At 35.0% G+C, this 72,089-nt stretch overlaps 4 protein-coding genes across 4 annotated transcripts; 1 reads left to right on the top strand and 3 right to left on the bottom strand.

Moving 5' to 3' along the window:
• Window positions 1-5,974: 5,974 nt before the first annotated feature.
• On the bottom strand, window positions 5,975-8,365 carry LOC113732198 (thioredoxin-like protein Clot). The gene is made up of 2 exons (XM_027257856.2): window positions 8,007-8,365; window positions 5,975-6,398 (listed from the first exon to the last, which is right to left on the bottom strand). The coding sequence occupies exons 1-2, from the start codon at window positions 8,149-8,151 to the stop codon at window positions 6,145-6,147; spliced, it is 399 nt and encodes a 132-aa protein (XP_027113657.2). The 5' UTR covers window positions 8,152-8,365; the 3' UTR covers window positions 5,975-6,144.
• A 34,202-nt stretch (window positions 8,366-42,567) lies between these two features.
• Window positions 42,568-47,209, top strand: LOC113732197 (S-adenosyl-L-methionine-dependent uroporphyrinogen III methyltransferase, chloroplastic). Its single transcript, XM_027257855.2, has 5 exons — window positions 42,568-43,371; window positions 44,232-44,309; window positions 44,469-44,538; window positions 45,303-45,580; window positions 46,306-47,209. Exons 1-5 carry the CDS (start codon window positions 42,748-42,750, stop codon window positions 46,459-46,461), a joined length of 1,206 nt encoding a protein of 401 aa, XP_027113656.1. The 5' UTR covers window positions 42,568-42,747; the 3' UTR covers window positions 46,462-47,209.
• Window positions 47,210-47,551: 342 nt separating this feature from the next.
• On the bottom strand, window positions 47,552-53,851 carry LOC140003712 (BRCT domain-containing protein At4g02110-like). Its single transcript, XM_072080197.1, has 10 exons — window positions 53,566-53,851; window positions 53,199-53,288; window positions 52,936-53,040; window positions 52,486-52,587; window positions 52,181-52,265; window positions 51,316-51,385; window positions 51,138-51,182; window positions 48,725-50,935; window positions 48,352-48,568; window positions 47,552-48,167 (listed from the first exon to the last, which is right to left on the bottom strand). Exons 1-10 carry the CDS (start codon window positions 53,635-53,637, stop codon window positions 47,610-47,612), a joined length of 3,555 nt encoding a protein of 1,184 aa, XP_071936298.1. The 5' UTR covers window positions 53,638-53,851; the 3' UTR covers window positions 47,552-47,609.
• Window positions 53,852-56,798: 2,947 nt separating this feature from the next.
• Window positions 56,799-60,381, bottom strand: LOC113732195 (O-fucosyltransferase 20). The gene is made up of 6 exons (XM_027257850.2): window positions 59,625-60,381; window positions 59,182-59,350; window positions 58,573-58,662; window positions 58,121-58,404; window positions 57,750-58,008; window positions 56,799-57,446 (listed from the first exon to the last, which is right to left on the bottom strand). Exons 1-6 carry the CDS (start codon window positions 60,245-60,247, stop codon window positions 57,210-57,212), a joined length of 1,662 nt encoding a protein of 553 aa, XP_027113651.1. The 5' UTR covers window positions 60,248-60,381; the 3' UTR covers window positions 56,799-57,209.
• Window positions 60,382-72,089: the final 11,708 nt, after the last annotated feature.

Raw genomic sequence — 72,089 nt, 5'->3', positions numbered from 1 at the left:
TTGTAGAATTTGCAGTCACATGTTTTTAGGTGCAATAGAGTTTGATAAGAAGCTACTGAATTAATTCCATACTTTTCCCCCTATTGACAGGTGATGTATGACAAGTGGTTTGGAAGGAGCCGGCAATTTGCATTTGTGACAATGAAGACTGTTGAGGATGCAAATGCAGCTCTTGAAAAGCTAAATGAAACAGTAAGATTTGCTTTTAGATGTTATCTATGCAAGTATAATAAGTTTTTCGAGTTCCAAAATTCCAAGCACGTTAATTCCTATGAATGTTCTGTTAATTAGATTATACTCATTTGATATTCTTTACTCTGCAGGAGACTGGTGGGCCTAAAATCAAAGTAAATATTACTGAAAAGCCGTTGCAAACTTTGGATTTATCTCTTCTTCAAGCCGAAGAGTCCCAGTTCATTGACAGTCCACACAAAGTTTATGTGGGTAATCTTGCAAAGGATGTAACCACAGATAAATTAAAAAACTTATTTGCTGAGAAGGGTAAGGTACTTAGTGCTAAAGTATCACAGGTTCCAGGGACTTCTAAGTCCAGTGGTTATGGATTTGTTACATTCTCTTCAGAAGAGGAAGTTGGAAGCCGCCATTTCATCTTCCATTCTCTTCAGAAGAGGAAGTAGAAGTCGCCATTTCATCTCTGAATAATGAGGTAAACTATTTGTCTTAGTTAAGAGCATATGGATCTTGGGATATGGTCAGAATTCCACCATTTCACCCTAATAAGTAGAACTATTCCTAGATGTAATGCACTAATCTGAAATGGTATCACACTTTCATCCAGTTCTTTCATTAGATTTTTGTTAGTGTCCTTAGACCTATACTGTGTCAATTACATTACTATGTCACCCATTGTGTCATTAGCACTGTGCTATTGAACTGGACTAGCCCACTCCCTCGTCTTTCCAGTAGTGAACCACAAATGTTTTGATAGCACTGGAATTTTGTGTTACAGACATGCCATGCCTCTTATCTTCTTATAAAAAATATGGATATTCTGTTTTAGTGACTAATTAAGGTGATTCTTTAAGTAACACTGCAGCACATGAGTAATTTCCTGAAGCATCATGTTTGTGCTTCATGCGTAATCCTTCTCTTTGCATCTTTTGGCTCGTCTTTTGTTTAACATGCACATGATATAGTATAACAGATTTCGTGTTTATAGGACCATGTGAAGCTGTTGACTTAATTCGTGGATGACTTAACACCTAGAAGTAGAAGACAGTAAGGAATGAAACTAGCCATCAGTCCAGTGCTGTTGGCTACAGTATTGGGGCTCAAGCCCATGGAGAAAGAGTAGGGACTTGATAGCTCATTGACGTAGATGATGGTAATTTTTGTTGGTAAGTTGATGAGAATTTCTTTTGTTGTTGCAGTTCTCATCCTTCGGTTGCAGAGGATAATACAGTAGTGATTGCAGATCCTTCTCCCAGCAACCAGGGAGGATTGAATGAAAAACCTGGCAGAGATAGTACCATTCAGGAGCACCCAGATATTGAAATCATGCGTGATGCTGTACATGACTTTCCAATGGAAGACGCTCCTATATGGCCAGATCAAGGCTATGACGTGGAACCTGACAGAGTGTTGGAGGAGCAGATCATGAAACATATTGAAGCCAGCAGTCCAGTTGTTGAGGAAATATTGGTTTCTGGAGATCCTTCTATACCATTACCTCAAGCTGAAGAACCACAATCTGTTGCTTCAGAGAAGGCCCATGAAAATTTTAATCTAGGCATTCCTTTTGGTGAGTGCACCCTTTAGATAACACATTTAATTTACAGAATAGGACGTAATGTTCAATTCAGCCTATTTAATGCACGTTCTTTTTTTTATAGGGTATGCATCACCTGGACTAGCAATTGGATCAACACCTCCAGTTGAGCAGCCAAGAGCTAAGCAGAGACAAAAGGAGGGGATTTTTATGACGAACAAACTGTACTGACTAACAAGTATGGTTGATCTTTTTACCCACAGGGTACTTATGTAGTCTGCTACTGTTTTTCACATATAGCATGGTGACATTTCAGGTCTTAAGACTCCAGTGATTTGCTAAGGTAAAAAAAGGAATTTTCATTCTTCTAATTTGGACATGTGGAAGTCACAGACGAGATTGAAAAAGGACACAATCTTTCTTGAGCCTTTAATAACTGGTAATCCATTTGGAAAATGTTTTTCCTTCAACCATTAATTCCTGTGTGCAAGTAAATTAATTGAAAATTGAAATTTGTAGGATTATCTGCCAACCTGGTTAGCATTTACAAGAAAGAAGTTATTTCTTCGAAATGTCATTTAGTTGGCTCAGGGGAACCTCATCTCCAAACTAGAGAGCACAAACACTGACACCTGGAGGTGACAACGAAATGGAAATTGAAAATCTTCGCAACTATGAAGGTCCTTCCGGTGGCAATGTGATGTTCAATATCTTGCCTTCCCCTAATAGATTTGTTTCTTCTCTTATGACGTCCATGGCTTCTCCAATCAAAAGAGACGAATCCACTCCGGCCTCTACAAATTTTGGTTCAGAGCAGGATTGGTTAGAAACACCTATTGGCACTGATGTACTGACTACCCCAGATTTAGCAGCATCTAGTGAACTCTTTGGATCTGATGTGGAAACTCCAGCAACTCTTTTAGGCAGGGCGCTAGAAGTGGAGAATACTGTTCTTTCTGACATCCATGAGATGTTAAATTCTGGCAGGGTATGCTATCTACCCATTCATCTTCGTGATTGTAAATTTTTATTGTAACATTCCTCCCATTTTTTGATTGAGTGGCATTGCAAGTCTTTTTATATTCCATACCTTGTGTCCAGTTATTCTCAAATGTGGTTGTGTTTTTCCCTTTTTCATCTTTCCTTATTTATGATATCACTTCCACATTTCATTTCTCATGTTGTTAGCTTCTATTGTGAATATTCCATGCCAACCAAACATGATAGTATCATGTTCAAAGTTTGAAACTGATACTACTACTAGAGAAAATGGGTAGTGTAGCTTTGATTGTTTGCAAAATCAGCTATGCATATTGCTGAGGTTTCATCTAACTGGCCTTGTACACTCATTGCAGGACTTGAGCTTCCTAGAACAAGATGAAAAAATTACGTGGTGGTAAGCTGAAAATTTTCCCTCTTCTTGTGAACTTGTGATGCTAGTATCTAGTAGTTTTAAGAATCGTGTTATTTGCACTGCTATTCCTTCTGGAAACCTTTTTTTTTTCATTGATATTTTCCTTGTGGTCATTTGTACATTGCTTTGAAGGTGACTTCGAAACTCATAAAGGAAAATTTTCTGAGCTAATTGTGCCTGGCTGACGTTCATCCACAGGTAACAAATTTGGCAATCCTTCTGACTATAGGGTTAATGTAGAATTATTCAGATGCATCCTTGTAAGTTCAATTTCTTCCTCATCATTTTTTTTCTTTTTTTTCCCTTTTAATTATAAATTTTGGCTGTTCAGAGCCAGTTGATTATATTCACTATGCTTCGAATTATTTTACTAAAGTTCATTTTCATGGGTTTGAATACTTAAAATTGTGATACAAGGTTTCAAACTGCATGAGGTGAACAAATTGAATGAATTTTAAAATTCAACCAGATTAGCTTTTTTATTGCAATATTGAAGTAAAATCATTTGACTCTTCTATGTTAGAATTAGAATGATGGTTAAGGATGATCGGAGTACCTTTTATGATGTGTTGATTTTGGTGCATCAGTATACAGTTGTGTTTCATGAAGGCCTATGACTATTAGTGGATTCGGATTTAGGTCAGAGGCACACAGGAAGAACCTTTTTCTTTTCTACTCTCCACTCTTTTTTGTCTACTGTTGATGATATTGCATATTGACCATTTCTTTGCGCTGTACCAACATTTGAAAATTTAAGTTTACTGGTTACGATTTAATTGGTGCAACTAATGTTCCTTAATTTGCAGTAAACAATTGGACACCACTGCTGTATAACGTTTCAGTCCAGGTCATTAACTGTGCTCCCACCCATCCTCCCTCCTAGCAAGAAAAGATACGAAAAAGAGAAGCAATGAGTACACTGGTTGCTGCCAACATCATTTTAGACTTAAAATAGGTAGGCATCAGTAATTGTAAACAATCGCCACCTTGTTTCTCCAGTTTGTTTTCTATGTCATTCCGTGCATAAATTGAATAAACTCTCTGTAGATTTGTCCTGAAATTTTGTGGTTGTCTGAGTGTATACATGCACCTGTCTGATGTGGTCGGTGAATCTAGTTCCAAGTTTCAATGCTATGTAGAGTTGAAGAAGCAAGTCCAGCATTATTAGGATTATTAAATTTTCATCAGAATTTGTCATAATCTTTAAACTCATCCAGTAAGTAAAGTCCTTGTCCTTTTGTAAAGTCGTTGCCTTCTAGAAACTAAGATAGGGAAGTTCAGATGGCTGAGGTTTTCTCAATCGTGATTGCTGAACAGTCTTGAACTGACAGTACAACTTCTGCCAATTTTGCATTCTATCCTTCCACCATCTTGTAATTAGTTGATAGTTAAAGGCATAAAGCTACTTGGAATCTTGGATTTGTCTTCATGAGGCTGAGCCAATTGGAACTAGCACTCAGAAAGTAGTGATGGTGATATATACTTGATATTGCGTTCAAATATGTGGAGTTTGCAAAGAAGTCTTTTTTTTTAGTGGGATTGCCTCCATATATCTGGCATGCCATTTTGGTGGTCGAACTCTTGTATCAAACTCTTGCTGGCATTGTCTTCCTGTTCATTGCACCTTTGCCTGAATTGATTTTCAGCACCACCTTTTTGTTGATTGTGATAGAGAACAACTAACAAAGCTGGGCTTCTTTGTACGACAGATATTGGATTGTCTCAAGCTGATGAAGCACATTCCTGTGAACTTAATGAAGAGTTTGATACATCTTGGCATGCAGCAGATGTGCAGAGGAAATGAGATGCAATCGGTTGAGTACTGCCAGTCCGAGGGTGAGGATGGTTGCCGCAACTTGGCATCTGAAGGAGAGCTTGTATGGGCTGCTTGGCTTGCAACATTTTATGGCTCTACTATTCTAAGATATTAGCTTCTTGCCTTTGCTGTGTATATTGTCAATAAGTTTTGTCCGAGGGATGACTGCTCGTTATTAGGACAAATTTTTGTATATATAGTTAATTATGAGAAATTGTGTCTGGTATGGGAAATCCTGTGACGGCTTCCAAAATTTCAGAAATTCAGATTCTGGCAATTACACAGCCAACCTCCTTTGATTACCTCATATTTTACCCCTTGAAGTTGTAGGATTCCAATCTGAGATGTTACTTTTAATTTTCTCGAGTCGTAAAGAGCTTATGTTTTATTTGAATGATTTAATGGCTAAATGGTTCTGTTGGGTCATTAAAATCATTTAGTTTTTTCATGTTTGGTGTTTTAGTTCTGTAAGGTCGGCCAACTCGGACGTCACATTTTGTTTTAGTTCTTTTCATCTTTTGGTTATGTTAATGTTCCTACTCAATCAGATCAGAGAATGGAGACCACAACAATTTCTGATCCACTTTCACTTTTCTGGCTCAAGGGGCACAGCTTGAAAGCTCAAATAGTCTGAATCCTGGGAGCAGTCTACAAGATAGGTTGCTTGCTCTTGTTTTACCAATCTTTATTGCTTTGAGTATATTGCTTTGAGTACGTAGATTACTAACGTAAAATTGGATGCAGCCGGACGGAGTATCTGGCACTGCCTCAATATTAAGAAAGACCCTACTGCAATAGATTAGCTACACTCTTCAGTTGAAACAAATTCCTTGCTGGTGGCATTGGGCCTGCGTAAATTGAATACAGGTCCTCTGCATGTCTGCAGTATATTACATAGACAACCTGCAATTGCACTTGAGCTCTGAATCAAATAATTCCACTGAATTTCACTTCCATTGTTCCTATTTAGATATTATGGTATGCATAGCCCAATTGAATTAATCTTCCACAAAGATTGATAAAAACCTTATTTTATCAGTATTAATCTTGCTGAAGCTAAAGATTAAGTGTTGATCCCAGGCTGTCACTTTAGAGTACAGTAGATTATTGATTTTGGAACATCTGCAAGAGATTGCATAAAGCCTATCTCCCATCAAACTATCATACTTTAGAAAACTATAAGATTTAAGTTGCAGCAACTAAGGCATCAATTTTTTGTTCAATATGAGCCTCGTGATCTTCAAGACGACCTTTGATTGCATCATTTTCCCAACGGACTAGCGTAGGAACTCCTCTAAGCTTGAATGTTGAGTTCACCCTCCAGGGATGCTGAGGATTTCTCCAAGTTGGTCTATCTCCAACGTAAGCTCTCAAAAGGGTTATGTCATCTGATGACACTTCCAGCTTCTTGTATATCACGGGCTCAGCTCTCACACAATCTGCGAAAAGAAGAAAGAATTAGTATGTACTAATGAAATACAGAAGACCGCAAGATGGATTAAAGCGTAAAGGTAACTGATAAATAGGTGGTTTATTTTTCTTTATCCCTGGCACTCAAAAGTATTCCAAAAAAGAACGGAAATAGGCCAAACTAAAGCATCTAGAAATAAGCTTTCCATACATAAATTCAAGAGAAGGCACATATGCCAACCAACAAGAGAATTGTTAGAATACTTCAGGAGTGCAGAAAATGATTGAGACCCCCAACCCCTAACCTACTTGTGCGCAGAGAAAATACCAATTGAATTCAAGGAGGAAATGAGAAGAGGCGAAAAGGCGGTTGCAAGGGAGCAAGACCAATACAGCAATAGACTTTAGTGATTTTGCTAAGAACAAATCAGCTTACTGATTTCTGAAATTCAAAAGGAACGTGTAAACATCAATACCGTACATTAGTGAATACACCCATAGATTATATTGTATGCATTTCTGGCAAATAGATTACTTGGACAAACATGATAGCGTATAACACCCAAGGAATCTGCTAACAACCTAAACGGATGGAACATGTTACATAAAAGGTATCCAAACAAATGTGGGAAGGTTTTAGTATGCCAACAAATGTGGACCAAAACTGTTGGTAAGTGAATGAAGCCGGAAACTTCAATGAGACAGTAATATAATGGATGAAATCTTGGAGTTTGATCTTAGTCAATGTCCCCCCATTCATAGATTCCTATTCAGGCTGAATCTACTCCATGAAGTAGGGCTATACCTTCAAAAAATTATAACCAAGAAGGCAGTGATGAAACTCATTAATTTTCCCAGGCTAGGCTTAGACTCATCAATAGACTGATGAAGATTTTTTCTAGCAGCATTTCATTGTCTTACCAATCCTTAAGTGGAAAAGTTGAGTTAAATCAACATAGCTGCTAGACAGCCCTCCAACTAAAACGGCACTAAGCCAAGCAGTTCAGAAAAAGGAGCAAGCATCCATGCAGTATTAACAGACAGCAACAGATTTTGATATTTCAGTTGCTAAATCATCAGGAACCAACTTAAGATTACTACATAAGAGATACAGTAAATAACTAGGCATTTTGATAGTGAAGAAACCATGTTGAATCAAGTCAGATGCTGCTTTCAAAGCAATGCACTTCAGGTCTATACAGTTTCAAATCCACAATTAGTTTCTAAAACTCCAAAAGCTACCTCATTTTGGGATTTTAGTTTCCATTTAGCAATTTGCTAGAATTGGACTATAGAGAAAGGTCATATCACAAGTCACAACTGCACTATATTTATCCCTAAAGAAAATCAAATCAATTCCAAAGCACCCAAACTAGATCATCCCTTTCCCTCACTTGCAACAATTGACTGATTTTCTACAAATTGCACCACTACATAAAACTACCCTCCGAAATACTTCTCAAACTTAAAAAGAATTGGAAACGAAGAAAAGAATAGAAAAAGGAATACATGCAAACAAAAAAAAAGCCAAAACTGCAAAATTAGACAACGTAATAAACCATAAGCACGAAAGACCAAATAATTTTGACATGTGAAGAAAAGAAGAGATTTTCTTGGGGTTTGTATTTCAATTTTACCAGGGCACCAGGAAAGAGAGGTGGCAGGGTCTTTATCAGCCAAGAAAAGGATGAGATTGGCTTTGTAATTTGGGGCTTCTGCTTTGAACTTGTCAAACACCACATCAAAATTTGATAAGGTGGCATCCAACACCTTCATTGGCATTTTTTTTTCTCCCAATTGTCAATTGCTTTCCCCAAAAGCCTTCACTGTGTGTTGTGTGTGTGATTTTAAGGATTTTTGAGAATCCTAAGGATGATTGATATTTATGAGGCCATATTTCCACATTTATGCAACTTTATTTGTTTCCCTTGCCAGCAAAGTTCCGTGCCAACCCTCAATTTAGTCTGCTGTGTTTCACTCTTTTTATTCTCCCGTTTTCCAGGAAATTACTTTTAGTTTTTGTTAGTGCTGCAAACGAATGAACCGTTCGCGAATACGAGTTCGTTCAATATCGAACTCGAGTTGAGTTCAAACTAATCAAGTCGAATTCGAACTAAAAAATATTAAACTCATTGCGCTCGATTATATATATTTTTTATTTTAATAATAAAATTACATATATATTCCTAATATTTTATTATTTATTAAGAAAAATTAGTATTTTATTTATTTTTCAAAATAAAATAATTATTTTTAAACCTCGAACTTAATATTTTGAACTCATTGAACTCGAGCTCGAGTTCGAGATTCATAAAATTAATTGGAGGTTTAGTTCTTGTATAAGTTTCATTTTAATTTTAGACAATTTTGTTAAACCACTACCAAGGAAATTTTTGATTTTTATTGCTATTTTTAGGAGTTTTTACAGAAAAATATATTGTAACAATTTGATATATGTGAAATAAAAAGATGATTAAAAAATATGTTTAGAAAACGTAAAAATTTTTCTACAAAAAATTATAATCCAGAATGTTGCATGGCATAAGATTATGTTGGAGTAAAAGAATCTAATCCTACCTAGAAGAACGAATCTAATACAAACGGTAGAGTGTTATGAATATGGATTTCTCAAGAGCAAATCGATAATCACTAATCAATGACAAGATCAACTAACAGCTTTAATCAGTCTATTTTTCTGTGCTGGGGCACAAATAGATTTATGAAATGCTTTACACAAATTTATTTATTTGCGTCATAAACATATTTTTCAATCATTTTTTTATATGAGTAAATCTTATATGCACTGACAGTATATAGATTCATGACATGTGTACAAAAATTAAATTTTAAATTCAAATTTTGTATAGTTGTCATTCATCCAATGTTGACAGTGTATATACTCTATCACTGTAGGAAAGATTAAATTCAATATTTGCATAATAAACTCCTTATGAAGAAAAGGTTGTTTCGATTCGATTATCGACCAAATACTACTGTGAATAAACATATCACTATGTTTAATCAGTTAGTAGCAGACCTGTTAAATTTAGCTGTGAAATTTGAAGATGAAGATTTGGCTTTGATGTTATTATCATCCCTTCCTGATGAATTTGAACATTTGGAGACTACGTTATTTCATGGAAAGAAAAATGTGTCTTTAGATACTATATGTTCTACTTTGTATAGTCATAAATTGAGAAAATAGGATAAAATGAAAAATAAAGTAGCTACAGCAGATGAAGCGTTAGTGGTAAGAGGTCGTCAGCAAAACCAATCAAAGGGAAGAAGAGGAAGGTCCAAATCGAAAAATAGAGTTGCTAAAGACGAGTGTGCTTTCTGTCATGAGAAAGGGCACTAGAAGAAAAACTGTCCAAAGTTGAAGAAGAAAGGAAAAACTCCTCAAGGCGTAAATGTTGCTGAGTGCAAAAGTGACGCGGAATCAGATTTCTCTTTGGCTGTATCACCTTCAACATCCCATCCAGATGAGTGGATTTTGGATTCAAGTTGTACCTACTATATGTCTCCCATGCGAGAGTGATTTTTTAAATTTGAAGAACTTGATGGTGGAGTTGTTTACATGAAAAATGACAATCCATGTAAAACAATTGGGATAGATTTAATCAAACTGCGTAATCATTATGGATCTATCAGAATCTTGAAGGATGTTCGGTACGTGCCGAATTTTAAGAAGAATCTTATTTCTTTGAGGGTCTTAGAGTCAAAAGGCCTGATTGTGATGATACGAGATGGAATTCTTAAAACAATTTCGAGAGCACTTGTGATGTTGAAAGGTGTGAGAAAGCATAATTTGTATTACTACCAACGTAGTACAGTTGTTGGGACAGCAGCAGCAACAACATCTTCCAGTAGCAAGAAGGATGCGGAGGCAACAAAGTTGTGGTAGAGGCAACAAAGTTGTGGCACATGCAATTGGGACATGCTGGTGAAAAATTCTTGCAAAATCTTACCAAGCAAGAATTGTTGAAAGGTACGAAAGTTTATGAATTAGAATATTATAAGCATTGTGTTATGAAAAAACATAGAAGAGTGAAATTTGGCACTGGCATCCATAATACCAAGGGTATTTTGGATTATGTGCATTCAAATGTGTGGAGACCTGCCAAGATTTCATCCCTTGAAGGTAGGTACTATTTTGTCACTTTTGTTGATGAGTTTTTCAGAAGAATTTGGGTGTTTACAATGAAGAATAAGGATGATGTGTTAGGAATTTTTCTTAAATGGAAAGCTCAGGTTGAAAACCAGATGGGAAGAAAGATCAAGGTTTTTCGAACAAATAATGGTGGAGAATACAAGAGTGATCCCTTCCAGGAGATATGCCAAGAGTGTGGCATAGTTCGACACTTCACAGTTAGAAAAATATCGCAGCAGAATGGGGTGTAAGAGCATATGAACAAGACACTAGTGGAGAAAGTTCGTTGTATGCTATCTAATGTTGGATTAGGTAGAAAGTTTTGGGCTGAAACTGTGACATACGCTCAACATCTAGTCAATCGCACTTGCGATCATTTGTAATAGGTGGCAAGACCCCGTTAGAGGTATGGTCTGAAAAATCTGCAACAGACTATGATTCTTTGCATATTTTTGGTTCGACTGCATATTATCATGTAAATGAATCAAAGTTTGATCCACGTGCAAAGAAATCTCTCTTTATGGACTTTAACATTAGAGTTAAGGGATACCATTTGTGTTGTCTAGAAGTAAAGAAGACTATTATCAGTAGGGATGGTACCTTTGATGAATCTGCCACGTTGAATAAGGTAGCACAAGATGGGACCAGTGGTACTCCAAAGCAGGTGGAGTGTACGCCGAAGCAGGTGGAGTTTGAGCAGATAATGGTGAGCCCAACAAACAGCACCATTAGTGACTCTCTCATGGCAAAAGAGAAGTCAGATGAAAAAGAGATTTCAACTCAAGAACCTCAACAACAGCAAGAGTCAATTGCCGTCAATGGGTCAAGACGAGAAATTCAAAAATCTGCTCGTTTTGCTGACATAGTGGTCTATGCACTTCTAGTTGTTGATGTTCCATCCACTTTTTCTGAAGCAATTCGAAGTACAGAAAATGATATTTGCGCAAGCTACGAGATGAGTCATACATCTACTTACTCTTGTATATTGATAGCGTCTAAGAGCCAAGTTGAAATTGACAAATTGAAGGCTCAGTTGAGTAAAGAGTTTGAAATGAAGGATTTGGAAGAAATCAAGAAAATTCTTGGCATGGAGATAAGTAGGGATAGAATGAAAGGCAAGCTTTGTCTCACACAAAAGCAGTATTTGGAGAAGGTACTACAACGGTTTGGTATGAATGTAGATCCAAAACCTGTAAACACTCCGCTTGCTCCTCATTTGAAACTTAGCAACCTATTATCTCCAAAGACGGATGAAAAGCCAGCATACATGGCAAAAGTCCCATATGCTAATGCAGTTGATAGTTTGATGTATACAATGGTGTGGACAAGACCCGACATTTCACAAGCAGTTAGTGTGGTAAGTAGGTTCATGCATGATCCGAATAAGGGTCATTGACAAGTTGTGAAATGGATTCTATGGTATATCCAAGATACTGTATATATTGAATTAATATTTGAGTAGGATAAATAATTTGGTCAATGTGTAGTTGAATATCGTGATTCTGACTATGCAGGTGATTTGGATAAGTGACGTTCTACAACTGGCTACCTGTTCACGTTTGCCAAGGTGACAGTTAGTTGAAAATCTACTTTGCAGTCAACAGTGGCTTTATCTACAATAGAGGTAGAGTATATGGCGATTATCGAAACTGTGAAGGAGGCAATTTAACTTCAAGGGTTGCTTGAAAACTTGAGAGTTGGTCAAAAATACATTGACGTGTATTGTGATAATCAGAGTGCTATTTACTTAGTGAAAAACCAGGTCTTGTACGCAAGACCGAAGCATTTTGATATTCGCTATCATTTCATGTGGAAAATTCTTGAAAAAGAGGAGATTTTTTTTCAAAAGATTTGGACTAGGGAGAATCCTACAGATATGCTGACCAAGGTGGTTACAAGATCTAAGTTTGAACATTATTTAGACTTGGTCACCATCCTGCACATTTGTGTTGGCGCTTGAGGGCGTAAATTTGAAAGTACCGCAAAGCCCGTTTGTTATTTTGTTTGAGTGAGAAGGTTTGTATTTATGGTAGGACTAAAAATTATGTCAAGGTGGAGATTTATTGACTTTTTGACATAAGTTTCTGTCTCACATTGATGGGATAGGTCTTGGAAGAAGTGTTTGAGAGTTATAAATTAACACTCTCCTCTCCCAATTGAAGAATACAAAAAATTTTGTATTCTTTCTTCTCCCAAATTAATAAGAGCAGGTTGCCTAGGCAGTGGTCGGAGATTAGGCACTTTTGGTCGAAATCCGTTATCAATTTCGAGTGTGTTCTTTTCTTATCTCTTTTATTACGCATTTATTTGGTAGTTGTAATTTTTGAGTGAAAAATTAATCGGTTTCCCCGACATCTTTGCAAAAATTTTACTCAAAAAATATATTTAATGAGAAAGAACTTAATTACCTTTTTAATCCCACATATATCAAAGGGTCATAATGCATTTTTCTATATATATATATAAATTCAAAAAATAGCAATCCAAACGAGACTTAAAATTGAAGAGTTTAGAGAAATTTTTTGTATTTTGTTTTGGGATACATACAAAATGCTATTTCTGCTCATACCTACCTACAAATAGTGAGGATTACCAGAAAATGCATAACTAACTGATTTTTAAGGTGCTACACAGAATCGAACTTTTACTCGTCTATATGAGGGGAAAAAATTGGATAGTACTTCACAAACAAACATACTTGATTTATTTTGTATGTCAACCAGCAAGAATAGTACAAACGAGAACAGAGTAAATGCAAATCCATGACAAAGTCACATCTCCTCCATCTTGTTAACCAAAAGCCAATCAAGTCAATAATAATAACAATAATAATAATCTTCAGGCTGAGTGCAAATAGCATACATCATAACCGCATTAAATGGACTCGTAAAAAATCTTCAGGTTGACTACAAATAGCATACATCCTAACCACATTCTAATGATTGAGACTCGGTTCTAAACAATCAAGATAGAAAAACCATTACTAAGGACAAGTAAAACGCTTAAAACAGCCAAAACTTCAAAAATATACACATACTGAACCTGGTTGTATTGGAAGATACAATAATTTCACCCTCATAGTCAAAACGATGCACTTGAAATATTTATCACGTCTAATAGGGGCTGCTTTTACATAAATCCCCAGGGCTGAAGTAAAGACAAAAAACCAATTAAAAACACAAAATAACTCTCTCAAAATCTTCCAGCTGAGGGAAGACAACATACTATATGTGAATTGTATTCCATCAATGAGGGTGGAACAGACCTCTAATTTTCTGGATATTCTCTAAACAATATGCGAAGCGGAGCACATACTCATGATTCATACGCATTAAACCTACATGCACTGAGCCTTTCCTCAATACTTATGTATATTTAAAAATATAATAGTAATCCCAAAACTCAATCATACCAATTAAAAGGCAAAAACATCAAGATATCCATATAAAAAGTGCTGAACCCAGTTGCATTTGAAAATATACATACATGATCCGCAAGTCAATAGTTTCACTAAGACATAGGCATTTAAATTAAATATAAAAAAAAATCTCACACAAGTTGTATTACGTATCAAACAAATTGAAACAATTAAATCTAACCCGATCCATAGCTTTAGGTGGAATGATAGGATTTTTTGTTTTCACTCCCGTGTATGGATAGACACTTTTTTTGAAAACACCAAATTTTTGCATCATTTTAAAGGCGTGATGCACAGATGTTGGTGAAATCCTTGTTCGCTCATCGACGGAAATATCAGGCCTGTGTTGGATTCTAGCGTGAAGGTGGTCGATAAATTCTTGTGAGAATAAGGTAATTGGCTCTCCACTTTTAATGACATGAAGAGCGGAAGTGGCATCAGTCGTCCCAAATGTAGCGCAAGGCCCTAGAAACTCCAAAAAAAATACATACACACACACATTAAAAAACTCTTAAACATTTTAAGAGACTTTAATTTTATTATCTTTAGTATTGTTACAAAATATACCAATTTTCCCTTGGTTCCTAAATGGATGGATTGCGTCTGGTAGAACGGTCAACCAATTCTTCTCAAACCCCTTAACATATTTTAAATATTATTTATCTAACAGATTCTCCATATGTCCAATGCGTAAGACATATATACATTAAAGCTGCATACTCAGGATTAATGCAAATTAAAGCTGCATGCACTAAGCCTTTGCTCAATACTTGTGCATATTTAAAAATATAATAGTAATCCCGAAAATCAATTATACCAATTAAAAGAGAAAAATACCTAAACATCCATATAAAAAGTGATGAACCCAGTTACATTTAAAGATATACATACATGATCTGCAAGTCAATGGTTTCACTAAAACATACACATTTAAATAAAATATAAAAAAAATTCCCACACAAATTGTATTACGCATCAAACAAACTGAAACAAGTAATCCATAGTTTAAGGTGGAATGATAGAATTTTTCACTTTCACTCACGTGTATGGATAGAGACTCTTTTCAAAAACTCCAAATTTTTGCATCATTTTAAAGGCATGATGCACAGATGTTGGTGAAAACCCTGTCCTCTCATTGACAGGAATATCCCGCCTGTGTTGGATTCTAGCGTGAAGGTGATCGATAAATTCCTGTTCGGATAAGGTAACTGGCTCTCCACCGTTGATGACATGAAGAGCAGAAGTGGCATCGATCGTCCCAAATGCAGCGCAACCTCCTAGAAACCAAAAAAAATAACACATACACATATTAAAAAGCTCTTAAACACTTTCAGGGGATTTTAATTTTAGTATCTTTAGTATTTGCAACTGAACGGATTGCGTCAGGTAGAACGGTCAACTAATTCACCTCAAACCCTTTAAGATATTTTACGAACTCTTCATACAGCAGATTTTCCACATATCCGTTGCGTAAGATACATACACATTAAGATACTCAGGATTCATGCACTTTAAAGCTGCACGTACTGAGCCTTTGCTCAATACTTGTATGTATTTAAAAGAATAATAGTAATCCCGTGACTCAGTTATACCAATGAAAAGGGAAAAATACCTATACATTTATCCAGGAAGTGCTGAACCCTGTTGCATTTGAAGATATACATACATGATCCGCAAGTCAATAGTTTTACTAAGGCATTTAAATAAAATATAAAAAAAATCTCAGACAAGCTGTATTACGCATCAAACAAACTAAAACAAATAAACATAACCCGATCTATAGTTTCAGGTGGAATGATAGGATTTTTCGCTTTCACTCCCATGTATGGATAAACAATTTTTTTGAAAACTCCAAATTTTTGCATCATTTAAAAGGCGTGATACACAGATATTGGTGAAAACCCTGTCCTCTCATCGACAGGAATATCCGACCTGTGTTGGATTCTAGCGTGAAGGTGATTGATAAATTTCTGTGCGGATAAGGTAACTAGCTCTCCACCGTTGATGTCATGAAGAACGGAAGTGGCATCAGTCGTCCCAAATACAACGCAAACTCCTAGAAACCAAAAAAAAAAGCACACACACACACACATTAAAAAACTCTTAAACATATTTAGGAGACTTTAATTTTAGTATCTTTGGTATTGTTACAACTGGACGGATTGCGTCTGGTAGAACGGTCAACTAATTCTCCTCAAACCCTTTAAAATATTTTATAAACTTTTCATCCAGCAGATTCTCCATATGTTCGATGCGTAAGATACATACACATTAAAGTTGCAAACTCAAGATTCATACACATTAAAACTGCATGCACTGAGCTTTTGCTTAATGCTTGTGTATATTTAAAAATGCAATCATAATCCCGAGACTCAGTTATACCAATTAAAAAAAAATACCTAGATATCCATATAGAAAGTGTTGAACCGAGTTGCATTTGAAGATATACATGCATGATCCGCAAGTCAATTATTTCACTAAGATATAGGCATTTAAATAAAATATAAAAAAATCCCACACAAGTTGTTTTACGCATCCAACAAACTGAAACAAGTAAACCTAACCCGATCCATAGTTTCAGGTGAAATGATAAGATTTTGCGCTTTCACTGCCATATATGGATGGACACTTTTTTCGAAAACTTCAAATTTTTGCATCATTTTAAAGGCGTGATGCACGGATGTTGGTGAAAGCCCTTTCCTCTCATCGACGAGAATATCCGGCCTGTGTTGAATTCTAGCGTGAAGGTGGTCCATAAATTACTGTGCGGAAAGGTAACTGGCTCCCCACCGTTGATGTCATAAAGAGCGGAAGTGGTATCAATCGTCCCAAATGCAGCGCAAGCTCTTAGAAACCCAAAAAACAAAAAACACACAAACATTAAAAAACTCTTAAACACTTTTAGAAGATTTTAATTTTAGCATCTTTGGTATTATTACAAAAACATACCAATTTTTCCTTGGTTCCTAACTGGACGGATTGCGTCTGGTAGAATAGTCAACCAATTCTTCTCAAACCCTTTAAGATATTTTAAGAATTCTTCATCCAACAGATTCTCCATATATCTGATGCGTAGGATACATACACATTAAAGCTGCATACTCAAGATTAATGCAGATTAAAGCTGCATGCACTGAGCCTTTGTTCAATACTTGTGTATATTTAAAAAAAATAGTAATTTTGAGACTCAGTTATACCAATTAAAAGGAAAAAACTCCTAAACATCCATATAGGAAGTGCTGAATCCAGTTGCATTTGAAGATATACATACTTGATCCGCAAGTCAATAGTTTCAATAAGACATACGCATTTAAATAAAATATTTAAAAAAACTCATACAAGTTGTATTACGCATCAAACAAACTGAAACAAGTAAACCTAACCCGATTCATAGTTTCAGGTGGAATGATAGGATTTTTTGCTTTCACTCCCGTGCATGGATAGACACTTTTTTTCTAAAACTCTACAATTTTTACATCATTTTAAATACGCAATGCACAGATATCGGTGAAAGCCCTGTCCTCTCATCGACAGGAATATCCGGCCTGCGTTGGATTCTAGCGTGAAGGTGGTCGATAAATTCCTGCGCGGATAAGGTAGCTAACTCTCCACCGTTGATGTCATGAAAAGCGGAAGTGACATCAATTGTCCCAAATGCAGCAAAAGCTCCTAGAAACCACAAAAAAAACACACACACACATATTAAAAAACTCTTAAATACTTTTAAGAGATTTTAATTTTAGTATCTTTTGCATTGGTACAAAACATACCAATTTTTCCTTGGTTCCTAACAGGACCGATTGCGTTTGGTAGAACGGTCAACCAATTCTCCTCAAACCCTTTAAAATATTTTAAGAATTATTCAATCAACAGATTCTACATATGTCTGATGCATAAGATACATAAACATTAAAGTTGCATGCTCAGGATTCATGCACATTAAAACTGCATGCACTGAGCCTTTACTCAATACTTGTGTATATTTAAAAATCTAATAGTAATTTTGAGACTCAGTTATACCAATTAAAAGGAAAAAATACCTAAACATCCATAGAGGAAGTGCTGAGCCCAGTTGCATCTAAAGATGTACATACATGATCCGCAAGTCAATAGTTTTACCAAAACATACGCATTTAAAAAAAAGAGGAAAAAAATCCCACACAAATTGTATTACGCATAAAAAAAACTGAAACAATTAAACCTAACCCGATCCACAGCTTCAGGTGGATTGATAGGATTTTTCGCTTTCACTCCCGTGTATGGATAGACACTTTTTTCGAAAATTATAAATTTTTGCATAATTTTAAAGGCGTGATGCATAGATGTTGGTGAAAGCCCTGTCCTTTTATTGACGGAAATATCAGGCCTGTGTTGGATTATAGCGTAAAGGTGGTCGATAAATTCTTGTGTAGATAAGGTAATTGACTCTCCACCGTTGATGACATGAAGAGCGGAAATGGCATCAGTCGTCCCAAATCAGCGTCAGTTCCAAGAAATCCAAAAAAAGAACACACACACTAACACTTATTAAAAAATTTTTAAACACTTTTATGAGACTTTAATTTTAGTATCTTTAGTATTGTTACAAATGGACGGATTGCGTCTGGTAGAACAGTCAATTAATTCTCCTCAAACCCTTTAAGATATTTTATGAACTTTTCATTCAACAAATTCTCCATATGTCCGATGTGTAAAATACATACACATTAAAGCTATATACTCAGAATTCATATATATTAAAGTTGCATGCACTGAACCTTTGTTCAATACTTGTGTATATTTAAAAATATAATAGTAATCTCGAGACTCAGTTATACGAATGAAAAGGAAAAATTACCTAGACATCCATATAGGAATTACTGAACCCAGTTGCTTTTGAAGATTTACATACATGATCCGCAAGTTAATAGTTTCAATAAGACATACGCATTGAAATAAAATATAAAAAAAACCCACATAAGTTGTTTTATGCTTCAAACAAACTGAAACAAGTAAACCTAACCCGATCTATAGTTTCAGGTGGAATGATAGAATTTTTTGCTTTCATTCCCGTGTATGGATAGACACTTTTTTCAAAAACTTCAAATTTTTGCATCATTTTAAAGACGCAATGCACAGTTGTAGGTGAAGCCCTGTCCTCTCATCGACGGGAATATCCGGCTTGTGTTAGCATGAAGGTGGTCGATAAATTTCTTTGCGGATAAGGTAAGTGACTCTCCACCATTGATGTCATGAAGAGCGAAAGTGGCATCAATCGTCCCAAATTCAGCGTAAGTTCCTAAAAATCCAAAAAACAAAAACACACACACACATTAAAAAACTCTTAAACTCTTTTATGAGACTTTAATTTTAGCATCTTTGGTATTGTGACAAACAAATACTAATTTTTCCTTGATTCCTAACTGGACAGATTGCGTCTGGCAGAATGGTCAACCAATTCTTCTCAAACCCTTTAAGATATTTTAAGAATTCTTCACCCAACAGATTCTCCATATGTCCGATGCGTAAGATATATACACATTAAAGTTGCATGCTCTAGATTCATGCACATTAAAACAGCATGCACTGAGCCTTTGCTCAATAGTTATGTATATTTAAAAATATAATAGTAATCTCGGGACTTAATTATACCAATTAAAAGGAAAAAATACCTAGACATCCATATAGGAAGTGCTGAATCCAATTGTATTTGAAGATATACATACGTGATCTGTAATTCAATAGTTTCACTAAGACATAGGCATTTAAATAAAATATGAAAAAAATCCCACACAAGTTGTATTACGCATCAAACAAACTGAAACAAGTAAACCTAACCAGATCCATAGCTTCAGATCAAATGATAGGATTTTTTGCTTTCACTCCCGTGTGTGGATAGACACTTTTTTCGAAAACTTCAAATTTTTGTATCATTTTAAAGGCGTGATACACAAATATTGGTGAAATCCCTGTTCTCTTATCGACGAAAATATCTGGCCTGCGTTGGATTCTAGCGTGAAGGTAGTCAATAAATTCGTGTACAGATAAGGTAATTGGCTCTCCACCATTGATGACATGAAGAGTGAAAGTGGCATCAGTCGCCCCAAATGCAGCGCCAGCTCCTAGAAATCCAAAAAAAACACACACACTCACACATATTAAAAAACTCTTAAACACTTTTAGAAGACTTTAATTTTAGTATCTTTAGTATTGTTACAACTGGATGGATTGCGTCGGGTAGAACAATCAACTAATTCATCTCAAACCCTTTAAGATATTTTATAAACTCTTCATACAGCAGATTCTCCATATGTCCGATGCGTAAGATACATACATATTAAAACTATGTACTCAGGATTCATACACATTAAAATTGCATGCACTGAGCCTTTGCTCAATACTTGTGTATATTTAAAAATATAATAGTAATCTCGAGACCCAGTTATACCAATGGAAAGGAAAAAATGCCTAGACATCCATATAGGAAGTGTTGAGCCCAATTGCATTTGAAGATATACATACATGATCCGCAAGTCAATAGTTTCAATAAGACATAGGCATTTAAATAAAATATTAAAAAAATCCCACACAAGTTGGATTACGCATCAAACAAACCGAAACAAGTAAACCTAACCCTATCCATAGTTTCAGGTGGAATGATAGGATTTTTCGCTTTCACTCCCGTGTATGGATAGACACTTTTTTCAAAAATTTCAAATTTTGGCATTATTTTAAAGGCGTGATGCACAGATGTTGGTGAAAGTCCTGACCTCTCATCGACGGGAATATCCAGCCTATGTTGGATTCTAGTGTGAAGGTGGTCGATAAATTTCTGTACGGATAAGGTAACTGGCTCTCTACCGTTGATGTCATGAAGAGCGAAAGTGGCATCAGTCATCCCAAAGGCAGCGCAAGCTCCTAGAAATCCAAAAAAAAAACACACACACACACATATGTTAAAAAACTTTTAGGAGATTTTAATTTTAGTATCTTTGGTATTGATACAAAAACATACCAATTTTCCCTTGGTTCCTAACTGGATGGATTGCGTCTAGTAGAACGGTCAACCAATTCTCCTCGAACCCTTTAAGATAGTTAAAGAATTTTTCATCCAACAGATTCTCTATGTGTTCGACGCGTAAGATACATATACATTAAATATGCATACTCAGGATTTATGCACATTAAAGTTGCATGCACTGAACCTTTGCTCAATACTTATGTATATTTAAAAATATAAAAGTAATCTCGGGACTCGGTTATACCAATTAAAAGAAAAATACACCTAGACATCCATATAGGAAGTGCTGAGCCCAGTTGCATTTGAAAATATGAATACATGATCCACAAGTCAATAGTTTCGCTAAAACATAGGCATTTAAATAAAATATAAAAAAAAATCCACACAAGTTGTATTACGCATGAAACAAACTGAAACAAGTAAACCTAACCCGATCCATAGGTTCAGGTGAAATGATAGGATTTTTCGCTTTCACTCCCGTGTATGGATAGATACTTTCTTCGAAAACTCCGAATTTTTACATTATTTTAAAGGCGTGATGCACAGATGTCGGTGAAAGCCATGTTCTCTCATCGACGGGAATATCCGGTCTGTGTTGGATTCTAGCGTGAAGGTGGTCGATAAATTCCTGTACGGATAAGGTAACTGGCTCTCCACCGTTGGTGACATGAAGAGCGGAAGGGACATCAGTCGTCACAAATGCAGCACAATCTCCTAGAAAATTCAGAAAAAAACACACACACACATATTAAAAAACTCTTAAACACTTTATGAGATTTTAATTTTAGTATCTGTAGAATTGTTACAAAAATATACTAATTTTTCCTTGGTTCCTAACTGGACGGATTGTGTCCGGTAGAACGGTCAACCAATTCTTCTCAAACCCTTTAAGATATTTTAAGAACTCTTCATGCAGTAAATTCTCCATATGTCCGATGCGTAAGATACATACACATTAAAGTTGCAAACTTAGGATTCATACACATTAAAACTGCATGCACTGAGTCTTTGCTCAATATTTGTGTATATTTAAAAATATAATAGTTATTCCGAAACTCAGTTATACCAATTAAAAGGGAAAAACACCAAGACATCCATATAGGAAGTGCTGAACCCAGTTACATTTGAAGATATGCATACATGATCCGCAAGTCAATAGTTTCGCTAAAATATAGGCATTTAAATAAAATATAAAAAAAAATCCCACACAAGTTGTATTACGCATCAAACAAACTGAAACAAGTAAATCTAACCTGATCCGTTGTTTCAAGTAGAATGATCGAATTTTTCGCTTTCACTGCGGTGCATAGATAGACACTTTTTTCAAAAATTCCAAATTTTTGCATCATTTTAAAGGCGTGATGCACAGATGTTGGTCAAATCCCCGATTTCTCATTGACGGGAATATCCAGCCTATGTTGGATTCTAACGTGAAGGTGGTCGATAAATTTCTGTACGGATAAGGTAACTAGCTCTCCACCGTTGATGACATGAAGAGCGGATGTGGCATCAGTCGTCCCAAATGCAGCGCAAGCACTTGGAAACACCAATAATAATAAAAAAACACACACACACACATTAAAAAACTCTTAAACACTTTTAGGAGATTTTAATTTTTGTATCTTTAGTATTATAACAAAAACATACCAATTTTCCCTTTGTTCCTTACTGGATGGATTGCGTCTGGTAGAATTGTCAACCAATTCTCCTCAAACCCTTTAAGATATTTTACGAACTTTTCGTCCAGCAGATTTTTTATATGTCCGATGCATAAGATAGATACACATTAAAGCTGCATACTCAAGATTCATAGATGTTAAAGTTGTATGCTCTGAGCCTTTGCTCAATACTTGTGTATATTTAAAAATATAATAGTGATTCCGAAACTCATTTATACCAATTAAAAGGGAAAATACCTAGACATCCATATAGGAAGTGCTAAACCCAGTTGCATTTGAAGATATGATCCTTAAGTCAATAGTTTCGCTAAGACATAGGCATTTAAATAAAATATAAAAAAATCCCCCACAAGTTGTATTAGGCATCAAACAAATTGAAACAAGTGAACCTAACCCGATCCATAGTTTCAAATGGAATGATAGAATTTTTCGCTTTTACTCTTTTACTCCCATGTGGAGATATAGACTTTTTCGAAAACTCCAAATTTTTGCATCATTTTAAAGGCATGATGCACAGATATTGGTGAAATCCCTGTTCTCTCATCGACGGGAATATCCGGCCTGTGTTGGATTCTAGCTTGAAGGTGGTCGATAAATTTCTATGCGGATAAGGTAACTGACTCTCTACCATTGATGACATGAAGAGCGGATGTGGCATTAGTCGTCCCAAATGCAGCGCAGGCACTTGAAAACACCAATAAAAAAAAATGCACACACACATTAAAAAACTCTTAAACACTTTCAGGAGACTTTAATTTTTGTATCTTTAGTATTGTAACAAAAACATACCAATTTTCCCTTTGTTCCTTACTGGACGGATTGCGTCTGGTAGAATTGTCAACCAATTCTCCTTAAACCCTTTAAGATATTTTACGAACTTTTCATCCAACAAATTTTTTATATGTTCGATGCATAAGATAGATACACATTAAAGCTGCATACTCAGGATTCATACACATTAAAACTGCATGCACTGAGCCTTTGCTCAATACTTGTGTATATTTAAAAATATAATATTAATCTCGAGATTCAATTATACCAATTAAAAGGAAAAAATACCTAAACATTCATATAGGAAGTGCTGACCCAATTGTATTTGAAGATATACATACATGATCCGCAAGTCAATAGTTTCACTAAGACATAGGAATTTAAATAAAATATAAAAAAAATCCTATACAAGTTGTATTACGCATCAAACAAATTGAAACAAATAAACCTAACTCGATCCATAGATTCAGGTAAAATGATATGATTTTTCGCTTTCATTCCCATGTATGGATAGACTCTTTCTTTGAAAATTTTAAATTTTTGCATCATTTTAAAGGCATGATGCACAGATGTTGGTGAAAACCCTATCTTCTCATCGACGGGAATATCCAGCCTGTGTTGGATTCTAGCGTGAAAGTGGTCAATAAATTTCTGTGCGGATAAGATAATTGGCTCTCCACCGCTAATGACATAAAGAGCGAAAGTGGCATCAGTCGTCCCAAATGCAGTGCAAGCTCCTAGAAACCCAAAATATAAAGTCTTTCCTTTTTTTTTTGCTCTTGATTGGTTACTTGATATGTATATGATTTTTATGGTCTGCATTTTTCCTATTTAACTTAGAATTATGGGTTAAATTAACTATTTTGAGTTGATTTTAATATGTCCATTGTTGTTATGTAAACTTCAAAGGAAAAAAAATCCAATTTTTACTCTATTTCTTGTGAAACTTCAACAATTGATGATGTCTTTGTTGGGTCTCCAACTAGAAGCATTGCATTTATTTAGTGAAATGTGGATGTCTCAAGTTGGCTCGCTGTCATAAAGCCAAGTAACAATTGGAGGACAGATTACAGAAGGCGTGAAATAAGAATAAAGGAAAGTGTGACATTGGAGGAAAAATGAAGCAGAAGGCGCGATCCGAGAAACACGCTTTCTCTGGGAAAGCAGCTCAGCAAACGTGAAGAAGATGATAGTGGTCCTGCAACAAACTCTAACCACTCGTCCACGTGTCCAGGCTTGATTAGAGGCTTTAGGAATTAGTAATTCGTCCAACAGCTTTATATAGATGGCTATAGCTATTGTATTTGTAGCATTGATTGTAATTAAGCAGATTTGGATCAATTCCAATTCATTTCTTCTTTCTCTAATTCTTTTCCTGCTTTCTTATTCATCTTCTTCCTTTCCTGCCAAACTCTGTAACTTCATTTCATAATTAATCCAATTCATAGATTTATTCGATTTTTAAATTGTTATTTCTAGTTTATTCAAATTCTCTGTTAGTTCATGGTTCTCATTTACTAGTCGAACTCTCATTAACAACCAGTCCAGTCCAATACCATCACACTCGCCAGTTGTTTGATGAATTGCTTGAGAAGGACACATTTTGTTAAACATTGTAATGATATGATTATATAGCTTGTAGTTCATGGTCAACACTTGAATTGTTTAAAAAATGAATCTATAGTTCGGATGATATCGTAGTTTAGTTGCAGCCTTATCCTACTTCTTGTTAATTCTTGGGGGGGGGGGGAACTTTGAGAATCCAACTGCAATAAGGGTATTGTGACCTTAAAGAATTATAGTCAACAATTCCTGTAGATTCCGAGGAAAAAAACTAGAGTGATCCAACATCTATGAAGTACATTCTATAGTTAGATTAGGAAAGTACTGTTAAAAGTGGAAATAATATAACTACACTGTTACACAGATTTTTACTTAATTGAATTGATCCAAAGGTTTGATACCATTGCCGTAAAAAAGGTCTAGTAACGATTAAGAGATTTTTTTCCAAATTAATTTTATCCAAGTTGTTTAAGAAAAAATATCGAGTTGGCAAAAATATCTACTGGATTACATTTTAAGGGCTAATATAGTAGAAAAGTTTATTTTTAGTTTTTTTAAATCAGTGTTTGGCACAAGTATAACTGATTCAAATGCTTAAAAAGGCATGCTTTGAGATTGCCAAAAATCATTACTTGTCCCAAATGACTTTATTCTTTCCACACATCTCAACTTTGTCATCTCAATATAGTATGTATATCTAAAGACAACTTGAATTCACTAAATTTTTGCTCCAACTATTGGTGTGATGAAACTAATATGAACTTTGTACTTTTGTCAGTGGTTCATATTATGCTCTTGGACAATGATTAAGCTTGTCAAGATGGCTCCTTTTTTTTTAACTATGTTGTCCAAGAATGACGAAAAAGATGATAAGAGCCTCAGAAATTAGGCCCCATTTGGCAAATAAGTTTTTTAGGTGTTTGTCTAAAATTTTACTGTAACTTACTGTAGAAGTTTTTAAAAAAATTTTTGAAGTGTGTTTTTTTAAATATTTTGAAGTGTATAGTTTAAAATTTTTGAAAAATTTTTTGAGGTTACTGTAGTTAAAGTTTTGAAAAAACTTGTAACAGACAAACTTGACAAAAAACTTGTCTGCCAAACAAGGCCTTAAACTTGTTTGGATTTCTTGACTGCTTTCTAGACTTATATGAGTTTTTATATTGTTCTTTGTTAGTTCTAATATTTAGACTATTGGACATATAACTTGGACAATGTTGCTTTTATGTTAGTTGTGATTTTAGCATCTGTAGTTCTATTCGATTTTGTTTAATTTCAAAAGTTTCAATGACTTTTATTTAATTTCAAAATATGGTGGTGGTTTGTGTAGGATCTAATATTTTTTCTATGATAGGTATCATTGAGCGGAATTTATTTGGTTGAATTTATAGTTCTAAAAATTTATGTGTGTTTGGAAATAATATTTAACTTTTTATCATGTGATATCTATGGAATATCTTAGTCTATACACAGATGTGTGTATGTCTATATATATATATATAATTATTGAACCGGGGTTGAATATACATATATAAAACTATTGAACTGAAATTAAACCGATCTGACCGATTGAATCTCGATCCGATCATTTCACAGGTTCAATTAACGATTCGATTTTCACAACATTGCATTTGAGTTGGAGAGTGCAGCAAATTTGTTTGTAAAAGTGACATCACATCAGAGGACACAGTAAGGCTTTTGGAGATAGATGTTGAGGCCCTATCACACTGCTTGCTTGAATTTTTTGTTGCAGAATTGGTCATTATTTGCTTGATATTTCTATCAAACACTTGGCGAACATATTTTCTTTCCCCTCTATTGCATCTCTAGAAATTCTCTGGCCCTTTCTAGTTATAGCAGCAGGAGCAAAGGCACATCCATCAGGCTCGTGTGAGAATGAGAAGCAAAAAAAAATGTCGTGAGTGAGCTTTTCTACAAAAAATAATAATAATAATAATAATAATGAAAAAGGACTCCATAATGCAGCTAGATATTCAACTTTTTAAGTTTTCTAGGTCCCAAAATTAAAATTGGAGGGTAAGCTTCGGATAACAAAGACGATACAGGTACAGTATCAATGTGGAATCTAGTCATGACTAAGGACCTATATTTTCAGAACCAGATAGAGTATCGACTCGGTCGAGTTTAGGGGTCAGTCAATAGGTTCAACCGGATTCGATCGGGGTTCAACCGGATGACACCATAAATAAAAATTATATAAAAATTAAAATATTATATGTAAAATACCTAATAACATGTTAATATTAATAAAGGTATATTCATATATATTTGATATTTTAAATATATTTAACAAGAAAATACAAAGAAATTAGAACAATCAAGTAGCAATTTATATCATTTAATGAGCATTAACAAGTTTAGAATTAAAATTATGGACTTAATTGAAAATTAACACCAAACTTTAAGACAACATTTATAAAGTATGAAATATTTGAGGTATATTAATAATTTTTAACAACTTAGAGGGCAAAACATAATATTAAAAATATTTTGACCTTTCAAAAAAAAGTAAAAAAATAAGAGTTTTGGACAAGTAAACTTTAAAAGGCAATGCTCACAAAAGTTAGAGGACCCCACAGAGCTGAAACATCATGAAGAAAATGTTTTAGGGAGTTATGAGTTATGTCAATAGTATAAAAATGATGCGCTTATGGTCCTCTGGCGTCGTTTACGCTTACGGTACCCTGGTCAGAAACGATGCATTTTTTGTCGTTGTCAATGCATGACTTTCTTTCTTTCTTTTAGGCTCGATTCTTCTGGTCAAATCAGGTCAAACCCAATTTTTTACCTGATTTGACCGAGTTTTTAATTTTTCGATTTTTAGAGTTAATTCGAACCGGACAATTGGCCGGTTCCCGGTTCGATCGATCGAACCGGCCGGTCCGGTCCGAGTTTAAAACAGAGCTAGGGACTAGGGGAAATGTTTGAGCTCCAAGGTTACATGAATAATAATGAGTGGTTTGTTCCATGAAACAGTGAAACTCTTCTCTTCTGAACCAAGTCAATATGGTGACGTCTTACTTAAATCTAAAGTTTCACTCGACAAAGTTTGGTCAAACATCGAAAGCAAGCAAAGGATCTCACCCTTTTCTTGAGAGTATTGTTTCTATTTTGTCAATAATCTCTCAACAACAAAATCATGAATCAAAGCAAACAAGCACAGCAGGATTGTTCGTCCAAAGTTTCGAAATTTATTTAAAGATAACCAGAAAAAAAAACAATTAGAAGAGCAAATCAAATTTTGATACAATAAGGGTGGTACAAGCAGAATCTTGCAGCAGACCTTTAGCATTTGCTTGAGATTGCTGTTGTCTGTGTAAATGATAATAATATCATTGAGTTCGATTCTTTGCTTCTGTTTCCTTTTTGATGACCAAAGTGTTTACATCTCTACCTTGTAGTGTCAAACCTTCATTCAGATTGCACATGTTAAAGTAACAAAGTCTTACCCCATATAGCAGAGCAGCAATTACAGATAGAAGATTATAACAAATTATGAAGCCTTTAAGCACATCTATGATCTACCTATCTTGTAAACTAATAGAGTCTTGCCTAAGATGAAGACAATAATAGTAGACGCTAAATTCTTCTAAGCCTCCTACTAAACCTCACAATCCTGAACTGAGGGTTTAAAGGATATGCAAATCCAAGCATTAATTTTTTTATCTACTTTGGCAAATCCATGAAAACCAAAACGCAAACCATGCGAATTTTTTATAAGAAAACAATCGGTCTCGTTTTCATCCAACCCATGACCTACTATCAGAACGCAATGCATTGAAGCAAGACCAACATCCCTAAATTTGCAAGCGTCCTTCCAAAAAAAAGAAAAAAAATGGGAGAGTGAGTAACATAACATATATATTATTGTTAGTCACGTGTTAAAGATACAAGTTTGATAACATGTTAAACTTACAGTCCCCTTGAACCTCCTAAACAATTTTGGTGCTTTCATTATGCCCAAAATTGGGTGCCGCCACCCCTCTGTGTATGACGTAATACCTTACCCTTTTTGACTTAACCTTGCACTACTCCTTCTTGCTTACCTGCTTGCCTAAGTTAATTAACTGATAAATTTCAATACATCTGTAACAGGTGTAACAGGCTTTCTCACTTCACTTTGGAAGATTAAGGTAGATTGCTGGAGAATATCTATTGATTTCTGGGATAGGCTGACTGTAGAAAAATCTACAACTTCCACTAAAACCAAAAGGAAAGCTCTAATGACCCTTTTTGGCCTGCTCTTAGAAATTGCAACATAACCTTTGACAAACATTTTCTGACCCTAGTTCAAGAATAAGTTTTAAGTAAATAACAAATGTCAAAATGTTACCCAGGTGAATTTTAAACTTGATCATTTAGCTTCTGAGACAAAAGCTCACAACAAGGAAGTTGCTAACATGATTAGAGTTTTCTAGAAAATACTTGATTAGTTGAAATTTAAAATTCCTGATACTCTTGATCTTCAACATTTTTATAAGTCTCAAGAAAAAGAAAGAACTTTCCTGTCCAATCAAATTTCTAGTTTCAAAGAAATAGGACAGTTACTTCAAACTCATAGTCCTGAACCTCCGCCACCTCCAAGTTTTGGAGCAACCGCTCTTAGTTCCTTCCCAACACCATATTATTTTGGGAATGTACCTATTTATGGAACTCATGGAATATCATCCACTTCAATATATTTTCCTAGACAATATCCAACACCTTCAAAGAAATCTTGTGATGTAGGAGATATTGCAAGGAAATATAGAGTTGAACAAAAAAGAATCAAAGAGGAAGAAAAAGAAGAGGAAAGAAAGAAAAAAGAGGAAGAAGAAGAACAAAAGAAAAGAGAGGAAAAGGGTAAAGAGGTTATTGAAGAAAGTGTCTTAATGTATACTACCTGGTATGAAAATTCATTGGTAGAAAAAGCAGTTAAGGAAGCAGAGGAACAATCTCAAGAAATTGAGATTCTTGGACATAATGATTATCAAATTCATATTAATCCTTTGTCTTCTTATTTACAGGAAATACAAGAGGAAAATATTCCTCATATCTCACTTTGTGAAATACATGAGGAAGAAAATCAGACAGAAAATGAACATTCTGAAACATTTGAAGAAGAAACAGATACTAGTTTTTCTAGTGAAACCACATTAGCAGATTCTCCTTCAGATTCAGAGCCAGAAGAGCTACCCAGGATCAACATGGCAACAGAAGCAGAAGTTGTTGAACCAGATGAAGATGATGAAAACATTAGAGAAACATCTAGAGAAACTTCTGGTTTTACAACTAAATCATCCACAAAAATAAAAGGTATTCAGATTTTTCACTATAGATGACATTCCGCCATCTAAGTGGGAATCAAGGTTTAAAGATTTTCATGCATGGATGATTGTTCAAAATACCATTGAGGATTCTCATTTTTCTATTCTTTCTAATTTTACAGCAAGATTCTTTGGTATTTTAAAAGATTGGTGGGAAGGATTAGCAGAAAATGATAAAGTATTTTAAAAGATTGTGGATATTGGCTGAAATCAGCGTAAGAATCCTTGCGCCGAGCGCGTTCGATTTTTCTGTGCTTACTCATAATTTTCTGAGAAAAATGCAGTTTTGGTACCTAAACTTTGACGCACGAGCAGTTTTAGTCCCCAAATTTTGGACGAAAACAAATTTGGTACCCGAACTTTCAAATTTTGAGCACATTAAATACCCTTGACGATTTTTTCCCAAATTGTTACTGGAAACATCCATGTGACTGTCAGGTGTCCGGCGAAAATGGAAAAAAAAAGGTTAAAATGCAGTTTTGGTACCTAAACTTTGACGCATGAGCGGTTTTAGTCCCCAAATTTTGGACAAAAACAAATTTGGTACTTGAACTTTCAAATTTTGAGTACATTAAGTACCCTTGATGATTTTTTTCCAAATTGTTACCAAAAAAATCTATATGACAGTCACGTGTCAAGCCATAATTGTATTTAAAAAAAGGCCAAAAAATGTCAAATGCCATTATAATACTAAGTATGAAATTTAAGGACTAATAGCGTAATAAAGAAAAAATCCAAGGGCTAAATAACATCACATAAGTCAACAAAACCCAAGAACCGATACAAATGAGCTCCAATTCCAGTACATTAATCTAAGAATCAAGTCACAAAATTTGTCTGGAATTGGAGCTCATTTGTATCAGTTCTTGGGTTTTGTTGACTCATGTGTTGTTATTTAGTCCTTGAATTTTTTCTTTATTACGCTATTAGTCCTTAAATTTAATACTTAGTATTATAATGACATTTGACATTTTTTGGGCCTTTTTTTATACAATTGTGGCCGGACACGTGACTGTCATATGGCTTTTTTCGATAATAATTTGAGAAAAAATCATCAAGGGTATTTAATGTGTTCAAAATTTGAAAGTTTGAGTACCAAATTTGTTTTCGTCAAAAATTTGGGGATTAAAACCGCTTGTGCGTCAAAGTTTAGGTACCAAAACTGCATTTTTGGCCTTTTTTAATTCCATTTCGGCCGGACATGTGACCATCACATTGCTTTTTCCGGTAATAATTTGGAAAAAAATCGTCAAGGGTACTTAATGTGCTCAAAATTTGAAAGTTCGGGTACCAAATTTGTTTTCGTCCAAAATTTGGGGACTAAAACCGCTCGTGCGTCAAAGTTTAGGTACCAAAACTGCATTTTTCTCTAATTTTCTTATGCCTCTTATCCTTCTTGAGACCCAGCACCTTTCGGCTACTGCCACTCTCACTACCTGTTTTGGGTGGCGCTTCCACCCCCGATTTCTCAGGTTTCCTGCCTTCGTCGCTCGTAGAAGAGATCGCCTTCTCACATTTCCCGTCGATACCACTGCTCCTTGTCATCTTGTTTGAGAAACCACAAACCCTAACTTCTTCTACCTAGAACTAGAAGGTGGATTTTGGTCGATTTTGATGTCAAAACAAAGGTTCTGAAACCCAAACCGTTGATTGACCCAGAAAAACGAATGGATCAAGGGTCACTGGTTCAACCCTTGGACTGACCGTTATTAACCCGTAATGTCATAAATATTATTAATAAATATTAAACATCTAAAAAAACAAATATTTGTAGAAACTTAAGTCATATTGTTAAATGTAATCACTTCAATTCTCATTCTATTATTCTAAGTAGTATTATTGGTTTGAGACTCAAAAATAGCTTTTATAAGTTAAAGGATTTTAATTAGTATTATTTCATATATTTTTAATTTTCCTATATTATATGTGTACTAGTTTATATGATAAAATTGAAACACTTAAAAGGCATTAACAAATAAATGAAATGTATTCAAGATTTAAAAAACTAATATAGTCAATTATATGTTATAAATGTTAAACAAGAGTTAATATGTAATTATGGAGAAGAGAGAGAAATGAGCAGAATAAGGTAATAATTGTTATTTTCTAATGAATTGGAGATAATTACACATGAATAATTGGTAAAATATTAAATTTGGAAAATCATTAATGAGATTAGTTGACAAAATTCAAAACTATTGGCTTAATTGAGGTTGGATATTGAACCGGCCAGTTCTCACAAAACCATTCCGAATCAACAGTTCAATGGTTGAACCGACCGGCTAACTTATTTAAATATAAATTGATACCGATTGGTTTTTTAAGCAAATCCGGACCAAAAAGAAGGCTAATCAATGATTCGATCGGTTTGATCAGCTGGCCGAGCTAATTTTTAAAACATTGGTCAATCTAAATTCTATGTGGTGATTAGACCTATGGACTCTATTTTCAGGTTTTTATACCCATTTACACCTAAAATGATTGATTGGAATTTTTATTGGAAAATGATTTAAAACGTGACCCACACATTTCGTTAAATAAATTTTTGCATCTATTATTTTTTTGATAATTGCGTCTATTATTTTTAAATTGCTAATTTTATTTCTCTTACAGAATCAAGTTGCCTAAGCTAATTTTGACTTAAATCTCCAATCAATTTGTTAGTTTGTATCCACTATTTGATCCACATGTATTGATCTTCCACCGCAACGTAAAACTACCCTTTGAAAATATTGCTCAAACTTTAAAGGAACTGAAAACAAAGACAAGGAAAGAAAAAGGAAACAAGTTTACATCTCTTTACCATACATGCAAAAAAGATAATAATAAATTAAAAAAAAAAACAGTCCAGTCAAAACTGTAAAATTAGACAACGTAATAAACCATAAGCAGGAAAAGACGTAAATTTGATATGTGAATAAAAGAAGAGATTTTTTTTTTTTGGTTATTTGGTGCTTCTTCTTTTAACTTGTCAATCACCCAAGCAATAAGGTGGCATCTCAACACCTTCATTGGCATTTTTCCTCCAAATTCTCAATTGCTTTCAGCCTAAGCCTTCACTGTGTATTGTATATGTTGTATTCTATGTCGGTTTTTAAGGATTTTTGAGAATCCTAAGGAGGATGAAATTTATGAGGCCATATTGCCACATTTATGCTACTTTATTTGTTTCCTTTGCCAAAAGGATTTTGTTTTAAGGCCAAATTTCATCTTTTTGGCCGTTATGTTTATATCTCAATTTAGTCTTCTTTTTTTTTTTTTTGGAGCAATCACTTGTTAGTTCTTGTTTAACTTTCATTTTATTTTTCGATTATTGAGTTTCGTATTTGCATATCTAATTGTAGTAAATATAAACTAAAATGTTATTTGAACACGATAAATGACATAGCACCACATATAAAGGACATGCTAAACTAATAATTCTTTTGTTTCTCTTTTCTGAGCGCGAATTACCAATGCTTGGTCTAGATTGCTTGTCTAAAATGATTTTTAGAAGAAGAAATAAATCTTATATATTCATATTTTTTAGGAAAAACAGGTAGTTGGTATAAAAGTTTTAGGAAATTTGTATTTCCTTTTTTTAATGCAAAATTTTGTTGACATGCTTGCTGAAAAAGGAAAAATAGGAAATGATTTTATTTCCCATAAAGGAGTATTTTCTCAGAAGTAAAATTCAAATGGAGGCCTTTTTTTCATCTGAGACTAGGTTATGTTTAAATATGTTGTTATTCAAAACAATAATTTGATTATATCATAAACACATTTTTAATCAACTTTTTATTTTTTTAATCATCTTTTTATCTCACTTATATTAATTCCAAATAATCTCCTATTCAAATGACTTAAAAATTTGAGTGGCACAAAGAAGGTTTGGTTCCGTTTGGGTTGCTATTTTTAAAAATTTTTATTAAAAAAAAAATGATTTGATGTATGTAAGGTAAAAGATAATTAGAAAATATGATCATGAAAACTTAAAAATTTTTCTGTGAAAAATCATAATCCAAACAAAGATGAAGTTTCGACACATTACATAGGCCCGGTGGATATTTAGAGGCCTGTTGGGCTTGTAGAGATGATTGGTAGCGGACTCTCCAATTTTTCTGATACTTTTTAGATATAACGCAACAGACGTGTTTTGGAGCGCCAAGACCCAATACGGCAAGTCCAATGATTTTTGTCGGAGTACCTTTCTTATTCCTTTTTCTTTTTCTTTTTTTGAGCAAAAAGAGCAAGAGGGTGGCATAGGATTTTCATTCAAAATTTATGTTTTTTTTTCAGGTTTTGATGCACAAATAGTTAAACTCGAGATGTAAGTGATACTTTTAAAACATCGATAGTGCTAAGTGGTATTATCAAAAATCTCAGAGGATGTTTTTGAAATTATCCCTTGTGTTTATTGTAAGTGTCACTTTTTCCTTTATTTTTTTAGTTTTTATTTTTTGGGAATAAATTAAAGAAGAAAAGCTAAAACGACACCTATAAGTCAATAACCTATTGGCCACCGCAACTACAAGTTATACTTTTTGCGCCTTCCAAATGGATAAGGTTATACTTTTTGCGCCTTCCAAATGGATAAACTTTGGGAAAGAGTTTAATTAAGTGGTAAGATGGGAGGAATCGTAAGTAGAAGATCCTACGTTCAAGACCTTCCACTTAAAAAAAAAAGAATTGAAATAGATAAACTTTGGTGTGTTTTAATCTAGTAGTAAACTTATACTAAAATAAAATAAAACGATTAGTCATACTTTATGAAAATATGTCCTAAATTGATTGAAACTATTGTAAGTCCTCCTTAAGTTCTTATTAGCAGAGATATACGCGCACGCGCACACACATATATTAGCGTATTAGCATATATCTATTTTATTCTATTAATAAGGAGGATTAGAAAATAATTTTCATCATATCTACTCTATTATGGAAATATTGCAGCAGCATCACTAGTTTAGGCTCTGGTGTTAGCTGCATCATTTGTTTTTATTATGCATTCCTGCAATCCAAGCAAACGTGCACTAGCAGATTTCAATCACCTTGGTTGCTCACTAAGTGAAGCTAAAGTCAACCACAAATGTATCCCAACTCTTGAAACAAGTTTGAAGCATGGCCAAGCTACTGATTGAACAGAAGTATAAAAGGTACTAAATACACAAACAAGAAGAAGAAAAGAAAAGAAAAAGAAAGCTTTATTTGTAAATGATCTTTGGACTGTATTGAAGGTTTTTCAAAGCTTGTGCTTTGACAAAGATGGGAGGAGGTTCATAGTCAGCAAAGGTGACAACACCCTGCAAATCACATCCTTGTGCGTGTTCAAGAAGGATCTCAATTTGATTGGACAAGTGATGTTCTTCAATTATACATCTATGAGACTATGAGTGGTGGCTTACAGTTTTTATTTATTTATTTTTTTTTTTTGGAGTTACTAAAAAATAGACCAAAAAAAAGGAAGGTTCCGTTTGGAGTCATTTTGAATCTTTAAGAACTGAACTATTTTTACTTGTTCCATTTTATTTTTATTTGAGAAGAGCTTTATACTTGCCGAGTTCATTTTGAGCCCACAGAGAAAGAGGGTTAAACATTTTTTTAAGGCTTATTTAGTGGTTAAATTTGTCTATTATTCAATCAATATAAAAAAATTTTCTAAATTAATTAAGTCACGTAAAATCCTCTTATATTTACAAAATGGATTAAAAAAAAACTGTATTGTGACATGAAAGCGCTTTTTTCCTCTGTCAATCATAATGCCTCAACTCAAACGCGCTTGAATTTTAGGGTTCAGACATATCGAACCTTTCGATTTTTTTAATACTAATAAATTAGTCTGGCTCTACTGTTTTCGGTGTAAAGATTAGTTAAACCTGCACAAAAGATCAATAAAAAAAGGCACAAAAAATTAATTAAAAAAATGGATGAATCTGACTATGCTACTAATGGTCAAAGCTGAGAGTGATCAAATGAGCCCACCACCAAGAAAGCAAAAAATTCTCCTTCATTCCTTCCTCAGCAAGATTAGCAATTTATCACATTATTTCATTTCTCTATATAAACAGAAGATTTACATCTGCCCCATATCCATCATAGTATAGGATATTCATGAGAGCCTCTTGAAAGCTTGAACCTTTTGTCTTTCACTTTTCAAAGCTAAGCTAGCCTTTACAAGTTCAAGGGAAGAAAAAATAGCAGCTAGAACTTAATAATGGCTTTCTTGTCCTCCATCTGCAGATGCTTCTTGCCTTCATCATCCAAATCAGATGACGCTGGCAAAAGCAAGGCAAATCCCCTTTCCTCCTCAGCTTCAAAATCGGATAAAAGTAGCACTAGTAAAGAGGCATCAAATTCTTCCGGAGCTCCAATTATTGCCTCTTACTACCCTCTCTATTCGCAGCCGTCTCGATTGTAATCTAATAAATGTTTGTTCTGATTCCCGTTGTCGACTTTTTGAAGAATATTGTTGCATGCGCATGGCGCGCTGCAGCTTTAGTTCTTGAAGATATAAGCTTGTTTTTCCTAAGGAAAAAGTGAAAAAGTCCCTCAAATCGCAAGGTTAAGTACTACTGTTACGTTTTCTACAAAATTTGTCCGCAAGTAGAGGGGAAGAGGAGCTGCAAAGAGCCATGTACTCTGTGAAGAAGAATTGTTTAAATGGTCTGTCTGTCTGTCTTTGGTTTGTACTAAGAAGAACTAGGGTCAGCATTTGGCCCTACATGATACATAGGCCAGATGGGGACGACCGATCCAATAACTTATACAATTGTATTTCTTTCAATTGGAAAATTCGTAGGCTTCAGCTGTATTCTTGTGAAAATTAGACTTCACCAACCTATATAGTTTCCTACAGTCTTTTCCCTCGTTTTCAAAGCTAATAAAAGAATAGTTGGGATATGAGCTTTTCCACTATGATTTCGTTTGTCATCAGGACGAGTTTTTTTTTTTTTTTTTTGTGGGGGGGGATGTAAGATAATGCATAAACAAAAATTTGGGTGGGGAAGCTTATTCCATTTCAATGCCAAAGCAAACCACTCTTGCATTTTTCAGCTGCTGACACGACTTGAACCTGGCTTTAGTCAAGTGGAAGCCAACCCCTAAAAGCTTGAGATGAGGTCTTTTACCTTCTAAACCAAAACTTATAATCTGCCTACCTTACGAACCAGATGGTTTTCTTTTCTTTCTTTTCAGTTTATTATGCAAAGAAATTTATTCCTATTTGGATTGCAATTTTCTGGAGTTTTAGTAGAAAAACATACTATAGCGATTTCATATATGTGACATAAAAAGGTGATTGGGAAATGTGTTCACGAAAAATATAAAAATTTTTGGAAGAAAGTTGCTTTCCAATCAAGGAGTTACATGTTCAAACTAAATTGCACTTGATATTATGATAAATTGCTAACTTTGGCACTTTTTTTCTCTTCATAATCCCATTTTACTCCGGTACTTTTACCAAAGTACACACTAATTCATTTCATGCACTTTCTTATTTTTTACAGTAGATACTAAAAAGTGAGAAGCCATTCACATTCATTTGTTCTTTTAGCAGAACCTCTTGATCTGTTAATGATTGCAGCCCCTAAATTCTTATTTTTCAATCTTCAGCCTTCTGATCTCATCTTCTCACCTCTCTAATGGGGATGAAAATACACCAATTGTCAGATAGCACAACCCCTTAAAAAGCTAGCACAACCAGCTCCAGCAACACTTTGATCTCATTTTGTGTTGGAAAAAGAGGCATGCAGCTCTGCCCAGTTCAGCTTATTGAACCATTGATTAGGCAAAAAGATTTCAGGTGGAGTGCCTTTTAAAACTTTGAAAGGGGAGGGCGATGTTAGAGGATCGGGGCTCACAATTTCCAATTTAAACCAGTTCGCTCCTGAAGCATAAATTAGCTGAAGTCTAATATAAATGAATCCAAATAAGATTACGGTACAAAACACAGAAAATAACCATTCTACCCGCTACTGCTCTGAAGTGGAACTTATGAGACCTGTGATCCAATATTAAATAAGATGTAAACAAATGTTTGGATTGCAATTTTACATTTTCCGATCATCTTTTTATGTTATATATATCAAATCGCTACAGTTATTTTTTTTATAAAAAGTCCTGAAAAATGCAATCCAAACAAAGCTTTAGATTATGATAGTATCAAAAACAGAAAATATCCGTTCTACCCTCAATTGCTTTGAACCGGAACCTGTGAGGCCTGTGATCCAATGTTAGCTCCCTAAACAATGGTCACAGAAATCAATCCAATCAGAAGAATCAAGGTAGTGAGGGACATGTGGACTAACTACGTACTCTGGCATTCCTGCTTTTTGAAATGAATCTCGGACCTTTTGACACAGATGGCTCCCTTAATTTTTCTCCAAAATTTTTCTGCAAAAAAAACTACAATCCAGTTAAGGCCTTAATTCAACGAGCGCGGGACATACGACAATGAAGGTTCTGCTAAGATAGTGCTTTGACTGAGACGGGAGATCCAAAGTCATCAGAGGGGACAACACCCCACAAATCGCATACATTTGCGAAACCAAGGAGCCTCATTTTTAATTGGACAAGTGATGAAATATTATAGCACCGTTGCTCCTCTACATCCATCGTCCATGGAGCCTTCATTTCTACCATTCGGATTCGGGTTTTTTCTATATATAGTTCTGTGACGTTCGTTATCAAAAAATTTTCTACTCAACTTCGAAAAACGTTAATCCTATTATAAACTATTATCTCAGATGAATATGATAAGCTCTTTTTGAACTTTAAATTTGTTGAATTCGAGGGTTTGACCATTATTTTTTTTTTCACCCCAAAAAACAAGTGGTATTAATAGAAATAAGTTCAAGTTATGCACAGAAATCGTTTGAGGAGTTTATAGAAAAAAAAAAAAAATTACTATAGCACTTTTTTAGAGTATAATATATATGAAAATAGCTAATTAAAGATTGTGTAAAAGGTGTATTCACAAAAAACAATAAAAGTGTTTTTGGTAGAAAAACACAATCCAAACGGGACAGTAACTTGTACATATGAATGTGACTATACTAGTATTGGTCAAAACGTGTTTAATAATAGGTAAAAAGTTTCCAATGTAGGTCACCAAGAACGATTTAATATGGTGCCCTGCTGGCTTTCCTTCCTCACTTATCTACTACGTATAATTTAATTTCTCTATATAAACAAAGCTGTACATTTACAACTTCAAAGATTCAACAACCCACATTTGTGATACTGTACAATATTTTCAAGGAGTCCCTTATCTTTCTCTTTTTAACTTTTTTTCAATTATATAATAGAAGAGTTTGAATCCGAAATCTCTTATTTACATTCCCTCGCCAAACCATCAAATCCATTGCTCCCCAGTTAAGGATTCCCTCATCTTGTTTATTGCTAAGCCAACTTTCAAAAGTACTGCACCGGCGAAAGCAAAAACCAGCCCAGTAATATGCTCTAGTGCTGCTACATCACATGAAATAGGAACGGCTTTCTTCTCGTTTAGCCTTCATCATCCAAATCCGAGGCCTCATCAGATGATGCTCGAAACAGCAAGGCAAAATTACCCTCTTACTCCTCCTCCTCAGCATCAAAATCTGATGAAAATTGTAAAGAGAGATTACAATCTTCCGGGGCTCCAATTGTTGTCTCCAACTTCCCTCTCTATTCTCAGTCCTCTCGATTGTAATCAAGTAATAGTAACGCTTTTATCTATTTCAAGATGTGTTGTAACGCTTTGCTTTTTCCACGGGGGAGGTGAAAAAAATCTACGTGAAATGGCACATTTCCACAAAAATTGTCGAGTATATAAGAAGCTGAGGAGCTGCAAAAGAGCCAGTAGTGTCTCTTAAAATTGATAAAATGATTCCAACATAACGTCTCTTTTCCTTCCTCATCAAGATTATCAATTGTCCACGTTCTATAATTCCAATAAGCAAGCCTTCTATTCATCATACAAGTTCAAGGCTTCAGGCAAGAAAGCAACTAGCTTTGGTCCAAACACTTGAATGGCTTCTCATTCATTTGCAGATGCCTTCTTGCCTTCAAATTCCGAATCCAAGGTCTCACCAGAATCAGATGATGCAGGCAAAAGCAAGGGAAAGTTGGCCTCCTCTTCCTCTTCAACACCCAATACTGAGTATAATGAAGAAAGATCAAAGCCTTCCAGAGCTCCAATTGTTGCCTCTTATTTCCCTCTCAATTCGCAATTCCCTCGATTATAGTCAATAAAGGGTTGTGTTATATATTATCTGTAGTATACAAGACTGAAAGATGAACATTGAAGACTGAAGAAATGTCCAAAGGGAAAGGGAAGAGGTCACTGGCATGGCTTCTTCTTTTTTAACATGTTTTTTCTTTGATGTCTTCGAGCTACAGTTACAGGATCCGACTTGTGGTTCAGATTTGGGTAATCAACTTTGATAATAGAAAAGAAAAAATCATTGGTTAAAAAAAAATTGAATTGGATGGCTCAAATTGGAGCTGATCCAGGGGCGCAGAATTCAGCATGTTTCTCATACAGAACCTCATTCAACTTTTTGATTAATACACATTCAAAATGCCAAATTGTTAGGTGTTTTCTTGCTTCAAATTGTGATGCTAGTGGTGTATGGATAGGAATAGGAACTAGAAGTTGAATAGGCTCTAGTGCAAGAAGAAAGAAGTACAGTTATGTAAGGAACATAACTGTAATGTGCAATTGCGAAATTCCGCACTCAAATCTTTCTAAGGGAAAAGAACACACAGTACATCTGCCCGAAGAGCTCACAATTCCGCACTCGAAAGTCAAAATCTTTCTCAGTAAAAAGAGCACAAATACATCAACTGCAAAGAATGAGGCAGTGGATGTGCATTTGTATGCAATCAAGAACCTTTGATTTTTGTACCATCAAGAACTTCGGTAAGCATCCTCAGTTAGGAAAATCCTACGCATGCGACAGATGCAAACTAATTGATGTTCCACCTTCTCGATTTTATATTCATATTAATGATTAGAAAATGTCGCGAGATTTTAATCACTTTTTATAGATGAATTCTTTTCATTAATTAGCTAGGCTTAATGTTGGGCTGGTGCACACTCAAGAACCATGGAAAGCTGTAATGCTACGTAATGAGTTAAGTCAATTGTGCAACTCAATTGTGTTTTGTTTTGGACGTTTTCATTTGAATGCAAAAGGGGGCCATTGCTTGGCAAAATATGTACGTCTCAAAACACAATCAGGACCCCCCATCCTTAATATTCAACTTCCATTGTTCTGTACTACTTAGGGCCAGATTTCATTTTAAGTTTTGCAAGAAAAAATTGTACAAGAACCGGGAAAAGTTTTCTTGACCATTTTAATGGTATCAAATTTGGTAAAAAAAAAAAAGAAGAGAAATTTAATTCTAATTAATTTGCATGCAACCAAAGTCACATCCATATACTAGTTGTTCCTCTCTTTTAACACTTACTGGTTCCTTTCATTCCTCTTTTTTTTTTTTGTCAAATCAATGTTAATCTAAAGTAGTAGTAAATTGAAAAGTTTGCAACTTGTCTATTTTTTTTTCTTTTTTTTTTATATGAATTCCAAACAAGCAGATGAAGCCAAAGCACATAGCCGCCTCTCATCCTTAGAAAAACTTCTCTCCGCAGCTTCCAAGAGTCAGGTCTCTCTACGGCACACAATTTCAATCCACCAAGAAAAGCAAAAAAAGGGAAAAAGATAAGCACATTCAGGCAGCTTCAACCGGATGGTGGAGAACAAATTCTCTTTTGTGTTTGACTGGTTTTTCCTGCGGCTCCCATTTTTTTAAGTACTCCACAAAATAACATAAGAGCCCCTCAAAAATTACATGCATCTCACCTTGGCCTCCTCATTGTCCAATTGGGTCCATTCGCCCCTCACTTTAGGTTCTACAATTTTGTTGAATGGGTATGAATTATAATCATCCAACTAAATTCCGAATTGATGCTGATTCCGTCAATATCATGTGCACTTCTTGCAAAAAGTGTCAATTTTTCTCCCAAATAGAAATTTTACTGAGCATATATTCATTGTTTGTTTGATTCTTCACCATATGTAGCAAAAATATATACATCTTCACAATAATAGAAGACACATTTGTCCTTTTCATTGTTATAAAATGTACATCTTACATGATCAGATGGGATACAATCAGCGGATATTGCTAGGTTAATTTTTATCAGACTGAAAAAATTGAAAATTTCAAGCAAGGGTGTGAACCAACCAGTTGATGAGGGGCAAATTGAAATGCGTCTTTAAATAAAGACAAAAGTGAGTGTTCTTGGCTCTCAATTCCCCTCCTACATCAAAAATAAATAAATTTTAGGAAGCCCTTGTTTCGGTACGCAAGAATACACCCCAGGTCACCAAAACTCAAAAGGAACCTGTCCCTTTTCAAAACCTCAAAAAGCTGCTAAAAACCTGCCTTCTCAGCATCCAAAAAGCTCAAAATGTTGACTCCTATTCAACCCCTAACTCCATATAAACATGCATAAAGTGGAAACTGGAAAACCCAGAGAGAGAGCATTTCAAGATTGGGTTTGGATACCCATTTTTGCTTTTTTTTTTGGTTCAATAACAGTTATGGCCCTAGTGAGTAGGCTTCCATCTCTTTCCTCTTCAAGAACCCATTTGCGAAAACCCAAAATTTCTTCCGTTAATCCAGTTTCTTACATACAATGCAGCACTTCACCATTTACTGAAAAGCATTCAATTGAGAGGTACCAAAGGGATAATTGGTTGTACAAGAACATTACCAGCACCAAATTGCAGCAGCAATCCTCTTTTTGTCCACTCCCATCTGATTCCAGCTCCATCAGGGACTATGACATTGCTCTCCAGCTCCCAGAGCTGAAGAAATTGCTTCAGGTTTTGAAGGAGAAAAGGGAAAATGAAGTTGGAATTGGAAAAAGAGGACCCGGGAACGTGTTTTTGGTGGGGACAGGACCAGGGGACCCTGAATTGTTGACGATTAAGGCCTTGAGGGTTATCCAAAGTGCTGATCTTTTGTTGTATGATAGGTTGGTTTCTAATGACGTTTTGGATTTGGTTAGCCCTGATGCTAGACTTCTCTATGTTGGCAAGACTGCAGGGTACCATAGCAGAACTCAGGTAAGAATCCTTTGCCTTGAAGTTAGTTTAACTCCTCCCAAAAATTTTTTTTTCCCGTTTGAGTGAACTCTTTGGGTGTTAACGTTTCAATTTTGATTTGGGAATTTGGGTAAAGATGAAAATTTTATGAACTGAGAAAGTGCACAGTTAATTTCTGAGATTAATTACATGGTTTTCTTGGGGCATTATACTCGACTTTGACGTGGGATGTTGATACAGATGAGTAGATGAGTGAATTAGGTGTTGAATATTGCATTCTCATTTGGAATATGATTTTTTTTTTTTTTTGTAAATTGAGGTCGCTTAGAGTTGATACTACTGAGGTGCATTTCGTGATTTAGGAGATTCACTGTTTGTATTGGTCTTTAACGAGAATTGAACTTTGTTTTTGCCTTTTTGGTTTATGTAATGCTTTATTTGCTTTGTGTTTTGCTTTTGTTTATACTGGGACTTGGGATTTTGTATGCCTTAACTACATTGAAGAATGTTTCAGAAGCGAAGGGGAGCAGTGAATCTGTAGTCTGTCTTTTTTCAGATAGACAGTGGAAGAATAGATTTACAGGGGATGAGAAATCCTCCTTTAACATCTACTAATAGGTTTCAAAATTGGACCTTACCAGTTCTGTAGCAAATATTCTGCTGGTCTATGGTAGACACCACTCGTTAGCAATACAGACGTCATTGTGTAAAAGCAATCAGTGAATGATAAGAGACATCCTTTTAGGGTAAAACGTGATGATATTCATTTAAAATAGATCATATGACAATGAAGAAGGTTCTTGTGCTTTGATAGATTGAGAAGTTACAAATGCGAAATGTTCTTTTGGGACAAGAATATTCATAATAGACAAATTTTGCAGGAGGAAATTCACGAGTTACTTCTAAGTTTTGCTGAAGCCGGGGCAACTGTTGTTAGACTTAAAGGTGGAGATCCATTGGTAAGATTGTATCACACATTCTCTGGTCAAATTGCACTTTTTGCATGCTCTGGTTGATTGAAAACAGAAGTTTACACTTGGGCATAACTGTGTCAGTGTAATTGGATTTCATATGTGCAATCAGAAATGGTTAACTGAAATGTATCTTGGGTTATATAGGTTTTTGGTAGGGGTGGAGAGGAGATGGATTTCCTACAGCGACAAGGAATTGCAGTGAAAATCATTCCGGGTACCACGACTAAAGATACTTTTAAACACATTGCTATAATGCTTTTTTGCTTTTATTTTTTCATATTGTCGCTAGGTTTCATATCTGCACCTTGAGGTTTCGTATCTGCACTTTAACCTCGCTCACCTTGAGGGCGATTAAAAATTCTTACATGTTGGTTGACAAGATCTGACAGTTAGTTGAGAAGTTGAAGTGTTTACATGTAAATCATCCTAACAAGAAAGTACAATGGGGACGACGTATTTCTGAACCTAAGACAGAGAAACATGTTAAGAAGAGACAGTTTTGAATCATTTCGTTATGAATCATAAGAAAGAAAGCTTGTTCTCTTTTAGACTTGATTAAGTCAATACAATGTGAGTATATCTGACTTCAGTGGTAGTGCTAATGGGCTGAATTTTTGTAGTCTCATATCCAATTTTATTAGAGAATTCAAAGATTTCCCAATCCTTTTTTATCACAGTATAAAATGGGTCATCAAGTTAGTATATGAGAGAAAACCACAGTATATTACTTCCTATTAATGTTGAAAAGTGGTGTATAAATACCAGTGATAGGACTTGGACACCTTATGCAAGTTTCATGTTTATTTCTGTCTATAGTTGTCTGTAACCAATTGCAACTGCAATAAAATCATGTTGGTTAATGATGTGTAGCAATTCCATTCTGGTTCTTTTTGGGTAGTATTTGGTGCAACAATATAAAACAGAGTTATAAGTATGAAAACAATATTGCATCAGCTCATTGCACTCTATCCTTTGCAGGTATTACCTCTGCTTCAGGTATAGCTGCTGAGCTGGGGATACCTTTGACTCATCGAGGTGTTGCAAATAGTGTGAGATTTCTAACAGGCCATTCAAAAAATGGAGGAACAGATCCTCTATTTGTAGCGGAGAGTGCAGCGGATCCTGACTCTACACTGGTTATTTACATGGGTTTGTCAACGTTACCTTCCCTTGCCTCAAAATTGATGTGCCATGGTTTGCCACCTAATACTCCAGCTGTTGCAGTTGAGCGTGGCACCACTCCCCAACAGCGCACGGTAAGTTCTACATTTTCATCTTAAAATACCCTGTCAGTTTAGTTTGAGTTGTATACATTTATCACCATTGAGTAAGATCCAAGTAACTGCCTTGTGCATAGCTTTCGGAGAGTACTTTTGAAGTACTGTATAAACATCTTTAAGTGTGGGAAAAAATTAAGCTGAGTTGCATATTTCTGTAAGCATCCCTATAATGGATGTTGGCTGCTGCACATATTAAGTTCAGAATTCATGTTGTGCAAGTACAAGATGAGTCATTGCTGTATATTTATCACATTGATGTTGCACACTCTCCGATGCACCATTGCAACTTGTTTCTCGTCAGCATTTTAGCATCACATACCTCTTCCTTACTTGTGAAATGGCCACTTGCATTTGAACTTTTGGGTATTAGCATAAATGTGTCCTCTTCTGTATTTTAGTTAGTGTAGCTACAACCATGAAACTACATGTTCAACTATGAAATCATGCAAGTGAATCTCATGTTAATGAACAGGAAATAATTCTAAAGGCAATAGCCAGTTGCGATAGTTTCTTCTTGTCCATGACCTTTGTAAACATCATTGGTGATTGAATTCCTCTATTTTATGGCTGCATGAACGTATTTCATATTGAATGAGTTCATTGCAAATTTGATTAAGATACTTGAGAAAATAGAGTGGTAAAAATTTCAAAACCTAAAATTTTTGTCAATTGAAATTAAAGGACCTGTTTCTCTGATACAGGTATTTGCAGAACTGAAGGATCTTTCAAAGGAGATTTCTTTGCACCAGCTGGTATCACCTACTCTAATTATGATTGGCAAGGTTGTCGCGCTCTCGCCGTTATGGAAACCTTCTACTTTTGGGGATTTAGCTTTCGCAGAGAAGAAAACTTTTTAAGATATCGGAATAGCGGCAAGTACTCAGTCAAACTGTGGTGCTTAGCTGACATTATCCTGGCACTGGCACACTTGTGAATGGCTTTGCTGCTCTGTATTGATGCTTGGTGCACATTTTGGGTTATCAAGCATCTCTCCTTTGTTGTCTTTTAAGAAATCAGCGAGCAACATGCCAGTGATCTAAACGACATGATCAACTTGGCATAAGTTGGAAAGGTGCAGACAAGTTATTGAGTTGAGGCCAATTTTCTATGAGGACCATACCCCTTTCGCAATAAGCCGGCGCCAAGAGTTGAGGAGCTAAAGCGAGATGACAAAAAATTTTCCCCAAAGGCGTACTGCATGTCATAATCAGCATTTCACATCACAGGGAAAACCTTTTCTCATCATCCTCATCATGTCGCATTCAAACATTTCAAATCACAGGAAAATTGTTTCTCATCACCTCTTTCAAATCTTAGTTCATTGATGATATGGTTTTGCCAAGGAGTTGTTCGTAATCAGCTTTTGAACTCTGTTTCTTGTTTGGAACATATTTATATTATTTGAGCTGCCAAGAGTGGCTTGTTTTGTGGTCCAGCGCAGGCCAGTATTCTTGTAAGCTGTTGGATTGTTGTAGACCTGTATGGTTCTTTCAGCCGTGTCTACGAGTCATGGCAAGAGAGCAGGATGAGGAAAAACAACATTTTAATCATAAAATTTGTACAAATACAGAAATGTAGAAAAGCATTTAGCATGTGTTTCCTGTAGGGCATGCCTCTAGTGGATCTTTTACTCTTTTAGGACGTTACAGGATTTACTCCTATGGAGGAATGAAGCCACATTTCGTAGCACATACATTCTGGAACAGGATACTTTGTAACACCTGTTCCTGCTTTGCTACTCAATCCGCAGCTGCATTGCTAGTCTTGTGTGGAAATTATGCAACCCCTTTGCCAAGGCCACCTGATACAACTAAAATATCTCAAATAGTTTTTTGAGTACGAGACCTACACTTTCCAATTACATTTAGAAAGGGCTAAAAGAAATTAAATGGTTAGCACCAAGGCCAGCAGCTGCTTTGGAAACTAAGGTGACACACTCGACAAGAATCTACAAAATTGATTTATTGGAACTTAATATTATTAAACAAGGAGCGAATTAAAGCAATCACTTTCGCTTTAACCTAGAGATGGGTTTCCTAGAATTCTTTTGAGCATTTTGCCTGTTTTTGTTCCTACAGTTCGGACAAAACCAATCTTCTTGTGGAATCTCTTCTAGCGGAGGGTCACAGCAGTCAATGTGGGTACCAATACCACAACCAGAGGAACAATTTTCATCGCCACAAATGAGCATTACCTCTCCCCTGCCACAAGAACCACACACTTGACATGCTATGTCATCATCATTTTCCTCTGAAGTAGGATTCTCAACGACTTCTTCCATGCGAGTTACTAGGTTCTTTAATGACTTCTCTGCCCAAGCAAGCGTGTTGTATTGTACATGTCTATCAAGCGAGTACCCAGGCTTGCACACATAGTCTACCAAGTAATCAGCTAAAACACAGGGTATCTCGTTTCTTAAGAACTCCTGAACCCAAATGTCAACACGAGGCATCCCAGAACTGACAATAGCAAAGTCGACTCCTGATTGAAGGAAACGAGTATAAGGAGGTGAAGTTGCCAAAATGGTCCCATCTCCAGCCTTCACAACGCGCTTCAATGTATCCTAATTTAGGGCAAAATGAGAGAAATTTTGACGCAGTTCCAGGCAGTCAGTAGAAAAGGAAAATCTTGAAAAATAACTGGCAACAAAGAACTTTGGAATTAGGGGATAATAGCACACGAAAAATCAACTTCCATGGTATAAGATGCTACTAACACAATAAAATAACAGAAAGAGAAGAGTATACCAGAGGAGGTGCAATGCATTCCCCGTAAATAATTATACGCATTCCATAAAATGCTCCATGCCCAGTTCTCTCCCTCAAGAGGCGCCACTTCCTTGGAGCTTCCAAGTTGATTGCACCATCTTCACTCAGCCCCTTCTTATGCCATTCATACGGCTCCTCAGCCAAAAACTTTCCAGCCTCATTACTAGCACTCAAATAATCAGTCTTCAGAATCCACCTGCAAATCCAAGGGATGTTTCGGAGAAATATTCATATTGGGAAGTCCGAGAAAGCAGGCAATCAAATAAACAGTGAACCTTCTCTTCCATCCAAGGCTAAACTTATATAATAACTCACTCTAGCAAGAAACTAACGTACTAAAACAAGGCCATACCTTCCAGATGCTGCAGCAGCAAAAAATTTTTCAGTTCTGCGTAGTGGATCTGGAGCAATAAAGTGCGTTGCCTGATATGACCACTGGTGAGAATCTCTGCAAACTCTTCCTTTCAAATGCCGAATCACTTGTCGGAAATCCTTTCTTTGTAGCTTATGCCCACTTAATATAAACCAAATCGGTTCTGTTTTCACTATAATCTGTGCCACTGACTTTGAACCAGAATCTTCACCATCATTCTTCTGGGGCTTAATATTGGATTTTCGGGTCGACATTCCAACCATCTTTTTACTAGTATTATTCACATTTATGCTTCCTATCTCAAGAGGTGTGTTCTCCTTTTCCATTTCCATGGAGTTATCTGCCATGCCCACTTGTGCTGGTATAATGTCCTTATCTACTTTAACTTCAAAGCCCTTTGCATTCCTTGTTTTAGCCTTTTTACCACTCAATTCATCTTTGGCCTCCTTCCTCTGGTCACCTTTCCCAGAATTTTCTACAGGAATGTTCTTTTTCCTAGTTTTGGTTGAAGGAAACTTATTGCCACTAGTTATGCGCTCCCCTTTAGAATTATCCCTGAGTAATGATTCACTCTGTTCATTTTTCTTGCCAGGAGCATTTTCAGCTTCGCTCATTAACTTGTCATCACCAGAATCCACCACCTGTTCCTCAACACCTGGAATGTCATCAGCAGTTTGTTTGTTTTGGACACCTACCTTTTCTCCCGTCCTCGTAGGGACTGAATTTGGTACATCAATGTCACCAGGCTTGTCGTTATCTATAATGGCATCGAATTCCTTGTCCTCCACATTCTCTGTAGCTTCAGTTTCATCATCTACAAATCTAGTTTTATATGCCTTTTCATTTCTGGATTCTAAAACATTTGCCATTTTGGCATCTTCGTCCATCTCTGCATCAAAAGTTGGATGGACCACTTTAACTCTTTCAGTACTAATAAACCTCATTGGTTCCTCAGTTTCATTCTGCCCTAAAGGGCTCATCGAATGATTTTTTGCTGAGCCCTTTTCTTTAATATGTATGGAACCTTTTTGATTGAGAGCCTTCCCTCTACCAAAACTTGGTCTAGAGCCCAGAGTTTTTTTAGCCAACAGCTTTCTTTTGAGTGGTTTTGACCGAGTGCTGGCCTCTCCTCCAGGAACGTCCAACCCAACCATAGGATTGCATCTTTCAACTTCATGTACTTTGGTTTCAGGAGGTGGGGCTTCATCTTGCAACCCATTCTGTACCATTGTAGAATCATTAACTGCATTTTCAGGTCTATTAGAATGAAGATCTTTAACTTCTGGATCGCTATCCGTGCAAGTGATATTTCTCTTTTCAGAAGAAATTTGAGGTGCTATCTTGCTGCATACTTGCTCTATCTCAGATGTGATAGGACTAAAAACCTTAGCTGGAGAACTTTTCAAAGGATTTAAATCAGTTGTAGTGTCTGCATAACCGGATTTTTTCCCAGGAGAATGACCAGAAACCTTCAGCAGTTCGTTCATTGAAGGTTCGGGTGGACGTTCTTCAGTTCTATTGACAACTACACCATCTGAGCTGACATCCAAATTATTGTCGGTCCTTTGTAATTTGGAGCTGCCCACAAAAATGGCCACCTTTCTCTTCTCAGACAAACTATCACTCCTCCCATCATCTGGACATGATAAAATTTCCTTCAGAGGACTTCTTTTATCATTTGAAGTAGTTCCATCCACATCCATATTGCAAGAAGACATGTTAAAGCTGTCACTAACATGAACTTTATTATCAAAATCTCGAATAACAGAAATTTGAGCTTTACTTTCAGTTTGCACTGATTCTACAGGAAGAATAGCTTTCCTTGGTGTTTTTCTGGAAAAACTTAGAGCGGTGAACTTGGATGCATTGGGACTAGGTGATTTCTCATCAACTTTAGAAGCAGAAGTGAAGTCACTTATAACATTTTCTGGAAGTGGTGTTCTACCCATTGAATTTAACTCAGTGCAAATTTTCCCCGCTGTACCAGGGACAAAGGAACCAGGCACCTCAAGAAGCCTGACAGGAGTTCCTTCCCGAGAAATTTGATCAGGTTTTGCCTCCATTTTGCTAACTGACAATAATCCAGAAGTTGAAACCATACCCTTCCCTCTCGTTTGCTCTGTGTCCATGTCTTGAGCTTCATCCTCAGAATCCTTTGCTTGAGCTTCCATCATGTCCAGCTCATATCCACTGAAAAGATGGAGAAGTAACATACAAGTCAGAAAATATTTGCAAATTTGTCATTTTCCTTTTCTTTTCACTTCCACGTGTTAATTAACAATCATATACAAGATGCTAGAATTAAAGTGTGGCAACCAAATGTTGAGGATAAATCATGTCAACCAAATGCAAACCTCATAAAATGTTAAATGGATTCATATCTGTCTCTAACCTCTTGTCGTAGTCATCTTCCGGCAGAATTTGCCATGTCCTTAAACTGGAAGGGAAAACAATATGTGTATTAAGAAGCAGCTCATAGCACAAGCAGAATAGTAGCAATAACATGTAAATGATAAGTAGGGAACCATATTTTAAAGTGTATGTTCTAAATAATCAAGCCTAGGACATACCAGTCTTCCAACCACCGATGGTTAACAAGTTTTATCATCTTGATTTGCCTTGCAAGGTCATACTTCATACCTGTCAAGATGTAAAAATACTAATGAATACTAAAACTTCTGATTGGGGAAAAGATCAATGAATTGATAAACTTAAAGAATCAAATCTTTTAAAAAAAAAATCATAGACAACACACAATGATCTTAGAAGTTTTCCTTTGGACATAAAACTTTAAAAACTGATGGATCAGTACATGCATTTGGTGCATAAACTTAAAACTTATCTACCTCAGGAACTTCAATATCAAAAAGTATAAGTTAAAAAGCCACCCATCTAATTGAAAAAACTTTGAGCTTTTAAAAATTCCAGTGCAAATAGATCCATTACAGATCTGACTGGCAAAGCTAGAGAATAATCAGAAGAATAAAATTCAGCAAAATTGCATTTTTATAATACAACATTCATCTTCAATAGAAAACCAATGACATAACATTAACTGAATTTATGCAGAATGTACCAGCCAGCAAAGAGAAAGATAACCTAAGATATGAGTCTAGGGTTGAAAGTGCAGCACAGCATTAAAACATTTAGGTAGCTGCTTTGACAAAGATGGACCCCAAAAAAAGGAGGGTTGCTGCTTTTCTCTGGTGAGAGATCAGAACTAATGCAGGAGAAGACTGCAAGAACCTTTACTTAGCAACATGAAACTTCAATCGATTGCAATAAGAAACCAAATATGAACCAGATTTAACTGACGAACTCTAAAAATGTCCTTAAGAGAGAAAACATATTAACTGAAGAATTCTAAAAATGTTATAAGCCAGATTTACCATGTTAAAAGTTGAAAAATTGTCATCATATGCAGAAATAACCCACCTTCAAATTTGTAGCATATAAGATGTGTAACCTTGTTTGCTACCAAAGGTTTTGAAAAATTTGCACCCATCAAATCAACCATAACCTGATATAGAGAAGAAGCACACATTAAAACATCATTTTGTGGTAAATCATGAACTATCTACAACCGAGGTCATCTCCGTAAATAATTTAACTTGGATTCTGGGACAATATAAAGAGCTACTTTATCAGAAATAAGGAGCTCAAAATCAGTAGCAGACCATAATATTATCTCATGAACAGCTACTTTATCAGAAACAAAAAGACTCAAAGCAGTAGCAAACCATAATATCATCTCGTTCATGACCCTGGTAACCAGTCAAGCAAACAACCAAGGATTTGGCACCTGGAATTCCAGTTAGATCTCTTAAAGGTCTGTACATTATCTGCAAGAAAACAGCTAAAAAGTGTTAACTCAGAAGAACAAGGAGAATAAAAACTGAAAACTACATCTTTTTGTGATAATTAAATGACAATAAGCAATTGGGATTGTACATATTAGTCAGGTTAGCAGTGGTGGAGCCAAAACTATGAGCAGGCTTAGTGACTGTACCACGTAAGCCCTGAAAAGTAACTTGTGCCACACAATATTCAACAGTTATCAACAAAAGCTGGAAAAATATAGGATCTTGAATGGCAATTAAATGCAAAAATGTAGAAAGAAAATGCAACTTTAGAAGAAGCCAAAAAATGCAGTCGGAAAAAGGGTAAACTGGGACGAAATAGATGCTGACCAAGGCAGGGTCAACAGGCATTCCCACGTCAAAACTGTGGTAAACCCACAAGGCAGTGACCAATGTCTTGCCATCGCTTCGAGCAGCCACACAGATAGGATCATCCTGCATCCACCAAAGATGAGGACGTTCAATTGCGTTCCGCTAAAGGCTTTCAAAAAAAGAATAATTTCACTAACACTCAAGAAGGTACAAAACCAAAGCTATATGGCTAAAAATCACGACGACAGCAGCAATAACAAGAAGAAGTCCAGGGAACTCACGTAAACAGCTTTATCGACAATCACGTGAGTGCAATCAGGACCGTAACGACCAACATCAACACCACCGGCTTCTACCATCCTGGACCGAACCTACCAAAATTTGTCCAAATATAATTCAACGGATTGGAATAAGAATGTTCAGTACTGCAGCAGTATTGGGATTGTTCGGATAGCTCTATTCTATACAAATTCTTTCTTTTTTCAACTTCATCATAAATACGTCTTTCAAACACCTTTGTTCCCTTTCCAACTGCCGTCAAATCAGGAAAAGTGTTACAGTATAATTTTTTTTTAAAGAAAAGTCCCAAAACATCTCTGAAGAAAATAGTAAATAGCACAGACATGGGGATTGGGGAAAAGAACGGACCTGTTGGTGTGAAATGGAATCGAATCCTACGAGAACAAAATGGACTCCGTCGAAGATTTTCGAGGGAATCATCTCTTGCTTGCTTTGCTTTCCAAACACTCACAATATTCCAAATTCCAAACCCTTCCAATCCCCGGGGGAGGGGGGAAATCTGCAATTAGTCCAACTGCAGCAGAAGCAGTGGATAATTGCTGCTGGGGAGATGAATCTGGAAGGGGAACAAGACTTGGTCACTGAAAAACTTACAGGACAAGATTTTAGAGAGAGAAGAAGGATGGAGCAGAGTTCTAATTTGGGGAATTTTTCTACGTTTTTTTTTTTTTTTTGTTTTGCTGATTTCCATTTTAAATTCGATTTGCGTGCTTGCTTTGGCGGGAGAAATTAAAATTTAGGAGTGGCTTATTGGTTTGGGCCTATAGCGGCTTTTTGTAGGGAAGCAAAATCCTGAACTTCCTTCACGGCCTTCAAATAGCCACGATAATGGAATGGAGGCCCACTTGAATCCTGGAAACGCCCTGTGACCGTTTAGGTTTAATGTAGTTTGTACATCATTCATAGCTTTTCTACTTTTTTCAATTTAATAGGAGACTCCAAATTTTATAAGAAAAATAGAAAAGGGAAAAGAGAGAGTTTAAAAGTCGAATCAAAGATATCACAGTCGACCGGGTAATATCTCTAGCAGCTAAGTTGAGTCTTGTGGACCGAATGGCTAATTTGAAATGGCCACTTTGTAGCTTTCTTCTTTTTTTTTCTTAAATTTTTTAGGATGAAAATTTTTAATAGTATGCCAATGATAGAAATTCATGTGCATAGAATTACGTAAGAACATACAAGAAATCGTACTGTCACCGGGGGGAAAGTTGGGTTGGATGATAAGGTGAAAGGCATTGTAAGTAGGAAATTCTAACTTCAAAATCTTCCACTTACCAAAAAAAGGATATCAGTCCTAATTGCAATTAATAGATTATATATGTAACTTGTTGATTTTACAAACAATTTTTTATCAAATTACTTAAAACACATATATAAATTAACTTTCCATGAATTAGAGAATGTAAACTTTAAAAATCCTAGTACCTAAATTACATGCTTTTCTTTGGTCAGTAGAAGCACATTTACTTAAGTCGTACAAAAATAAATATTTTTTAGAATGTTATATCTACAATCATCATTAAAAAAAAAAAAAAATTGATGCAAAAACACCTTTTTTTTTTGGCATTTCTGTACTTTAGTTAGTGTAGCTACAATATCTACTTTGCAGGATCTTGGTTTGACAAGAATTTGATTGTAATGACACCCTTGAAACTGCTACATGTCATAATTAGGGATAATTTTAGAAGCCTCCTATGAAATTTCTGACAATTGCACTGGCCTCTCTCGAGATTTTAAAGATTTAAGAAACCTCCCTTGAAATTGGTTAGCTTATAACAAGTCAAGCCGAATTCAAAAAAATTAAAAAAAAAATGAATTCAGGAGAGAGAAGACGATATGGTTCTAGAAATACCCTTCATATGTTACATTAGTTAGTTAATCTAGTATAAAAGTATAAATTATTGCTGTTTGGATTGTAAGTTATTTGGGATTATTTGAGATATTTTTACTGTAGCACTTTTTGTGATGTGATGTATGTGAGATAAAAAGATATTGGGAAGATAAAAAGGTGTATTGGAAATTGTAAAGATGATGTAAGCAAATAAAATTGGAGAAATATGAAGCAATCCAAACAATTTATTTAAACAAAGTCAAAAGTTTGGAAGTATAAGTGCAAATGCTGACAAATGTAAAGCATCAACTTCAGACTCCTACAACTATTTGCAGTGGTTCTTGTAATGGCTACTTTTGAGAATACTATATAACAACAACAAATAATTAGAATCAAATTCTGGATAGATTATATTCAAGAATTGGGTGGAATTACTGAAAATATAATAAGAAAACTAGTTTCAACAGTGAATCGGAATGACAAAATATGGCCTTGTAAAGACTTAGAAAAGGTTTGAACAAAAATTGCAGTTGCAATCGCAAGTTAGAAATTTTTTAGTTCTAAATTGTGATTATTTAGAAATTGGCACCCTTTTCTCATGACAAATTAGAATTTATTTTAGTTCTAAATTGTGATTATTTCTATTTATTCAATCAATTACTGATTTAATTAATTATGTCCATGTAGTTGCCAAATACCTTATAGGTAGTGAGGCTGCTACACTCATTTCAATTGGTCTAATGTAAGCATTGGGACCCAATTTTATGATAGGGAAGGTCTGAAATTTTTGAAATCTCAGAGGGAGAGGGAGGCAGTGCAACTATGACAAAAATTGACTGAATCTTGTGTTACTGGGCAGGAAATATCCTAAAGTTGGTAGCCAATTGCCATTGTTTCTTCTTATCATTGAGATCTTGGAAACAAAGGAAAATCGAACAACTCATTGAAAGATTTCACAGATGTGATCAAGAAACTTGTGTTTGGATTGCAGCTACCCGTTTTCCGTTTCCCTAGATACATTTTTCAATCACCTTTTTCTCTCATATATATCAAGTCGCTACAGTAATTTTTCTACAAAAAGTCCAGAAAAATGCTATCCAAACAATGCCGTTTCGGTGGTGAAAAGCTCAGAACATTACTTCTTGTTTTGTTAAGTAGATTTTCAAAATGAGTTTTTGACCTCTGTATCTTAGTCAGACATGCTGATTTTATTTGAGCCGTCAGAAGTAAGCTTGTTTTGCTGTGCAGTGCAGGTCAATATTCTTGTGAGCTAATGGTTTATCGTAGACTTGAATGGCTGTTACAGCTATGTTTATGGCTCATGGCCAGTTGGCCACTACGAGGAAAAAACATGTTTTGATCATTTTAATCGTTAATACAGAATGCTTCTGATTAATAGAGAGGTCTAACCATTGCAAAACCAATAACTTCAATACTGAGAATCGCCAAATTGCAATAGGTAAAACAGCTTTTTTGACAGAAGCAAAGGAAATAGATGAAAACTTCAAAACGAGTGTGTAAGGTTGTCAGCTTGAAAATTGAAATAGTTATGGCTTTAAAATCAGTAAATGGGATGAAAAAAGATACAAGGAGAACGAATTTTGGAAATAGGCTTGGGTTGAGATAATGAAGAGTTCAGTCCCAATCGAATAACAACAGTGGAGTACACTCGTTGCTACATTTTACTAGACCTATTAAAGCCCAATTTTCTTGGTCAAAAGACATCATAACAGCCACAAAGCACAAGAAATGTAGCCAAATACTTGAATTTTTTCTCCATATATGTATATACATTCTTTGAATATGGTTACATTGGCCGCGTATAAAGAATGAATGGAATACAAAAAAAATGATATCTTTGTTTAACCTAGCTATACTATATGATTAAGAGGAGTATTATTAACAAAAAGGTGGAAGAAAGTAGCTATATCAGGTGCTGTTACTCTCAAAATTAGGCATGCGTAGCTCCTTGCAGAGGCTGTCCAACCTCGACAAACCACCAGATTCGGACTTCAGAGCGTCTGCTTGACTTAGCTATTGACATAAATGGCTGTTACCTTAAGAAGCACAATATGCTGAGTTTCAGATATTCATCAGGTGCTTCCTGTTTGGCCTCCCCCATTGTAGATCTTTTTACTCGTTTGGAAATTCTTGGTGTTGGCTATACAGAGGAATGGGGCTGCATCTTGTTGCACATACACTCAGGAACAGGATACTTTGTTACATCTCTTCTTGTTTTGCTACTCCTCAATTCTGGCTGCCCCAAAGAATCTCGATGCAACCCTACAATGATCTTCTTAAATTCTGCCCCGGGGAGAGAAGAGTTCATGAAGTGTGAGAACATTTGCCTTTTATTTGGAGTAATAGTCTTTTTGTGCCCTGCATAAGCCCTATGACCCTGTATCAACAGTAAAAGTACAGCAGTTAGTCAGGATAGAATAGCGAAGTACACCAGATGGACAGCAAAACAAGAACATCACCACAGTCGTAGAATAATTGGTCGAGTAACATGCATAGGCAAATAAGATAATGTCAGTTTGCATGAAACAAGGTCTGGTTACTCTGGTAGAACAATAGTTGTCCATCAAATGAATGACAGGAAGTCTTTCTAGAAACTCCACGGCATGTTACCATTCTCTCATGGAAAATACTTAGGATTTGTCGACACAAAGCCATATTCTAGCCACAACAATTACAATACCTGAATAGCGTGGCCCATGTTTCCACCATGGGATGGCATGAAAACATCACTGTTCTCAGAAACTATATAATCAATAGCAGCCATTAAGGAGGCTTTCTTTTGAAAGGGCTCCAGCTCCCCAGGCAAAGCAAGGTCTTCTTTATTATAGAAATGTGGAAACTCTCTAATCAGTGGATCCAATGCTTCTTTTCCACCCAATGGATTCCCTCCAGCCCAAAAGATTCTAGCAGTTTTTGGAGCCCCAAGAGCTTTAAGCAACCTGATACAGAAGAAAACTTATTATTAACTACAATAAGCCACTATGCTTATAAAGAAGAATCAAAATTTTAAACAACAGTATAGAATGCACAAAAAAAATCTAAGAAGCACACCTTGCAACCTCCAAGGCATTTAAAGGGCAGAGACCAGCAAGTTTCCTTTCATGATATGTCATGTTTGATCTTGAAGTCAAGAGCTCTGGCCTTCGTTTTCTCTCATTGTTTATCATCTCATCATATTCATGACTTAAACCTGGAAGGCATCCAGTCCTCACCCATACATCCTTCTCCATCCGTAAATGAAGAGCAAGATATGGTCCCTTGCTTCTCATGCGCTCTGTCAATTTATTACCGAGTTCTAAGATAGGGGGAGCAAACCTCAACGCATGAAAAGCCACCTACAGTTTCAAGCAGGCATTAGTTACGACGCAGATTATGTGATCCTACTACCATAAAAGAAGATAAGGAAGCCATCAGTGTCAGACTACCAACCATAGTAGCACAGTAGTTCTTAAGCAGTACTTAAAAATGCTGGGAGTTTCAGAAACTTCAGATCTCCAACATACCTTGCAGCGAAGTTTTTGAAGGTCAGAAGGCAGATCCTTTGATAGTCTTGAATCCAAGCTCCGCAAAAGCAAGACACCTTCCCTCCTAATCTGCAAAGGAGAGAAAAACATATAACGTCCTGTACAGCATGGAACTGCATCATTTTTTCCCCAGTATATTCTAATAGTTTAACTTAAATTTGGATCATTAGGGAGGAGTCTACCACTGTAATACAGACATCTTTTATAAACTAAAGAAAACCAAGTTTCGCAGTCAAACACAGAAGTCCATCTTGTTTAGCCATGAATATTATACAATGGTTTTTAAATTCTAAGCCACCAATCCAGTTGGACCGCCTACAAGCAAATTCACCAAAACCTCCTCTGGGATTCTACATATGGAGCTATCTCCAGGCTATTGGTCATGAAAGCAACAAAAATTTCACAATTCCAAAGAAGGAAGTGATTCTGCTTTCTCCAGCAAAGCAATTTCGTGACCGCGTACAAAAACAATAAGCAATACCATGTCATTATTCCCTCTCACATATCCTCTTCTCAATCCGTAAATATCTTAAAAGCAATTTCTGGACAAAGAAGTTCAAAAGCACAGTCAGGGGAAAAAAATCTTACCCGTCTAGAATACCGCGAACGAATAAATTCAGGGGTGGCATGAAGGTGAGTCATTTTGTCTTCCAATGGCCTCGTCATGACATGTGTAGATGGAAGTGATGACACAATTCGGACATCATTCTCCAAAACTTTCTTGAAATGCTCCAAGTCAAATATATCAGCAAACTCACTGCAATAATGAGAAAAAATATACTAGAATTAAACATCATTTCCCTCTATAGGAAACCAAGAATCCAAATATCAATAAGGAAACGGGATGATTTTGACCTAACAAGTTAAATGACTCTCGCTTCAACACTTGCCACTAATATTCACAATGACAGAAATAGGATGAATTAGCTTAAAAAGGCCACAATCAAAACCAAAGCAAATAGGCCAATCATCTCAATTTATAATTTAGCAACTAAGACAAAAAATCAAGAATGGTTGAAAAAAGAACAAACCTTTCATCACCCCAGATGACATTAACTTGCAAAATGGGAACAACGAGGGCAGCCCCTAAAATTCTTGCAATCACAACAGCATCAACAATCTGGTTCCTCTGCTGATTCATTCCACCAGCAACCACTACCATCAAATACTTGGTCCTATCTTTGACAATATCAACACTAGCCCTCTTATAATCATTGCTGAACTGCAAACAAGGCCTGTATCCCAACCCATCATGCTGCTTCCAGAACTCACTCTTTTCATCACCATTATCATTATTTCCACTGACTTGCACCTCATTCTGCACTAGACTCAGCTGAGTACTCGACAACCCGTTTAAGACCATAAGCTTGTCTTGAGAAATAGCACATGGGTTGCGTCCAAAAGGGATTAAAGGATCGACATTGAAGTACACCTTCAACATCCCAAAAACCCCAAAAACCAGAATCCAGAAAAGCCAGAATCTTGGATCCCTCCATAAAAATCTGATCCTTAATACTGAAAGCGGAGAAAACGGAGCTTTCTTTTTAGGAGAAAGCAACAAAGATTCCAAAGAAGTAGATGAGATTGAACTGATTATCTGTGATGGCACTGAAATGTAACTCAGCTTCTTCTTGTTGCTCTTTGACACAGCCATTTTTTTTTTCTCCTTTCACCCTGTTTTCACACTACTATTTCAAGAAAGCCCTTTTAGCTGTGTGATGTCTAGATATATATGCTTTAGAGCATTTTCTATGAGGTTTCTTGAGGAAGATTGGAGTTGAATGCGGTTTAAAGAAAATGTGCGGGCGGCGGGAAGAACAACGCGCAGTCAGAAGGATGGATGGACGGACGAATGCGTGTTTGGTATTGGCAATGAAAAGGAGCAGAGGAGAGGGTCAGAGAAAGTGTGTGCATGTGTCAGAATGCTTTGGAGTTCGAGTTCTTTGTTGAAGTATTTAAATTAAGTTGGCAACTTGGCATCAAAAATATTTTTTCCTTTTTTAGGTTTTTTTTTTTAACTCTTTTTTTTTTTTGGGTCAATGAAAGCAATAAGGGAGAATTATTTTATTTGTAAAGTATGGATATTATAATACGTCTTAGGAATTTCATTTTCAAAAGTATGAACAGATTCACCGCTGATTGGGTTGAGTTGGGTGATGATAACGGTTTTAAAAATCAGACCGAACCATCAAATGGTCATATACATTGGCTCGGTTCCCGGTTCGGCTGGGGATGGTTTCTTTGCAATATATATCGTTGTCCATTGAATCCAGATCTTTTCTTTTTTTCTTTTTTTTTTCCGTCAAAAGCTTAGGATTAAGATCTCCCTATTTGAATGTTGTGCGGTTGAAATGCAATTTTAGTTTTTTTTAGTATATGAGTTTTTAAAAAGGTTAATTGTTTTAAAAAAGTTTAATTGTTTTAAACCCCTGATTGGTTAGATATAATAACTTGCAATGGAGCTAGATAAATACCGCGATCAAAATAGTCTGAGTGTGTTTGGATAGGAGATCATTTGGGATTATTTTTTAAAAAAATACTATAGCACTTTTTTGATGTGATGTGTGTGAGATAACAAGGTAATTGGATAACGTGTTGATAATGCAAGCAAATCAGTATATGTAAATAAGGTGTAAATAATGTGTAAATCAAGCACACTCAGTTTCAATTGGACTAATTGAAGCAATTCTAAGTGCTTAATGATGCATTTTGTTAAGTAATGGACTCTTTTTTTTTCGATTTTGCAACTTAAATGTAATATTTTTACAAGGGAGTATGTTTGATAGCTTTTATTTGCGTACAGATTATTTGTTTGTAACGCAAATATATTTTTTAGTGCACCTTTTTATTTTTTTTAATCACCTTTTGAATTCACATATATCACATCATAAAAAAATACTAATAAAATATATAATGAGAAATAAACTCATATCCAAATTATGTATAATGAGAAGAAAATGTGTTGAAACTTACCGATCAAACCGGTTATGTATCAAAGAAGAACCGCTTATAGTGCAACCCTTCTTTACCATTTTGCGAAAACTTTCCTCGTTTTCGTCTAATTTGTTTGTAGGAGGGGATTGTGAAAGAAGACTCGTTGAAGTGAAAGACCAGATTGGAGCACTCGGCCTTCCATTTGAAAGTCAAGCGACTGTAGCAGTCTGCAATGATGCTTCCAACAGAAACTAGAAGAAATTTAAAAAAAATAAAAAAGGAGTTTTATATGTGGCTTTGAAGTCAATTGTTAATTAATGTGCAATAATGTGTATAATAAAAGGTTAAGAGCATTAAACAAGTGCTAATGATCACATAATGCATGCAAATATGGTTAAATCATAATGCATATTGCAAGTGTGGCATGGAAAGTACTTGGAAATTTATTATTAATAGTTTTTTGCATGAAGGAGTTTGTACTTTGCTCTGTTGTACAAGAGCTTTTCAATTGATTTCATATTATTGTTATTGGAATTGCTTATTCTTTTGGTGTCTGAAAATGCATTTTTTTAGTGTTTCACAAATTAATCAACTCTAGCCAAGGACATTAATGACATTTGCACTACTTATAATTATGGTAGTATTAATCATTCAGTATGTTTTGTTTTAGTTCTCAGATAATTCATACACATGAAGTTACACTTTGCTTTAGCGTTTAGGAATATCCCAAAATAAGAAAAAAAAAGATATTCAAGAATGAGTTGCACGATTTCAAGTTAAAACTCGTAAATCTTTAAACTGTAACAAAACTAAGATATGAACATCTTTTTTTTTATTTTTAAGTTTGAAATTTTGAATCTAAAATCTCTAACTTACAATCTCACTAACCTTATCACCCAACTTAGCATCTGATGGTGACAACAAAAGGAGAAAAAAATTGATCAACTCAAAAACATACTTCTAATTAGCCAAATGGAATCTACTGATACCTATTGGTTAAGCTAGCTTTCAATTCACTAATATGTTTGGATCCACCAGTTTTTAAAAAATTATGCCTTGTTTGGATTGCATTTTTTTGGATTTTTTGTAGAAAAATTACTGTAACGATTTGATGTATATGAGGAAAAAAGGTAATAGGGAAATGTGATCACGGAAAATGATGCAATTTTTTGGGGGAAAATGGCTGTCCAAACAAAGCCTAAGTAGTCAAATATTATAAAAATTTTTAAAAAGTACTCTGAAAGTAGTCTAAAATTTTTTAAATATTTAAAAAATATCCCAAAATATATTCTAAAATATCTGTTATAGTAAAATTTTTTAAAAACACTCTAAAAAATAACTAATCCAAACGAAGCCAGATTCTTGAAGAAAAAGGCTTGCATTGAAAACCCATGTAGGGGTAATAACTAAAGATTATGTGGTCAGATATATTCTAATTCCTTGAGAACTAAACTATTAAAATGTTTGAAATATTGTAAAGGATTTATCCATTTATACTCTAACAAGAAGAAGTAACAAGGAGGTTGGAACTAGGAGAGTGTGATTTGGTCAATTGATTGTTTTTAACTTATTCAAGCTCAAAAAACAAAACAAAAGCAAAATGACATGAAAATTTTGAATCCAAGAAAAGAAAGTGGAATTAGATTTTATTTTTTTTTGAAAAAATGTGGAATTAGAATATTCAAATAGGTTTGGCCTTTGGGATAAAGCCCAGGGAGATAGCACTATCTCAGATATCTAAGAGGTATCGTGTCGTGATGTGATAATGCCAGTTGTGCATTAAACAATAGCCGTAAACGAATCATGTGACCTGCTGCGATTCAGTCCACAGCCTGTCATTTAAGTTGTACTGCGTACCATTCAAAACTTGCGTCACGATTTGAATTGCTATTTTTTAAAATTTTTGTACAAAAATATATTGTAATGATTTGGAGTTCATTTGAATTATTATGTTTTAAAATTTTTATAAACAAATGTATTATAATGATTTGATATGTGTAAAGTGAAAATATAATTAAAAAATGCGTTCATAAAAAAGATAAAAATTTTTAAAGAAAAATGACAGAAACAAGACATTGATATATGTGAGATAAAAAAATGAATGAAGAATGTGTTCATAAAAAATATAAATTTTTTCTTTTGAAAATTGACATCCAAAAAAGGCTTTAATTTTAATATTCAAAATTTTCCCATTTTCAAAAAAGAAAAGAAAAAGAAAAAGGGATTCGAAACTTATCTAATTACCCATTTCAATTTTGTGAATTTGAATTCAAGTCTTAACAGATATTTCTTCCACTGTACATGAGCTGTTGTTTCCAACCATCCTGTAGATTATTTGTCTTATTGATTTAATATATACTTTATTTGTATTCATTCCCATTGTGAATTTGAGTTATAACTTGTACTCAAATAAAAAAAATTACACTATAGAATACGTATGTGTTATAACAATAACATGTAAAAGCATAATAAATTATTTCTTATAATCAATTATTAATCCAATTTCATATCAATTCGATTCTAGCATTACTTTTTTTTATAAGAAAAAAATTTAAATGAATTCAATTTCGATTATTAATACGAGTTAGAACATGTCTTTTAAATTATAGGTTACTTACACAAATTTTTACAAATCATTTTCAAATATAACTCTTACATTGACAATGAAATTCAAACGATTTTTTAGGAGCAATTGCTCGTTCTAATCGACGGAGCGAACATGTGTTGGCATTACTTGTACTTTACATTTGTTCAGCAAAGCACCCACAAGGTACCAAGAATCATTTCCCTCTCATATACAGTAACAAACCGTTTCCCAAGGCCAGCTGGAATTGCACCATAGACACGCTGGCTGTTGTCCTACGTGGCAGAAAGTGACTTCTCAGTGCATGCCACGTAGGCATCTGGAAAGAGAAATATTTGATTCCTAATAGGCCATTGTGGAAGTCTGGTGGGTCCAATTTGGGAATTTGGTTGGTTCGGCTTGGTGGTCCAAAGTTCAAAACTTTTTACCAACTCGTACGCTTAGGCTGGAGTGTCCTGTCCGATTCGAGCCTATCATTTGATCCTTGACCGAGCAATTGGGTCACATTTTTATGCCACTGGTCATTTGGTCCAGTGGTCATCACTCTCTTTGGTGGTGCTGGAGGTCAGGGTTCAACCCCTGCCTCCCTCAAATTTGCCACAATATGTGGCTGGTCTTAGTTGGCCATCCCCCCTTGCCCATTTTCCCTAGATTAGGCTAGTTTAGGTTATAGGACATCTATCGTTGCAGACAAAAAAATTGGGTCACATTTTTGTTTAGTACCTTTAATTTTTATCGGTAGAAATTTTTTTTGGATGTATTGGTGTCCCATGATTATTACGAGATTCGAGACACGTCCGACTGATCACTCACTAATACAATTTTCGCATTAATAACAGAAGTCAAATTTAAGATCTTTTTGTAAGAAAGTGATATATCATTTTCAATGGAACCAACTTATGTTGACAATATCTTTAATTATTATTTGGATGTTTCACTAAAACTTTTGTAATTTTCCAAGGGACAGGATAAGCTTTCTCAACATTATACAGCTTGATTACAACCATATGGAATTTGAATCGCACAATTTACCACTAATTTTGTTTTTATAAGAATGTAATATACTTGTCTAGAAAAACTAGCATGGATTAGAGCATTTCTTGCATGATCGCGTATGAAAATGCATCTTGATTTTTGAAGGAGGGGAGGGTCGATAGCCACAAAACTAGGAAAAACACACTTGTATATTTTACAAGTTAAAATGTAAGAGGTTGTTTGGATTGCATTTTTTGGAGAGTTTTTGAAAAAAAATTTACTATAGCACTTTGTTATGATATGATATATGTGAGTCACTATCTCAATTATTTCCTATTCTGAATTAATTTTTTTTTTGAAACCTTCAAAAACCATACTAAAGTTCCGCATGGGTTGTGACCGTGATTGAAATTTGACATGTTTAAGCATGCGCTATCTTTCTCCCTAAGTATTATTCCAACATTTCTTTTATACAAAAATTTATTTGGTATAATCATTATGATGTCATTTAGAAAATAATGATTGATTACCTAATATCTCCTTTCCATGAACGAGGTTATGTACATGCCTCAGTCATCAAAAAATCACCACATCAAGGGTACTTCTTCATAATCTTTTTTGATTCATGCAAATAGGATTTTGTCAATGTTCAGGCGAAAATCAATGGTTGTTTTGTCAAAATCTAAAATTTGAGAATTTAAACATTAAGCATAATTACCGATCACTCTCATTTGTATCCAATTCATTTGCCATTGCAAAGAACTGAATTTGGGTTTCATTAGTTTAATTGCGTATATAGAGAGCTAACACTAAGAAAAACAAGTCATGCATCACACCAGATCCGTATGAAATACATAAGATAACGTGTGCAAACATGCCCTAGTTTAAAATTTAAAAAAAAAAACAGTCAGTTCTATAGGTGGAGATAAAGACAGTCTTATAAAATAACCCAAAAAAAAAATCTCTAATTTGCTCTTGAAAGCAGAATGGAATCTTTAATTAGCCTAATTTGGTATATGTGACAAAATTAAGGCAGTCTTATAAAATAACACAAAAAGAAATTCTCTAATCAGCTCTTGAAAGCTGCATGGGATCTTTAGTTAGCCTAATTTGGTATAGAGTGTGAAAAATTAAGCTAGGTATAAAAAAACATTTAAGTTAGGTATGGTGTTCCTCAATTATATGTAATGGGTCATAGGAAACATCATTTGCTTAGACAAACTCTCATGCTTTGTTACAATTTTGGACTTCTTTTGTGGTTAGATGCATTGAATTAGAGCAACACATGTGTAGGACCTTAGTCGCCATTGGAAGAGTATATGAGAATTTAGGGAAATTTTATCAAGGAGGAAAAGCATAAAGACCTAGTATACATTCTTTCTTTCAATACGGATGCTACAATTAGTAAATCTACATATTATTTTGAAATCTAGTAAGAATGTGAGGAAAATTGAAGATAGAGTTCGTATACAATATTTTGCATTGTTTTGTTTTTACCAAAGACTACGAGTATAATTTGTATTTTTGCCCCAATTCTCTCAGAAATTATGACATTTGTCACCAAATTCTTGTGTAGGTGATCTAAAAGCAGATAACCAAAAGAAAATAATTTTAGATCTGGTGAATGTAGTTGATTTAGTATGAAAGTAAAAGAACTCCTCTTGAATAGATTGGAATCACCATTTCTCGATTTCTTTCTGCTTCCCTTCACTATTGCTCTCACCAACTTCCATTATTGTTGTGATTGTGATTGTGATTGTCTAAGGCAGGAGGTATTATACAAGGGCCTAAAGCAATCACCATGTAAGCATTGGCAAATGATCATGATCCAGCTTGTCATGTATTAGTTTAAGTTCTTTGGTTGGACATATTTCTTGATATGGTATAAGCCAAAACACTATGCTTACTAAGTTAATAACAGCATTTTGTAGGATTTTCGGAAAAAAAAAGACCAATGTTTTCTACATCGTTGGTGTAAAGGTTTTATTTATTTATTTTTTATACGAGTAATTTGGATGCAGGTGACATCTGTAAAAAAGTTTATTTAAAATTTAAGTAAAGATTAATGTTTCATGTGTCTTACACCTGTTAGTGTAAAAAATTATTCATATTGAAACAAATTGTATTTCTTGTTACCCTAAATAGAATGCCTAGGTTTTTTTAAAAAAATAAAAATAAAAAGCAAAGTTCATTTACGTTTTGTTGAAAATCGTTGAATATGATTCTGATAATCAAATCTGAAATAAATTCAGATCTAACAATAACACAATAGAATGCCTTGGTTCTTGCTTTGGAATTGGAAAGGGAAATGAAATAATTCCTAGAGGGCCCATTAATGAGAGTTTTGGTCAATGATTGAGAATTATGAATGACCAAATTTTAAGATATAATTTCAATATTTCAATTTCCATTGCACTCGACCAAGCGTGCAGTATTGAAATTATAGTAATTTCAAGTACCAAAACCCCCGAACCAAGCGACCCCTAACTGTGGTGGATTTCCCATACTAGATCAGAACAATGCTTAAGCATCAGTGCTTGACCTTTACTTTGATTCCAACTTCATTCCACCATTTCTCGATTTCTTTACTTTGATTAAGCATCAGTGCTTGACCCCATCAAACTCTGTTATGAAGATATTCTGTTGAAAAACCAGAAAGACGTATAGTTTCAACACTTTCGTAGAAATCAAGACTTGGTCTTGACGGCAAATGATTCTTTCTTGATTATCTGGTTCACGAAAATAGAAAGTGTACACTTTCCGCCTGAATATTATGCTTTACAAATTCTATCCATCAACAGAATGACCAAGTTAAAAGTATTGTTTGATATCATCCACCTTTTCCACTAACTATGGATCCTTTGCAAAAAAGAAAAAATTATTATAAACAAACCTAGACATAATTTCCTGGATGGACAAATGGAAGAACTCCATTAACCACAAAGCTCCACCATCTTATCATGCCCACTAACGTTTTGGCTGTGGGGAAGCAGTCAATAGAAGCCTCCCAGCTTGCGGTTTCATCAATCAACATTACTATTACTTTTATATGAAATCCTGGATTTTATCTCTTCAACGGGGGCACTCAATCAGAAAGTTCATATCATCTTGGTTTTTTTTTTTTTTTTTTGCCAACAAGTGCAGTATAATTTCATTTCAAATAGGTTTCTTTAATGCATATAAATCTTTGACAAATTCTGATACAAACCCGATCTATGAAATTAACCTTAAAATCACGGTAATAGAGACCACTACTTGGTCCTTTTTTTTTTTTTGACTGATTCTGAATAATAAATAGCCAGCAAACATTCTTGACGGGCACCCAAAAGTGTACGCAACGATGGAAAATAGATTGCTTGACCAATTGCAAATGGCTTGTGAACCATTGGTCAAAATAACATGTCCAACCACTACTAGTTCCTGGTTGTGGGGTTTAGCTTGTAGGACACTGAAAATGAGTTGGCTATGAACATTTGTTTCGTCTGGTATACGTTTTGGTAGTTTGATTGGAGTGATTGAGAAACACTTGTTGCAGTAATTAAGCAGAAGTTGATAACGAAGAAGTAACATAACATACATTCCAATCAATAGTTTGGATAAAATATATCAAAGTTAAAAACTGGGATACTGTATATATTCAAAATTCATGGGACAAATATGTTACTATGGCCCCAGTGTTTGAGAGTTTACAACGTAAAATCTTTTATCTTGGGATCATCCAATGAAGTTACAAACATTACGTAATAGCATATATTTGTGTGTGAGAGTAAACAAATTGAGGAGGTTTGGCACAATAGTACTACTTTTCTCGACATCATTTGCAAGAGGAGTTGTATTGAAGTAAAGATTCTGAAGAAAGAACCTAGGAGAAGATGATTCGAAGGGGACTCATTATTGCTGCAGGAAATTATGGCTAAAACTCATCAATGTCCATTTATTGGAGATAGGAAACTAATGGATAAGCCAGCATATCTAGTACCTCTACTTGCATCTCTCGACATCTTCATCATTCATTTTGACTTTACGTAATAGTTAGGTTTTTTCTCTTTTTTTCTTTTTCCATTTCTTTTTTTAAATTCAAAATCATATCTTGATGGCAAAGGAATTTCACCCAATAACCCTGAATACAAAAATGCACTACAAAGTTGTCGATTGCTGGAGTTCTTCTTATCCACTGAAATCTACTACATCCAATTAGTTATCACAAGTTTTTAAATCAGCCTGGATACGGAAGTATTCTTCTTGAACTCTTTTTTTTTTTTTCTTTTTGTGAATTCACAAACTCAAAGTCAAGCTCAAATATGCATTTAAAACTACAACCAAATCCTAATGTTATGATGCTTCAAAATTTCTTCTTTTTATGTCCCTTGCACTTGACTTCATGACCCAATGAGATGGATTACTACTAGTTACCATTAAACATGCAGGTTCCTTAATTACCTGACCGAAACAAATACAACAGAGGCGAAAAGGGATCTGAGTGAAAGTGAATCATACACTCTCTGCATCAAGCATGCCTCCATTATACGGCAAAACAAACCACAAATTCCTACAGGCAAATTCGGCTTCTACCTATCTATGATGTAGGCCAGCTAGCAAGTATTCATGACTCGTGCGTAAATTAAAGCCATGTCTCTGAATTTACTGTTTCAAAAATTCGAATTCTGTAGCACGACTTCATTTAATTTGCCCTCTAAATTGTAATAGTAAATTGATTGAATATCATTTACTACTAATTGGTGACTTCATGAGAATACATCTTTTTAGTTAGTGTGATGGGTATTATATGGACACCTTCGCCCTAGATGGTGTCCATAGATTAGGCTATCTTCGATGGAGTCTCTCTCCCCTTCCTCCTAGATTAGGCTAGATTAAGTTATAAGAATTCTATCGTTGCGACAAAAAAAAAAGGTATTATATGGACACCATCATGATTCTATATTCTATTTTTTTTATTTAAATAATATTTCCAGATTGGATGTTTGAAGTTGGATTTTCGTGGGATCCTTTCTGTATTTTTTCTTTTTAATTTTTTCGGGAAATAGAGATTCTGGAATTTGGTGCTTGAAAAGGGCACATTTCCTGTTAGTTGTTATCTCAAAGAAATCAAATAAACAAAATGTGAGAAGGAATATTTGTTGTTGGAGTAATATATGACTTGAAAATGAAAAAACATAAGGAGAACTAACGAATGACTATTCTTTTTTCATTAAACTTAGATAACCAATAGAAAAACAGCAGCAGCTGGCAGCAATTACTCAGAAATCAACGAATTGGATTTGTGATCTTCTACAGGTAAGACGTAGCAAGGGACATCAAGTTGGGCAAGCTTCAAATATTTTCCAATTCCATTTACTATAACTCTAAATCGGTGGTTAGAATGATACATGCATATAATTTTCAGTAGTTGAGGTTGATGTACTAATCACTTAACTGCTTCAATAATTCTTGTGCTTTAGTTGTGTAATCAATAGCTAGCTCAAGAGATATGCAAAAAAGTGCTATACCAAATCCCTCTTAATTAGTGGTATACCAAATCCCTCTTAATTAGTACTATTATTAAGTCACTTAGGTGTATGGTAGGTAAGTGTTTCCCATGATTACCTAATTTTAGTTGGCTTACATTCATTTTTTTATGCTATTCCAATAATAGAGACATTTTTGTTGCACATAATTTTCTTCAAAGAAAATTTCCAGTTTACAAAAAGATAGAAGTCAGAGCCCGCTTGGATTACTAATTTTTTTTGGAGTTTAAGTAGATTGATGCACGGTAGTTATTTGATATATATGAAGTAAAAAAGTGACTGAAAAATGTGTTTACGAAAAGCGTAAAATTTTTTTGAGGAAATAGTATGGATTTTTTATTGTTGATTGGAAAAAGAGATGGAGAATGATGTAGCAATTGTTGTCTCACATCTTTGCATGGACAAAATTAGATTGGCGTAAGTTGTAAGGTGTCATTAATCTCTAGCAAGCATCACATCAAATTAATGTGCTTCAAAGGAAATATTAATGGGAAAAATAAAATAAAATAAAATTTCTTCAAACCACTTCTCTTGAATGTTATTAATACAAGGAAGAGTTGAGTGGTTAAAATCAGTTGTTAGGGAGTTGAACCACTCATATTTTCTTCGAGAAATTTCAAAACAGACAAGAAAGTAGACTAAACGAAGGAGATTGAGATGTTGCTGTCATAAGAATTCAGCAATTTACAAAGGAGTATGCATTTTTCAATGAAGTGTTAGTTGAATTTATCACACCCAGGTTTTAAGAAGTAGGAAAAAGGGAATTCAATTTTGACATAGAACTCTTTTTTTTTATATATATATTTTTGGGTCAACTGGCAACATTTCTTTTTTCTTTTTTTTTGGTGGTTGAAACATGAAAGCTGCATTAGCAACATTTCATTGATAAACTTTCAATGGGAAGTGAACCTTGACCCAATATTTCCTTACCGGAAAAAAAAAAAAAAAAAAAACTTGACCCAACATCATAGACTTGATTAACGTTAGCTGGGAGTCTGACATCTTGCGAAACTGGCTAAAATTAAACCATGGAAATGGTTGATTTGACAATAAAAAATCAATTAGGTATATACTAACAAATATTAAAATCCTATTGATTTGATTATTGCACCAATCAATAATTAAACCATTTAGTAATTAACGGAAAATTTGAAATTTCTCTCTGCATAAAGGTGACCTCTAACAACCTTATATATTAGCTTAATTTTCTCAGATTAGCTCAATTCTTTTAGTAACTCAAAAGGTAAAATACGGCAAAAAAATCCAAAGGTTCATTTTTTTTCCTAATTAAAGATACCCTTTTATTTTGAAATGGAGATTCTATTTTTTTTTCTATGGTTTTGTTTTCTTTGACATAGTTGTTATGATTCTTTCTGCTTTGCTATCTTCTACTCACGGTGGATGGAATAATTTTTTTTAAAGAAATACGTGAATTTTTAAAGTCTTTGGAGTGGCTGAAATGGAAAATATGAAAAGTT

The sequence above is a fragment of the Coffea arabica genome, chromosome 2e (assembly GCF_036785885.1).
Source record: "Coffea arabica cultivar ET-39 chromosome 2e, Coffea Arabica ET-39 HiFi, whole genome shotgun sequence".
Lineage (NCBI taxonomy): Eukaryota > Viridiplantae > Streptophyta > Magnoliopsida > Gentianales > Rubiaceae > Coffea > Coffea arabica.
This window is presented reverse-complemented; position numbering and strand designations above follow the sequence as displayed.

What these genes read in the sequence shown, in the direction of transcription:
- LOC113732198 (XM_027257856.2), bottom strand. Translation starts at nt 8,151, where the DNA reads ATGCCAATGAAGGTGTTGGATGCCACCTTATCAAATTTTGATGTGGTG. An exon ending in CTCTCTTTCCTGGTGCCCTG is followed by an intron (nt 6,399 to 8,006) that starts GTAAAATTGAAA and finishes TTCTTTTCGCAG; the next exon opens with ATTGTGTGAGAGCTGAGCCC.
- LOC113732197 (XM_027257855.2), top strand. Translation starts at nt 42,748, where the DNA reads ATGCATAAAGTGGAAACTGGAAAACCCAGAGAGAGAGCATTTCAAGAT. An exon ending in GGTACCATAGCAGAACTCAG is followed by an intron (nt 43,372 to 44,231) that starts GTAAGAATCCTT and finishes CAAATTTTGCAG; the next exon opens with GAGGAAATTCACGAGTTACT. An exon ending in CCACTCCCCAACAGCGCACG is followed by an intron (nt 45,581 to 46,305) that starts GTAAGTTCTACA and finishes TCTCTGATACAG; the next exon opens with GTATTTGCAGAACTGAAGGA.
- LOC140003712 (XM_072080197.1), bottom strand. Translation starts at nt 53,637, where the DNA reads ATGATTCCCTCGAAAATCTTCGACGGAGTCCATTTTGTTCTCGTAGGA. An exon ending in TGCCTGTTGACCCTGCCTTG is followed by an intron (nt 52,588 to 52,935) that starts GTCAGCATCTAT and finishes GTTTTCTTGCAG; the next exon opens with ATAATGTACAGACCTTTAAG. An exon ending in TATATGCTACAAATTTGAAG is followed by an intron (nt 51,386 to 52,180) that starts GTGGGTTATTTC and finishes ACATCTTGACAG; the next exon opens with GTATGAAGTATGACCTTGCA.
- LOC113732195 (XM_027257850.2), bottom strand. Translation starts at nt 60,247, where the DNA reads ATGGCTGTGTCAAAGAGCAACAAGAAGAAGCTGAGTTACATTTCAGTG. An exon ending in TTCAAAAACTTCGCTGCAAG is followed by an intron (nt 58,405 to 58,572) that starts GTATGTTGGAGA and finishes TTGAAACTGTAG; the next exon opens with GTGGCTTTTCATGCGTTGAG. An exon ending in AATGCCTTGGAGGTTGCAAG is followed by an intron (nt 58,009 to 58,120) that starts GTGTGCTTCTTA and finishes CTTCTGTATCAG; the next exon opens with GTTGCTTAAAGCTCTTGGGG.